The following is a 57,500-nucleotide window of genomic DNA, read 5'->3' on the forward strand; positions in this document are numbered from 1 at the left end:
ATTATTATTATTATTATTATTATTATTATTATCATTATTATTATTATCATTATCAAAGTTACTATTATTATTACTATTATTATTATTATTTATTATTATTATTATTATTATTATTATTATTATTATTATTATTATTATTATTATTATTATTATCATTACTATCATTATTATTATCATTATTACTAATAATATTATTGTTGTTGTTGTTATTATTATTATCATTAATATCATTATTTTACGTATTTCAAAGAGCGACAAAGAGGCAAAAAGTACAAGAGTAGAATGCTCAAAATAGCGCCGCTCCAGAAAGTAAAAACTTAGAATACGTAAATCTGGAGTCTAATGCCGATGAAGGAAAATGTTTGAAGAACTTTCTTTGAAATAATCCAAGTCAAAGGCATCAGGGTAACAAGTTCCAGAGTCTCCCAACAAAAACTCATTTTGTGCAAATATTTGAATCATGAGAATTTTGATGTAAATTTCTCATGTTGAACTCTCTTTTTTTTTAAGTTTAGCTGATATGTTTGGCAGACATCGCAAACACGGAAGCAGAAAGATTAATATTGAGAGATTAACCTTTTAAGAAATCACTGAATCAGCCATACAACCAATATATATATATATATATATATATATATATATATATATATATATATATATATATATATATATGTATATATATATATATATATATATATATATATATATATATATATATATATTATATATATATTCTACCTCTTCTTTCCGTGTACTATCAATTTTTGTGCTCGCCCGTGCAACATTCACAACAATCAGGGAACCGACCGATACACCTTCATCTATTGAAATAAGAAAGACGTTTTATTCACTATTTTTCTGTGCAGAAACTCTTCAGGTATTCGTGTGGTAATGAAAATATAAGGTAATGTCAATTTTACTATTTCAGGCGAGTAAAATAGAATATTTTTTCGACAAAAAATGTAAATTACTTTTTCTACTTTCATGTACCGAAACCAATTCGAAGGGACAGATTAAATGTATATTTTTACTAAATATCATGTTAATAGTTAACAGATAAATTACCGATGAATTCAGAAGGCCTAAGTTGTTTGTTTATTTATTTATTCATTTATTTATTTATTTATTGCAATACTTCGTAAATACAATCTTTGTTCCTGGCTATTACGACAGACCTGAGTTTTTTCTTAACATTCAATAGTTGTTTTCCGTAGAGAAACAAAAAACTTTATAGGGCCATTAGGTGCTGTATATTTTATTGCTTAAATTTGACAAAAAGTTTGGTGCTCATCCAGCATGCAGGCCGGATGCCATTTCCAGAAAAAAATATATATATATTCGTTGGAAGTGAAGGTTACAATCGTCGCTCAGCTGGCAGCTATCATTGTTTCATGGAAATGCTAACTTCCTGTTAGACAAGGGATATCCTGTAGGCGCCAGGACTTAACTGTCATATTTGCTACATAGTCTGCTAGAGTAGCTAAAGGCCACCGGTGACCGTTACACAGACCCACGCACCCATCCGATTGTGTATAGGCCAAGAATTTTTAACCGTTTTCTCTCCACGCGCCCCTTTGTGAAAAATGAAAAACGCATACAAAACAGTATCCTGCCGTGCATGTTAAGTAGTGGAGCCAATATATTAAATGCAAACATGCTGAAATTATGAAAATACATTAAATTACTATATTTACTTCGCTTATCTGTCTAGGGCCTAGACTCTAGTGTATAACCTCAAGATCAACCCTGTTGTGTTTGTTTGAGTTCCTGGATATGTAGGCGGGTAAACAAAATTCATCGACGCTTCCTGGTGCAGTCTTGGCATCGGGTTACGGAAACGTGGAAAACTGTCGTACTGTAAGCCGTCTCTTAGTAAATAAACGGCGCCTTCTGTTTTCTTTTCTTATCAAGATTATCACAGACTGCTTCTTAAGTTAAATTTGAAATAAGGGACTTTTAACATTGATATACTATAGCAAAGCAATCAGGAATTTATATCTTCAATTGTACATTTGACCCACATCACTTAGGGACATCTGACCTGACCAGTCGGCACTGTATGTGACTGAACATGTTTGACAGACCCGTGCGAATTTAAACACATGATCCATTTACATCGAGTTTTATACTAAAAACCATACTTTGTGCATGGTAACGTTATTATTCTTATACTGTCTGGGAATTTATGGGTGAATACATAATGCTTGTATCTTCTTATGAGTCAGATTTTTTCCGTTTCTGGGTGTACTGGACATCAAAATTTAAATGTAGCAAAAACGGTGCACAACAAAAACAAACGAAAATACAAAAATAAGATGAAACAAAATTTGTCGCTAAAATCTTGCCAACAAGATCCAGTGACTGACAACCATCTAGTGTAGCGTGACAGCATCGACGAAGCAGCTTCGAACTTTCAACGACCACGGGTGAATTTAATGGTACTAAAAACTGACGCGTGACCGTTGCCTGGCCTCGCATTTTTTCTATTTTTTTCGTTTTCTTTTTGAGAGGGTAGGGGAGACAAATCCTTTGTCTGACTTGTCCATCCCTTCATTTATTGTTCAAAGAAACAGAAATATAAAATTTGGACTTTGATCCAAAAGTGTTGACATAGACATACCTTCATTGAGTCCTTGGGTGGAACTCACACTCCTGACCTTGTCTTGGCCTCGAATGGTTCTGTCTCGACAAAGCAACACCTAGTGCGTGTAGACGTGTGTATGCATGGTCGTACGCGTCGTCCATAATTCTGTTACGTAAGTGGCTAGGTCAAAGGGTATGCAGTAGCAAGATGGTTAAAGCGCTTGGTGCGTGCAACGGGCCCACAAGGATCGAGGTTGAATAATGTCCCTGGATGATTAGTTTTTCCCTCTCGTTTTTCTTCTCTTTATATTTGATTTTCCCTTTCTGGTTATTTTTTAATTTCTCTTATTCCATTTTCTTTTCCATTTATATTGTTTTATTATTTCAATTTATTTTCTTTTATTTATTTTCATTTATTTTCCTTTTATTTTCTTTACAGTTATTTTCTTCAAAGCAGGTTAACTTGGAAAAATCCTATTTCCTCAAGCAACCGTGAATGAAGAAAAAAATGCGACTATTAATTAGAGTAGGTTGGACCCCGACATGACGTCATCGCGCGACTCGACGCCATCTTGGGATGAGCAATTGAATTACTTTATTCCCACCCTAATGGCGACGTCCTCCAACACCTGCATTGTCACGCCTACTGGATATCCCACCGCCCCCTTCATTCCCATTGCTAAGTCTCTCCTCTCTCTCTCTCTCTCTCTCTCTCTCTCTCTCTCTCTCTCTCTCTCTCTCTCTCTCTCTCTCTCTCTCTCTCTCACTCTCTCTCTCTCTCTCTCTCTCTCTCTCTCTCTCTCTCTCTCTCTCTCTCTCTCTCTCTCTCTCTCTCTCTCTCTCTCTCTCTCTCTCTCTCTCCCCCTTCATATGTCTTGTCGTCTGAGATAAATCAGTTTCGATTATTTTCGTCATTATGTTCTTATCCATATAATGAAATGCCACTTTTATAGTCTTCAGGAAATCACAAGTTTTTTCTATTATTTTCCATATGACTTCCTGGTGATAGATAATCTCTGACTAAAACCCCTAAAAATCCTCCTCTGTATTTATTAATTGTTTCCCCCACTTTATATCATTGATGCATTTGGTAGATTTCTGTGGGTTCACCTCATGGACCTAACAAAATAATTTGACGACCAGATTCCGCCTCTCAATAGATCGATAGCATCGTCTAGTGCAGTGGATCTTAACCAGAGGGCATAGAAAGAATAACGAGGCGCCACATCTGTACTACACTGTCTCAAGTCATATTTCCTATGAGGCTAATGCTGCTAGTATGATATTTACTCAGGAATTGGAAGAAAAAAATAAGGATGAAGGTCATGATGATGCTCAGTGTTACCAAAAGTGGGATGGATTGAAAAAGATGTAGAACCAAGGCCATGAAAAACTTCATCTCCTATGTAACACCCCTTCCCACCATAATTCATTAAAAGTTGCAATAGGTCATCCATGCTCGGTCAAGAACTACTCTGTGAATAGATTTATGATGAGAAACTTTAGTTAGCGTTGACATACTTAATCCATAATCCTAAAAGCTTTTAAGACTAAAAGAGATAAGTTAACAATTGCTGACACGTACAAATTAGTCAATTTCTTTAGAAGATTTAGCAGATGCTCGTTCATTGGCAACGGTGTACGCTTTGAACCTAAGCTCTGCTAAATTTGGGTTGTTTTAATCATGGATATAATATGATATCTACTTCACATCAATGATTACCGTTTTGATTAACAAATTATTTTACAAATGAAGCTGATCAAAAATGTAATTAATTATTTATTCCCGTACCTTCGAGTCTTCGTTCAAATTTTAATTTCACTGCTCGTTCTTGCATACTACGAATGGAAGCCTGACAACAAATTGTATGCAGTCGATATTTTTAGGGATCTTAGTGCCGTCTCTACTAACCAAATCACTCGGCAATATTTTTCCTATCATGTCAGGAGACTGGTTTACACTCAAAAGAGAATGCTAAATATTTTCAATTTCTACCGTCTCTCCGTTTTTTCTAACCTGCTAGTAATATATTATATTCCTGCTAAGCATTGTTCACATATCTGCTGAAAATACATATGATAATTTTTATAGCAGGTGTTTTGCTTCTATAAATTTATACTTGACTCACGATGATGTGAAAATCAATAAAGATGACAACAAATAAAACTCAAGAATGTTGTATGGTATTTTCCTTTTATGCTGACTGTCGCCTAGCTATTCTATTAAATTCCGTTAGACATCCTTGATAGTGAAGTTGTTTAAAGGTCAACTGAGAAGGTTTTCAAAGGGATGGTTAATATTTGTTAGATGTATGGATTAATTTTTTTTTAAAAGATAATGCAAAAATATATCCTAATTATTACGCAATGTGATAAAAAGGCCTATCAAAATATCGTTGACAGACGAACTTTTTCTTCGCCGATCTTCGGCTGTTCTCGTAAGGCTCTATCGGCTGTGACGTCACAAGTGTTGTTTACATTTGATGCAAGTCACTATACGAAAAAAACTAGAAATTAAAAAGGAAAAAGACATGAAAAGCTATGGAAACACATAAACAGCTTAAGGTCATATGGCGCAGACAAAACTACAAGTGACACAGCGGTATATAATGAAAACAATACCAAAACAAATAAACAAGAACTAGGAGAGAAAATTACAACTTTCTGGAAAGACATATACCATTGACCTGCAAAACTCATTGAAGACACCTGGACCCCAGAACTTAAAAAAAAAAAAAAAAAAAAAAAAAAAAAAAAAAAAAAAAAACACGAGGTAATAGAAAAAGGTCCCATGGTCACAGGCATACATCATACAGTCAACATCCCAGAAATTCTGAGCGAGCACTAAAACTACGCCTTCAACATCACAGAACCAAGTACCAAACGTATGAGCTCAGGGGACATCACAGCAAAAGTGCTAACTAAACAAATAATAAAAATTAATTGTGGTAAAGCAGCAGGTCCAAACGGTTTAAGCATTGAAATGTTTAAAGAAATAATAAAAGACACAGAAGCCACAACAAAACTCGTTGCGGCCCACAACTCAATAATCAAACAAAACTGAGCACCTCAAAACTGGAAGACCTCAAACACAAAGCTCATTCCAAAAACACAAACCCCACAAATCAAGAACTTCAGACCAATAGCCTTACTAGGCACATCTTACAAGATACTAATAATCATTATCAAAGAAAAACTGGAAAAACACCCACCAAAATCAAAACCTACTAGAAACACAGAATGGTTTCACATCAAAGAGAAGAATAGCTGATAACATCTTCATGCTACAATACAGCATCACAGAAAGTTACAAGAATAAAGAACTGCTGATAGTCATTTCAATAGATTTCACCTAGGCCTCTGACAGTATAAGAAGGGAAACCCTAACAAAAGCACTAAAATTTTCAAACATCCACCCAGACATCATATATACAATAACCAACATATACCAAGGAGATGATACTAAGATAATGATAGATAACGAGGAAACGTGCAAAACACAAATCACCGGTGGTGTCAGACAAGGAAGCAATGGCTCCACCACACTTTTCCTATTAATAATATACATGATCAACAATAAGACCTCCGTCTAGAAGGCTTCAAAAACCACATCACACAAATAACTTCAATCTTCTTTGCTGATGACGGACTCGTACTAACAAATTCTGTAGATGAAGCGGCACAAGCACTCACGTTGCTAACTGAGATTGGGGAAGAATGTGATTTAAGAATAAACAAAGCAAAGAGCAATATCCTAAACTACAATCTAGCAGAGTTCCCAAAAGAAATTAGTGGAATAAAAGTCATGGACTCCATAACATACTTAGAAATAAAGAAAACAAATAAGAGGAAATGCCTCAAAGAACACCTAAATAACGTTTTCTGCAAAGCAAAATCATTTACTAATCAAACAGCCTCAATAACGGCAAGAAGCTGCAACAGGATCAGCATCGGCAAAGTGTTTCGGAAAAAATGTCGCCATTCCAAGTCTACTCCATTCAATTGAAGCAATCTTCTTCACAAAAAGTGAACTCAGCAGGCTGCAGATAATAGAGAACAAGGCTTACCAAATAATATTCAGAGCACTACATTACACACCAGCAGCAGCAGCCCTGAGAGCAGAGACTGGATCTTCCTCAGCTTACACTAGAGATATGCAAAACAAGCGCTCATACGCCAGACACATCATTGGAGATGGGGGGAAATAAACTAGTCAAGCTCATTTTTCAAGACCTATTTGAAAGACAAGGAAGTTACTGGGCCAAGAAACCTCGATCATACTTACAAAAGCTAAACTTAAACCGAGAGGGTCTCAAAATGATAAAAAAAAAACTCAAAGCCAGGATAAACAATTTTTATACAGACGTATAGAAAGCCGAACTGACAAGCAAACCCTCCCTATCGCACTACAGGCGGTGGAAACCAGAAATAAAAACAAAAGAAGAAATTTGTGAAAATAACGGGAATAGTAGCTACTACCAACACAGCACCATTTTTCTCGCTTTGCACTTGCTTCATAGATGTAATCTGCTCGGCAATCATGAACCACGCAACCTGCTTATCATCTTGCTTTCAGGTTCAAAAGCACACAAAAAGCTTGAGCTCATAGTAACGCAGAAAGCACCTCTCAAGGATATCGGTCAGCTCTCGCCTTGTCAACAAACATCAGCACTGGAATCGTATCACAAGGTTGTGTGCTTCTTTGCTCCCAAGTCCCAGCACTTTTTTATGAAGCAATGAAAGGAAGGCAAGTACATATGTAACTTCAAACATCTCTTGATGTAATTTCACTACGGTAATTCAGGCACAAGGGGGCTGAATTCATATTGAAAATTATCATTATCAATTTTCAATTTTCAGACTACTACTTGCTGCACTTCATTTCAATGAAAATTCATGTAAAAAACAGAAAACGGAAAACATAGATAGGTGCGATGTGCTATATCTTATCCCAAAGAATATAAACAACAGCAGTTACGTCATCAGTGCCATATTGGTGGAAAATGTAACTACGACACTGAAAAGCTCGTCTGCTGTGAGGCAGTTTTGAGACCATGCTTTTTGGATAAAATCAAGACTATAAAATAGTAGAAATTTGCATTTTAGTGTTCTAACTTTTAAGTTATAATTTCTTACATGAAATAACAAAATATAAAGAAATCTAAAACTTTCTCAGTTGACCTTTAAGGTCAACCTCCGAAAACTCCTTGGGCTCGTATATCGCTTCTGGTTCATCCAATTGTTTTGAAATTTTAATATGTTGTTTGTTGGTGTAAATGAATGTTATTCTGTAAATTCCATAAAATTTTGGTGAATTGTAGCGGCTACAAAAAAAAACGTTTTTAACCTCACAAAATTATTTTTTCACTTAATTGCTTTGAAAATTTTATCATAGAAAATTGGGCTATTTATTTTTTTTTTTTTTGTTTTTTTTTTTTGTTTTGTTTTTTGTACAAATGAAAATTCCAATTCCTACAAAAAGTCTTGTTTTCGTTGAAGTATAAAATGATACCTAAGTTGATGAGATTTTTTTACTGAGTTTGTGGGATTATTTGAAGTAAAAAAAAAAAAAAGAGATATCGGCTTCTAAAGTTTTTTTTTTTTCCTTGTCCTGCCAAGTGTATTCATCTGATTGGCATGAAAATTTCACATATGACTGTGTACACAGTGTTAACTTAGTGGAGTATGATGAGGCATTTGATCCCCCTTCCTAAAGAAAGTATTAATCATTCATAGGTGATAAACCAGGCAGCGATAACACATTCTCCCCTTCATCTCTGCTAGTTTCCTCTTGGTTTGAAGAGTCTAGATGCTTTTTCTTTCTCCTTTACCCTCCTTGAGGTTGGATATCTTCACTATTGCAAGCTTACATTTGCAGGTCATCTTACAAGACGAACATAAGAGAAATACTGCAGGAACGCAGCGTAACAACCTCTCCGGTGTCTACGTAGGTACTGAAAAGGCCTAGCTAGGAAGACCACGTTTTGTGGGGATGGGATGCCGTTTGTCGAAATTCATATAAAGAAAAAAATATTTCAATAATAGTTCTACGTAGTTATAAGCATAGAATGATACCTCATTTTCTAGCACACGCGTCACACTATGACACCCGGGTCATTTAAAAATGGCGTCGGGGAAGGGGAAAGAATTTAATTTTTAGAAGAAAAAGCTTCACCAGGGTGAACGAATAAAACTGAATGGTGAAATTTAAAAAGTATTCGTGGAAAATTCACCGGGGTGGCTCCCCTTAATTTAATGAAACAACCTAGTGTTCAACCAAACATGATTAACATTTTCGGTTCTTAAAAGTTTCATATATCCCTTGGACATAACAAAAGCCTCGAATACACCATAATGAAAAATCTCAAACTGACAAATTGAAAAGAATATATGTGACTACCCGGAAGATTATTGAAGCAATTTTTAATCTAATACACACCCTGAGAACCGGTAGTATTGGATAAATTAATAAATCAAACACATAATTGAAGCTATACATTTACTGTATATGGAATTAGACATTATGACCTCACCCCACCCCTTTCTTACCTGTGAATACAATGCGTGTACCACGACTTATCCAACCTTGGGACCCACGCTATCTGTCACGTCTCTGATGACAACCAAGACCGATCTTCATAGGTTTATGGGATACTGTCGTAATGACAGCGTGAATCATCAAGCACCCTATAAATATATTAAATAAAATGGCACCAATGACGTATCTCACAATCACAGTTTCGCGTGCTAGCTATGATTTGCAGAGTTGCGGTATAGAGGGAAATGCACTGGCTTACTTAGAAAGCTATCTGATGAACAGAACGTATTGTGTACAGATTGGAAAATCCTATTCTAAGAAAAGATCTCTGCAGAGAGGAGTTCCTCAAGGAAGCGTACTTGGTCCTGTTCTTTTCTGTATATACACCATATGATTATCTGAATTGCTATTGCGGCAGGGTGTCAATTTCAAATTGTTTGCGGATGATACCCAATTCTACATGTCTATGTCTGATGTTAATGATGCTGAAGAGAAACTGGAAACTGTCTTGTATGACGTCAAATCATGGATGGATGGAAAACAACTTAAATTGAATCCGAATAAAACTGAGGTGTTGATTGTGGGAAAGAAAATGAGTCTCAGAAGATTAGGTACTAGGAGTCTGCGGATATTGGATAGTACGTTGGATGGAAGAAGTGCTATTAAGGATTTGGGTGTTCTATTGGATGAAAATCTCTCTTTTGAAGCTCAAATCAATAAAGTGGTGAAAGTTGCTGGATATCATTTGAGGAATATTGGTTTTGTGAGAAAATATTTGGATGAGGATACTGTAAAGATGCTTCTTCATAATTATGTTATAAGTAGACTAGATTATTGCAACTCTTTACTTTGGCTTACCAAAACATCGGCTTCGGAAACTACAGTATGTTATGAACAGAGCTGTGAGATTACTCAAAGGTCTTGCACCTCGTGCGAGAGTAACTCCAGTACTCATGGAATTACACTGGCTACCAATAAAGGCGCGGATAGTTTTCAAGATATGTCTTCTGACTTTTCGAGCCTTGAAATATGGAAAACCAGAATATCTAAGGAGTGATGGACAATATTGGTTGAATGAGCCAAGAAGTAATTTGGTAATGGGTTTTCGAGCGTTTGAAAGATGTGCGCCAAGACTTTTTAATGAGCTACCACTGAATGTCAAATTGAGTAGAAACTGTGCCATTTTCAAGAAAAATTTGAAGACACATTTGTTCACCGAGTGTTATGACATGGATGATTTGTGTATTAGAAGTGACTATAGTGTTTGATAACATCAATGGAGGCCCTTCAGAGCACCGATGCTGGTGGAGCGGGGCCTAGAACTCCCAAATAACAAGTAACAACAAGTAACAAGTAAGTGTAAGCACTGTCCAATCAGATCTGTGTCTTGAACATTAAGCAACCTGAAGTAGATGAAGATATACTTTTCAATGTGAGAACCCTTGCAGAAGACCACAAACTGGAACATTTGATGGAGGAACTGGAGAACATCAGATGGTATCGTTGAAGTAAGTGGTTAGAGCGAGGAGGTAGAGATGTAGTAGCTACGACTTCCATCACTTGTTCTACCACAGAAACCAAGGGAAGAAAAAATCCAGAGGTTGTTGGCAACTTTATTAAATCAAGATTTGCATCAAATAGACTTGGTTTGATTAACATTAATTGTAAAATATATACCCAGGAAATAATGCAATTGCACCAACTTCACAGAGATCAAGATAAAAACAAATGCACGTTGTTAGTTTAGCGGCTTCAAGGCTAGAATAGGGCAAGGTCTAAATATACAGGTCAGACCGTTTGAATCATTGTGCGCAGCTTCTGACGTCATTAGGCTGGGTCCGTTTTCTCTTTGTGAAACACTGAAGAAAACTGTGAAACGCCAAGGAAGACAGGAACTATAATATTTTGTATATTATATATATATATATATATTATATATCATATATATTATATATTCATATATATAGACAGGAACTATAATATTTTATATATATATATATTCTATATAATATTTGTCAGAATATAACTAATTGCGTGGAGCGGTGCGAGCGAAGGCAACAACATACCCGAACGACGCACCAGCTTCAACTGACAGCTATAGGACCCGCGAACCCCACTTTGAACAGCCAGGTGACGTTCACGGGCCCGCTGCGCCAACTCCCTCGAAATTCGGTCGGAAGTGGTTAGACCTGTTATTCCTTAGATCTTGGAATAGGGTAGAATATGAGAGGCGAATCGTACTTTGGAAATTTTGTTGTTGGTGAGAGAACCGACAGTGGTAAAATTCTAATTAAATTTGCAAATAACTGCAACACAATAATAAACACTGGGTGGGGGTGGAGAATATTGTGGAGGCGGCAAATGAACGATTATGGAACTGGATAGGGATGGTAGCCGAAGAGGAGGATGAGAAAATGAGTAAATTTATTGACTGGACGCCGCGAGATGGAAAGCGTGGAAGATGGAGACCAGGTGGAATGTAGAGATAACATTGCAGGAGAGGTAGGAAGAGGACTGTTGGGTAGTGACCTCCGAATGCTTGATTGGTCTTGGTGTCTCGTTTTCTACGGTTCATTAGGACCGTTACCGTTGCTTGAATCGGGCTTCAAGCAACGCACGCCTTGTTCGTCGTGTTATTCTATAATCGTATCGTGTACCAGAGAATTCACTTTTGAATGCAGAATGTTCAGATTAAAAACAATTATAACAATAATGAAATGGCAACAATCTGTGGTACTTCAAACTGCCTGGTTACGTGTGTATGGGTAGAGTCGACGGTTCAGATTTCTAACCGATCTGTGACGCGACTGCGACCAACAACCTGCAGAAGGTCGAATATCGAGCGAAAGTATTACCCACCCCACCCACCCACCCCTGATGCATTCCTCACTATTGTATCACCAATTATGTTCAAACAAAGCCCTACAGACATGACACCAACAAAGGCACCAAGAACATGTCCTATTTTTCACCGCCCCTCGATGTGAAAATGATACCGAAGTTGAACGATGTACGATGTTTATATTTTGTGATATACGAAGTGTCCATTACACTCAAACTCTGTAGGGTCATTATTAACACATAGAAATGAAAGCGATGTGACCAAATGCAGACTAGTAGAGTTTGTTATGTCTGCTAGAGTCCACTAAAACTATAAAAAAGAAGAAGAAGAAGAAAACGAATAGCTGATGTCACGATTGATTGAATGTTGATGGTAAGAGAATAACCTCGAAAAAATATGGATTCCAACATTTCTAGGTTCAATATGATGTTGAATTGGGAGTAGCCTAGTGATATCTATGACATTCTCTTGATTTAAGAGCCAAGTGTATTGCTGATGATGTTGTCTCATGGTTTCTTGTTGTAGATGAAGAGACAATGGTCTCTATTGGCAGCGTGTCGTGCGACCAACAGAGATTGAATTACGGGATAACAGTTCCCAGAGGTACAATGATATTCGAGTACCTCATTGGTCTAGAACATTATCCCAGGTCTATTATAGAAATCGTTCTTCACTATTAATGAAACTTAAGGATCTTATAAAAAATAAGAAATGACAATAGCAGTCAACAAATATTAACAACATCGTGCCACTGGTAGACATGCAATAGTATATGATGTGTCTCGTTTTAGGGGTAATATCTGGTGAGAATTATATTGTGGTAAAATACCTTGGTGATATTCCTTTGGTAAGGATTATACCCAGACAAGCTAAGTTTTCAATATCTCATTTGTATTTTTCGTAGCTCCTGTATAGCTTTAGGTTCTGCATATTCTGAGGCCCTGTCTATACGGCATTACAAATGTATTTCTGGCACCACCAACGAACAAGAGAAATATGACAATTCTATGGCAACTTTGACCGTGATATTTCAAAATAATTATTTCAATTTATTTTTTAATTTAGTGTGTGATTCAACAGAATTTGTTCATCTTATCAACAACCAGTCTCATTTTATCGATTTTCTTTTTAACCCATGACGTTAATATATATATATATACACACATATATATATATATATATATATATATATATATATATATATATATAGATAGATAGATAGATAGATAGATAGATAGATATATATATATATATATATATATATAGATATATATATATATATCTTTTTTTTCATGAACGAATACACCTATTCCATTCTTCGTAGGTTGTCATAGGTCATGTTACGTAGCAACATTGTCGATATTGAATTTTCAACTTTCCTAGTAGCCTCGTTACCACTATAGAAAATTATACATCCATTTTTTTCATTATTTTACAGAAGATTATTAAAACTATCGAAACCTGAAGTGTGCATAGGCAGAAACAGGACATCATTCTGTATCATTCATGGTAAACGGTATTCTACGGTATTTACTAATTTCAAATAAAACCTATATAATGTCATGCACGATACATTTTACATGATGAAAAATATTGTCATATGTATGCCCATCGGCTATTGAAGATACAATATAAATTCCATGTCTTTTATAAAGGTACAAACGTCCCGCTGTTACTTTCTTTTCTCCCATTGGTCAGAAGTTTATGACGTCACAGATATTTACTACGCTGTCGTATTCATTGGCTGACGCCTGAAGAAAACTTACCGAGTTCGCTCTGGATCAGTGCGGGAGAAGACACGGTGGGGAGTGGAACGTGGGAGTTCAGTGTTACGAATTTAAATTGCATTTACATGAATTGTATACGTTTGTGTTAACCTACCAACAAATATGGGGCAAAGAGGCTGCACAGGTAATGCCCACGTCGCTATTTATGAAATTATCATTGGCAAATACATAAGTAAAGGGATGATTTGGTTTTGTGAGATGTTTTCCAAGGTAATATAAGGTGTACAGTAGAAGTCGGGAGACACCTGTAGTAGAAAGAGTATATCACGGAAGTAGTTATGCTTGAGTGCTTCATAAACGGTATATGGGTCATGTCGTTTCATGTTGTTGAACAAGGATTTTACAGCAAGATCGAAGTGCAAGAAAATGATTACTCAACAGTATTTTCCTGGTGATATTGTGCAGTAATTAGTGTGTAAACATTGGTGTTTGCAGAATCTACGCAAGTAATCTCCATATTTGACCCGAGATTTGGAGAAAATGAGGAAATTGTTCCGGAGAAAGTGTGTTACCCATCTCAGTTGTGGGACTGCTTTGTGGTGCCTCTGCATTATCATGTGATAATTAGTTACACGTGAGATGACCAAACAAGCTGTTTCGGTTGTGCTTCAGAGTTCAGGGCTTTCCGAGTGACAAAAAAAAACAAGACATCTTGGAATACCGTACTTTATAGAGGAGACGTAATTTAGTTTTAGTACTCGTGATTCTGGTCATTTGTCAGTTTTGGATTGTAATCCTTTGTGTTGATATTATTTCCTCAAAATTTCAAGTTACCGTTAACCACCTGCAGTAGCACTTTTTTCATTGTGTAATTCTAGTTATTTTGACAAGTAAAAGACTATTGACAAGTGTATAATGCCACTTATTAGTCCAGGGAAGCCTTGGTATATGTATATGTATGTACTTTCCTTATAAGGGAGGTAGCCATTTATTGGTGAAAGATTTGAAGAACGCAGCAAAATATGTACATAATGTAGGGTTTTGGTCATGATTTGAAGATTAAAGACAACAAATGACTAGAATTAGAGATCACATGTACTTTCATATGTTGAAGAATCAGTGACAGTGTTGGACGCCAGTCTGGCTGTTTTTTTGTTTTGTTTTGTTTTCTGCGAGACCTGAAAACTAGCAACTACTCTTCTTTTACCACCCAGTGATGTAGAGACTCAAGCTAATACAGTAGCTAGTTACTGCAGCTAAAACTATTGTTACTTATTTGTTACAATTTATACCTCATACGTATCAACTGTATGTATGGCTTACTGTGTGTGTTGTACCCTCTACCTGAACCAAAAGTAAAGATGGCAAGCTGCCAGTTTCATTGTATTTATATTTAAAGTTAACAGATAATAATAGTTTTGCCTCAAGTTTCAATGACTAAAACACCCCAGCACCAGGATGAATGGCAACAGTCCTTAGGCCATCATATAAATCTCTGGGAAGAAACTGTACTGTTGTATTTACTTACAAAGTTTTACATAGTTGTGTTCACCAAAGTTACTCACTCCAGCTGGCCAACTTCAACTGTCCACGACTGTTTTCAACAGCGTGTTTTGCTTGTGATCAAGCGTTTTATCTCTGTGCTTGTAATACAGATAAACATTCCTACTGCCTTGTATCAGTACCTGTTGTAGTGTCCCATCTCTTCCTTTTAGCACTTAAGTCCACATTACAACTATACCCTCTATGGTTTGCAAAAATTGTATTTATTAGCTTCATGAGGTTCAGAACTTTTTTCTCATACTGCCTTGAATTTGTACCTATTGTAGTGTTCCAGCTCTCTATTAGCATCGAGTCTCTGTTGCAGCTGCACACTCTGGTTTAAGAAAGCTGTACTTAATGGCTTTGTGAGGTTCAGAACCATTTCTCCTATATTTTTCATAGATTATATATATATATGCCACCATGTGTCTACTTCAAGAATAGGGTTTTCAATAAGTTTGACCTTTTAAGTTGTCACTGGTTTTTGTAAACTTCCTATGCATTCGTTCTGGCACATCTTACTTGGACTTTAACTAAGCAATAATCCACCTTTAGTAGAACAGAAGATTTACAAAGACTTAACACGTGTTAATCCCAGGACCTGAATGTTTTCATGATCTACCCTGATCATTTGAAAACATCTTTTTATAACCTGCTATGTGCTCTTAGAAAGCACAACATGCTGGTAACAATTCCAAGGTCATGAATATATTTAGTTTAATTTATATAATTTTGTGACAAGCATAATCATTCTTGGACCAATAAAGAGAGCATTAATGGTCTATGTAGTGGTATTCAAAGGTAAGACTGGTAAAAATCTCAAGTGACACCACTTGTTGCATTCTACACACAGAATTGAACTTATTCTTTCCCTTTTCATAAATTGTGCCAACAGCTTTGTATGGAGCAGAGGCTATAAGGTATGCAGAAAGGAAATGTTTGAATATGTTTGAAATGAAATGTCTAAGAACTATGTTCGGGGTTAATAAGTTAGATAGAGTGAGATGGAAAGCAGGAGTGGAAAATATTATATAAGTTAGGGTTGATGAAAGAGTATTGGGATGGTTTGGACATGTGGAAAAAATGGGTGAAGAAAGATGAGTAAAGGAGGTGTGGAAGTCAGAGGTAGAGTGAATTTGAGGGGACAACCAAGGATGAGATGGATGGATGGGGCGAAAGAGGCATTGATCAAGGAAGGGAGAAGACAAGAGATAGGAATAAGTGAAGAGTGGCTGTGTATAGATGCTACTGTTATACAAGGGAAAGAAGGGTAGGGGGAGCTTATGTGTGAATTATTATTATTATTATTTTTTTATTTTTTTTTATTTTATTTTTTTTTTTCTCCTCACTGCTCAAAGGGATTTCTTCCGATCTTCCCTTTTTCTACATGAGGGGACAGAGCAGGGGTTGCTGATTAAGTGAATTGGTCTTGCTGTGGATGTAGTGTGTCTTGCTGTATTAGTTCTGACCCAGGCTAGTGAGTGGGATGCAGGGATGACCCATCATCCATGAGGAGAGAAGAGGAAAGGGTGGGAGTAAGTCCATGTTTTTGACTTGGCTACCTCCCTTATAAAGGGGACAAGCTCTTGGAATATAAATAGCTAGATAAGTCACAAATAATTATTTCTTGATGCACAAGTTATTTTCTGTATAGTATGGTTTTATAGACTCATCTCGTGGAGTTGTCACCAGCTCTGGCATGTCATAGTGTCGTAGAAAGACAAGTAGAGTAGTCTGATTAAATTTTAATGTTTTCCCACACATGCATTCTCATTGATAGGTTTATCATAGCCATATCACTACACTATAGTGCTGTACATGATGCTGTAGTGCAGTACTTGAAGTTTTGAGTTCTACATATTAGTAAACTATGTAATATTAAATTCGCATCCTAAACTTGTATGTCAACTGATTTTGCAATTTTCTTACAAATAAAGTTGTAACAAAAATGTTAAGGTTTGATGCCCAAATTGAGATCAATACGTAGTATTGTTAATGATTAATCAGTGCTTTTATCCTAAAGTTGTTCAAGACTCCATCTTATTATCTTTTACTGTAAAACCAATATAGTGCATGTGTCATTCAGGCATACAAGGTTCAACATACACAAAACATCTCTACAAACTGCCTCAATAGATTTTGGCAAGGCATTCCAATCCACTCAATTATAGATTAAGAGGACATACCATGAAGTTTCACTTTCAAAAGTATTGTGGTTAATGACCAAGATATGATGGAATCGTCAAGACCTTGTCAGTAATTTTTATTCTTCTGAAGGTTTCTTTATTAGTGCATCTCGTGATCCAAATGTTTTAACTTACCTATAGCTGCTAACTTTCATACATACCTATCCCAAGGGCTGTTTCCCCTTTACAAGGGAGGTAGTCAAAGTCAAAAGGCATAACTCCTCTCCCACCCTACTAGCTTCCAAGAGCTGTTAATTATATTGTTTCTTGTTACATGAACTTGATTTTTAATAGGCACGAACCTTGCCTCTTGTACTGACCTAACCCAAACACATTTTCAGTCTTGTTCCAGTCCCTTCCCATAATTGTGGCAGTAGTTTCTGCCAAAATTTATTTTTCTACATATTTTGTCCATCTTTCACATATCTCTTGAGTTTTAGTTGTGATGCTGGTCAAAGACACTGGACTATGATTTAGTTGTGCCTCATTGCTACATCATTTATAGATTGACTCCAGTTTTGTATATTACATTGAATGCAAAATGTTCATATAACTTATCCACTAGTGGCTCCTTATATTCTTTGAGTATCCAAATTGAGATCTCGTCACACCCCATGATTTTCCTCATATCCAGTGTTCACTAGTTTTTGTATCCCTTGTACTTCCACTTTGGGTCAAATAGCCCCTCACTTTTGTGCAGTACAGTATATGAATGTAATTTATGTACTTCCAGGTGGTATATTTTGGAAAGAATCCAGATTTCAGTCATGTCTTCTTGTGCATATCAGCAAAGCTCTAGTCTGTTTTTTCATCACCCCACATCCTTGACTAGATCCATTACTGAGCATTTTCAAACATGTCCACATTCAAGGTCAACTGCAGTAACATGACAAGACAAGGTGTTCCAAAGTAGCAATAAAATACATTGGTATTACATTCTGACATTGAGGGATTATCAATAACAAAAACAATATAAAGTGACTTTTATGATACTAGTATTCTGTAGATGCATGAATGTAACTCAATTATAAGCTGTTTTTGTAATATTAGAAGCTAAAACAAAAATCTTAGTTGGTTTCATGGAAGTAATGTATGTACCATATATTCCAGCCTTTAGTTGCATTACCAGACGCAAGAAGAGTAGTGCTGTGATTTTCATTGATTAAAAGAAATGAGCAACATCAACAACACTGTCAGGGTCTCAACATGATTCAGCACATTGTTTCAGAAGCTCGTGCCAGCCCCACTGTACATTGTTAGAAGGCCAACGTACTTAGAAATTTATCGTTTTTCCATGCTGGAATTTATTCATTCTAACTGCATTGCACTTTCTTGTACTATGACAACCCTAAGATTTGCTAACATTCTTTTACTGAAATGACATATGTTGCAGGATTTCATATATATATATATATATTATTATTTTTTTTTTTTTTTTTTTTTTTTTTTTTTTTCACACCAAACAGCCATGAATTTAAATACCCAAATTCTTCTATTGGAAAAGAACACAAAATTTCTGGGCCACATATTTGATAATTGTATAACTTTCAGTCCACATATCATGGATCTGGCAGCAAAAATAAACAAGAAAACACACCTACTTAGATCCATTGGAAGCACTGCCTTTGGACAAAGGAAACTCTAATAACCATTTGCAAATGGTTCATAAGAATCACCCTTAATTATGCCTCTTCGATATGTTGCCCAATGGTCAGTCAGCTGGACAAATGTTGATAATATACAAGCTTTACTGAATGGAGCACTGAGAGTAATAACAAGATGCACCAAAACCAACCCAATTGGACACCTACATACAGAAACATGGAATATGCTGTTTCCGTATGGTCACTGAATCTCATTAAAGACATTGACAGACTGGAAAAAGTACAACGGCGAGCCACAAAACTGATTCCAAATATCAAAAATAAATCATACGAAAATCGACTAAAACATATGAATCTGTTTTCCCTAAAAAAACATAGACTCAGAGGTGACTTGATACAGGTCTTTAATTAAAATTATAAAGGGAATTGACAACATTAAAAGTGACAATTTTCACATTGAACGAGAATCGGACAAGAAACAATGGTCTCAAACTGTCTGGAAATAGTTTCAATTTGGAAGTAGGTAGAAACAACTTTGCCAACCGTGTAGTTAATGAATGGAATAAACTTCCTGTAGAGGTAGTGCAATGTAGTTCAGTTCGAAGCTTTAAGAATCATTTAGATATACATCTAAGCAAGATGCTGTAATGATTATAATTTATTTTATATTATTTGTTTTTGTTTTGTTATCATTTGTCTGTTTGATTTTCATTTATTATTAGTTACATGTCAATTTATTATTATTTACTATTTACCTGTTTGTTTATTATTTAACTATACCTATGTATTTTATTTGTTATTTACATTATTTTTTATTTTACTATTATATATATATATATTTTTTTATTATTATTATTATTATTTTTTTTTTTTCGCATCCAACCTAGATATGGACCAAAAGGTCTCCTGTCGGCATGCTCCTCCTTTGTAATCCTTTGAAACCAAACATCTTCCCCATAGAACACTACACAAAAATTACATGAACAGTTCTTTACCAGAACCTTAAACTCCATACATCCTTTCCATTACATTTCATAAGCACCACTAACAGGTGAAAAGGGGGGGGCGGAGCATGCTACCAGTACTCAAGCATCTATAACAAACTACCACCAATACCACACAAAAACACAAGATAAACCACAAATTCAGTACTCCAACAATAATCTCCAGACATAAGCCCCACAATAAAAACCTCCCACATCTGACAAGAACCACACTGGCACACCAGTTCTCAAGACGCCATCCAGCACTATAACAGTACCGACATAGGCCTGGCCATAGGTTTAATGCAAATGTAGTAGGTTTAGTAAAGGTGCTAAGATAAGAGGGAGGGTGGAGGGGGTGTGGAGTGTATTTAGGGATGGAATGGGTGGGAATGATTTTATGCCTTTTCCTTTTTGGCTACCTCCCTTGTAAGGGGGAAAAAGCCTTGGTATATGTATGTATGTAGTAGGTTTAGATGGATCAATTTGTTGGGTGTAGTTGGAAAGGCATATAGGAAGGTGTTAATTAAGATGATTAGGAGAGGAAGGGGAGAATTGGTAAGTAACTGGGTTTAGGAAAGGTAGAGGGTGCATCGATTAACAAAACAATCGAGTGTTTCTTCTCAAAAGAAGTTTCTGGGAAGGCGTGAGCAGTCAGGTGCTGTATCCTATAAGAGAAAATGAACCAAATATTTATTATTGTCTGGTTGAAGGTTAAGATGTGTGCAGACGGCACATTCAGGTTGTGTGTTAGTTTTTGTTAATGAATGTGATGGATTCAAATTGTATTAATGAGTATTGTGTGCAGTGTAAAGATGCACATATGTATGTGTGTGTGTATATATATATATGTATATACATATATGTGGGTGTGGGTCTTGTGCATTTAAGATGCATGGAAGGGCTTGGATTTGTATCACTGTTGTTGGTTTCCAGAAGAAAAAGGAAGGCAAACACTAGTGAGTACTTCTACCAAAAAAAAATGAAAAGTGTAATGACTGGAAGGAAATTGGAATATTATCAACATGTGATTTGATATTGGGCCTGCTCTTGAGGCCAGCCACACCTCCAAGTAGGTAGTTGGGGTTTTCAAGCTGTTCTGGATGGTTCCTCTAAGCACTGAACTTGCTGCTATCACCTCAGTTCTGCCACAGAAGGTGCAGGTTCTCAACACCTGTTCTTTATCATTGGTTCTAAACTGGAAACAAAATATTTTATGGGCTGAAGAGGTTATGCATATATTTTTGTCCAGTCATATCTTCATCACTGGCCATCTATGCATGCCAAGGTATTCACTGTCAGAAATGGTATTAATTTCAACAGTGATTCTGTTCAATTTTTGTTCATCAGTAAGAAGTACGGTATGAGCATCATTTGAAAGCATGATTTAGGCTGTGACAACTTGTAATGCGTAAATATTATCATTAGATTGAAGCCCCCTTGCAGGGGGAAAGTATTGGGTCTTGTTACTTGTTCATTAATTATCATTAGAAATTATATATATATATTTTAATGTTTGCAGTGTGTGCAGGCACCTTTGGGCTGCTGCTTCTTATTATGGGCATTCTGACAGCAGTCTTCTTTGATCCGCTCATCAACTCATTCATATATAAGGTAGGTATACTTGTTTTTATTTTTGTTGGTGTAACAATATTGGAGTATATTGTAGATTAATTTCTCCCCATCTTCATCCTTAGCTGTACATACCAATCACAACAAATAAGGTAGCGAGGCATGGAAGACCAAAATCCTCATCCCTTTCGCATACATGTCACACATCACTTTCACTCTATATCTAGGTATTAAAGGCTTCTTCTCCCTTATAAGGGAGAGAAGTCCATGTTCTAAATCACAAGAAAATTGCATCACCTTTCCATCCTTGCAGTGTTGTCCAATAATATTCAGTACATTGCTCTCATTAAAGATGTCATTACTGCAGTTGCGTACAAGGGTTAAGATATATGACCCACCATCATTCAAAGAAAGAAATTACTTAATTGCAGTATTAAGGTCAATGAAAGGGAGTAGATAATGCTTGCAGAAATTATCTAGTTTGGGATGGGAGGGCATCATGAACTTGTGAGAACAAAGTAAAAAAAAAAGAGATTACATGCCTGAACAATATTAAGTTTCAGCTTTCCATACAGCTGCATCACCTCATGGATCAGCCTATGAGTAAGCAGATTTATTATTTAGTTTGACAGAAGATAAGACCATACACCAGAGATAACCTCTCATAAAACTAAACTAGAAAGTAAAATGAAACCCACAGAACAAGAGGAAGAAATGATACAACAACTAATAGGGTACACATACCAATGGAGACACACTTGCCCTATGCAGACGCATTTGACACAAAAAAAACTTCTACCTGCCGATGGTGAATAGATAGAAGCATAATTATAGGCTCAAAAAATCACATTATGAGGGGATAGTTAAGTGATTTTTTGAGCCTATAATTATGCTTTATCTATTCACCATCGGCAGGTAGAAGTTTTTTGTGACAAATGCGTCTGTATAGGGACAAGTGCGTCTCCATTGGTTTCGCATATCATAATCAATAAGAAGGAATTCTATCTATATACCAAGGACTTTTTCTCCCTTAAAAGGGAGGTAACCAAGTCAAAGGCACAAGCTTACTCCACTCCCATCCATCACCCTTGTTTCCCTCTAATCTTAGCTCCTCATGGATGAAGTGTCATCCATATCTTGTGCCCACTGCCTGGGTCAGAAGCAATGCAACAAGATGTAGCACATCCATGACAGGGCCACTTCACTTATATAGTGACCCCCTTCCCCCCCCCCTCCATCATCCCCTTGTGCAAAAATTAGAAAAGACAGGGAGACATCCCTTCAGGCTGCATCAGGATATCATCAATAAACAACCATTCTCCATCCGCCCCTATTCCCTGCCTTCTCCTATCCTTGCTCAACAGACATGGAGAATAGAGAAGACTGAGGGAAACACCCTGTAGGCTTTGTCAAAATATTATCCATACATAGCCATTCTCCATTCACCCATATCTCCTGCCTCCTCCCTTCCTTGGTTAACAGACATTCCCCTTTTGCTCAAAGCCCCTTTCACCTCATCCATCCATTTCATCTTCAGTTGTCCCATCAAATTCATTCAGTCCACCTCTACCTTCCACACCTCTTTTGCTAATCTTTCTTCACACATTCTTTTCATGTGTCCAAACTATCTCAATAGTCTTTCAGCAACCCTATCTGCTAGCTGCCTTTCCACCCCCTACTCTCTTTCTCGCCACCTGAAACAAGACATCAACAACCATTTCTCCAAAACAGGGTTCAAACCCAAAACTTCAAAAAATACGAAGATAAAAAAGATACATAGGATAAAATTAGACACAACTGCCGCTCCTCCTTGTCCCCTTTTCTGCCACAGGGGAAAAGAAGAGGTAGTCAAAAGTGGTAAAGGACAGTTTCAAGGTGACAACATAAAGGAGGGCTGGTTGTAGTACAAAAGTAGCATAATTTCTCTTTGAATACAGATTTTACTCTAACATAGACAAATGATGTGTGGCTTCTGTTGTTAGGGGTGCCTACACACAATCTCTGCAATATTATCTGCGTGATACCATACAATCACTACTACATGATAACATGCAGTCAGTACCCCAGAGCAGGTCAAGTACAAGGGTCTAAGAAGTCAAGTACAGGGAACTAAGATGTAAGGAAAACAAATGGGTGATGAATAGAAGCGAGGTTGGGTGCATGCCCTGGCTGGTTACCTCCCTTATAAGGAGAGAGTAGCCTTTGATATAGAGAGAAATAGGTAGTTTTTGTTGGACTTGAAATTATGCTGGGACTATTATAACATTTTGTTATGCCATCAGTTCTTTGGTTTTTGTTTTATTACAGAAACTTTGTTTTATTTTCAGGAACTAATTCTGAAAAATGGAACAGAAATGTTCGAGTTTTGGCGGAATCCTCCAATTACGCCTTACTTACGAATGTATTTCTTTAATGTAACAAATAAAGAAGAATTCCTTCAAGGAGAGAAGCCCATTCTTCGAGAAATTGGCCCTTATTCCTACAGGTTAGTGCTGCTGGAAAAAATTACTTTATATTGCCAAGTCTATATCACTTTTTACATCCATAAGCAGTGTCTACTACCCCCTTCATACCTAAAAAAAATGTAATAATTATGATAATTGTAGTAGTAGATCCTTCAACACCAGTCATAGAATGGAACAAAAAATATGTCCCATCATAACTCTGTACAATATATTGCCAATTGAGCACTTCAGTAAAGATGCAGCAACTTAGTTCTTACTAAGCTGAAAAAGCTGTAATAAGCGAAACGTCGTACAAGGCTCCGTCCTCATATGGTGTTTAACTCGTAGTTCTTACTAATAGTCTTCAGTTCAGTTTCCAAACATTACCATGTTAGAACATGTAACTTTACTTATCCCCGGGGTAAATGTAGCATTACCACCCACCCACCATCCACCTGAATGAACTTCGCCTCTTTGTAAGGGGGAAAAAGCCTTGGTATATGTATGTATGTAAAGTAAATTTATCAAGCACAGACAGCGTGCGTTCACATAGGAGGCGAGAATAAGACTGACGCCACGCCAACACCACCACTGCCACCAAATGTATGGGGTGGCTGAATAAAAAGAAATATGATTATTTGTTTAAAGTAAATTTATCAAGCACAAACAGCGTGCGTTCACTTAGGAGAACAAGACTGACGCCACGCCAACCTCGCGTTGGCGGGAAAAACATGCACAAATCGCATTGCGATTACAAAAAATGCTCACAAAAATATACAATAATAAATACATATGTTAATAAATCAACAAAACTGGAAATATGTACATAAAAACACAAGAAATGTCACCATTACATCTTCAGTACGAGTCAAATTCTTGTGGCTGATGTACAATAAGGCATCACAGTACTCGCATTATAAAATGTAAAGTTACAGCTGTATTGCTCATTCTCTTTCACTCTGAATGTTAACCTCTTCACTCCGGGGCACATCGCACGTCTGGCAGCATTAGCTGCCCGGCGTGCAATGTTGCGTCATAATAATCGCATTGTAAAAAATAAAGTCAGTGCTCAATCGTTCATTCTCTTTTACCCGTGAATTTTGATAACCATAGAAAATATGATGAAGCCAGTTTAGAGAGAATGGAGGTTACGTAGGTACGACTACAATAAATATAATCAAGACGCCAACGTCGGCATCATCGCGTACCCACTTGCTCCTCATGACGCCTACGTAGGTGTCACCATATGGAAGTGGTTAATAACCACAGAAAATATAATCAGGCCAGTTCACAAAATATGGAGATCACTCAGCCACAGGTACATACATATACCAATGCTTTTTCCCCCCTTACAAGGGAGGTAACCAAAAAGAAAAAGGCATAAAATTATTCCCACCAATTCCATCCCTAAATACACTCCACTCCCCTCCACCCTCCCTCTTATCTTAGCACCTCCTAGATGACGGGTCATCCCTGCATCCTGTCCACTGCCCTGGGTCAGAAGTAGTGTTGCAAGACACAGCACATCCACAGCAAGGCCGCTTCATTAAATCGGCAACCCTCCCCCTCTCCGTCCCCCCCTGCATAAAAGGAGAAGACGGGGAGAAATCCCTTCGGGCTGCGTCAAATTTTGCTCACCTCAACCCCTATCCCCCCACCCATTCCACCCCATGCATCACAACGCCATCCATATACAACCATTCTCCATTCACCCCTGTCTTGTCCTCTCCCATCCTTCCTCTACAGACATTCCCCTCTTCCATCCTTCCTCTACAGACATTCCCCTCTTCCCCAAAGCCCCCTTCACCCCATCCATCCATCTCATCCTAGGACATCCCCTCATGTTCACTTCCTCCACATCTGCCTTCCATACATCTTTTACTAGTCTTTCTTCACTCATTCTTTCCATGTGTCCAAACCATCCTAATACTCTTTCATCAACCCTATCTCCCAACTCCCTTTCCATCCCTGCTCTCCTCCTCACCTCCTCATTTCTCACTCTAGCCTAGTAACCCCCATCATACTTCACAGACACCTTATCTCAAACACATTCAAACTCCTTCTCTCTTCCTCTCTTATGTTCCATGTTTCTGCCCCATACAGTGCTGTTGCCACAATCGCTCTTTCATACAGTCTCCTCTTAGCATCCATTCCCAAATGTCTATTCCTCATTACACTTTTTAATCCACCAAGGCATTTACTCACTTCTCTCAATCTACATTCTACCTCCACCTCCACTCCACCTTTTTCCTGCCACATTTGCACCCAAGTATCTAAAACTATCCACTTCCTCCAGTCACTCTCCCTTAATGTTCACATCCAGTCTACAGGTGCAAAATAACTATAATAAAGATGCTGACTCCAGCATCCTCCTATACCCACTCACTCCTCTTGATGCCTATGTAGGTGTTATCATATCAAAGGGGATTAATTAAAAAGTATAAGAGTGGAAAGGTAAATATGAAATAGTTGCAAGATGACTCACCTTACTTAGGTGATGTATCACCATTTATGGGGTCTGCCATGAGTTCCCACACTGGAGCTTGATAGAAGGGTGGGTGCATGCTGTTCATCTATAATTTATTTATCAATTTATTTTCTACTCTTTATTTTATTTATTTATTTATTATTATTATTATTATTTTCAACTGTTTTGTTGCTAGCAATCTTTCAAATGTGCATCACATGCTATGCCATTACCTTTCTAGAGTGTTTGTTGAATACTGTCACATACCATGCCAGCACAGAGTTATTGCATGATATGATTATGTCTTCTTCTTTTTCAGAGAGCATTGGCAGAAGGTGAATATATCATTCCACGATAATGGCACCGTATCGTATGAAACACAACGGCACTACTATTTTGACCCATCAACCTCAGTTGGATCTGAAGATGACATTGTCCATACGCTCAACATTCCTTTAGTGGTGTGTGATGCCGTTAGTTCCTTGTTCACATCACTTCTGCCATTATCTCTTATTTCTATCCTCTCTTTCCCTCGTTCTCTTTCCACTCACCCAATTTCTCCCTCTCAATCTCTCTTCCTTTCAGATTTATTTATTCAGGTTTTGAAGAGGCTAGGCTTTCCATCATAATTAACTCAGTCATTATGCAACATGTGAATGTGCTGAATCAAATTGTATAGTAGCAATGAGAGTACATGAGTAATCTCAGTTTGTATCAACTATATACACAAAGATCTCAGATACCCTTATAAAAAGATGGCCAAGTCAATATGATATACAGAGTTGATTATTAAATAAAGTCAGCAGGCTTTCTTGCTTGTTTCTGACCCAGGGTAGTGGGCAAGATGCAGGAATGACCCACCATCCAGTAGGAGCCAAGATAAGAGGGAGAGGGGGGGTGAATGGGAGTGGAGCAGAGCTGGGATTCTGTAGAAAAAATCTACCACCAGTATCAGTAGTCTGTAGCGAGTCACGTCCAATCGGTATCGGTAGATTTTCATAAATCTACCGATTGAAGGCGGTATTCGGTAGATTCGGTATCGGTACATTAAAAAAGCTCTATGTATAATAAAAAATGCTTTTAAAGGCCCATAACACACTTTTTAAGTGATTTCTCTCTTATTTAGGTTAACTTAAGAATAGAAGTAAATTAGTCTTTTAATACCTTATCTAAGTTCAAAAATACATAACTTATTTAATAAATTAATTTCTCAAAAAATAAACATCACACTGAAAAAAAGTTAAATTTAAACAAACTAGACAATACAGCATTATTTATTAACTTTTAAACATTTGATTAAAACACTAGGCGATTAGGCTGAGCACGTGGTCGAGAGCGTAGGAGCTAGAGCGTAGGTGTACTCGCGTCGGCAGGCCAAACTAGAGTGGGGCTCCCGCCAAAACTTTTGGCGGGAGCAAGACTCTGCTAGGTCGTGGCGGCCTCTGATTGGCTGAGAACGGCCGGTGATTGGCTAAGCGTGATGACGTCAAAGTAATTCCTGGAATTTCCTGCTAACTGCTTCCCATAGATGCGCTCGAACGTGTTGAAACTTGTCCGTTTCATTTTGCCGGGGTCGTCTTCTCTTAAGTCTTAACAAAAAAGTCCCGCACTCGCTTTTTCAATCTACCGATACCGATTGACTGCCAATCATGCAATCGGTAGCGGTATTCGGTAGTTTCTTCAAAATACCGAATGATCGGTATCGATACCAGGAATCTACCGCCGGTAGTACCGATCTACCGACTACCGAATGTCAATCGGTAGTCCCAGCTCTGGAGTGGAGTGTGTGGAGATGGAATGGGTGGGAGTGGATTGTGCTTGTGTTTGGCTACCTCCTTTGTAAGGGGGAAGAAGCCATTGGTATATGTATGTACTTGTTTATTTTTTTTCCAAGAACCACTCTAGTAGTCTTGCATTCAGGTCACCATCTAACACCAAGACATTACTAGCACAGAATAGACCTGGCTACAGGCCATTATACAGGGAACACCAGACACTTTCTGTGACCCATCTAAGTCATACCCATATACATACATACATATACCAAGGCTTTTTCCCCCTTACAAGGGAGGTAGCCAAAAAGAAACAGGCATAAAATCATTCCCACCCATTCCATCCCTAAATACACTCCACTCCCCTCCACCCTCCCTCCCATCTTAGCACCTCCTGGATGACGGATCATCCATATAACAACACAATATTTCTTATTTGAATGACTTGTGGGCCAATCTGGTGGCTCTTACAGATATCTAGGAGAAGTGGGTCTTCTGCAAGATAGACTTGGGCCAATGGATTGATGGATTAATTTTGTCAGCTTTGTCTGCCACCCTCACTCACCACCCCTTCCTATTTCACTATCCATCCTTGTAACCCTCAACATACTTAAACACTCCATCTTCAACATATTTATTCTTTCTTTTTGGGTCCTTCAAATTCCAAATCTAGTCCATACAGTGCTGTGGACACAATCACTCCCTCGTACATTTTTCTCTTTGCATTCATCTCAAGATACCTTTGTCTCATAATGCCTATCATTCCCCCAAACATTTAGTTACATCCTTTACTCTATCGTTCACCTCTTCCTTCATTCCCACCTACATGTGACTCCAAATATTTCTAACTCTATTTCCTCCCTTCTCATGTCATTTGTACCTTCAACCCACCAACATCCTCACTCTTTGTGCATTTCATTATCTAGCTTGTGTCAGCATTTACCTCTTTTCTCATTCCTCTGTAAACTCTGGCATCAACTGTTTCAATCTATCTTACAATCCATTATCCTCTTCCCTGAATGCATTTACATTGAGAACTTTTTTGTTCCTACTTTTAGGCACCACTATGTAGTCCATTAATGACCTTCTGACTACCCTCCCATCCAGCACTTATGCCATGTATCTTAATTTTATTTTCCCGTAAATTTCAGTCGGCAGTACACTCTGTGAGATTTTCTCCACGGCTCATGAAGTTGGCCTTGTCTTCTATGTTGGAGGTCTTGAAGGCAGAGGCCTTTGTGTCTCACACAGTGGGTGAGCTCATGTGGGGTTATGAAGATGAGCTCCTCAGAATTGCCAAACAGATTCTCCCTCCAGAAAAGAGTTTCCCGTCCGACAAGTTTGGATTCTTTTATGATGTAAGTGGGTAGATTGGCATTAACTTTCAGTTTATGTTCATCAGGATTTGTGTTGTATAATTCAAGGTAGCATACTTAATGCTTCATTGTATTTTTTCATAGAATGAGAGCTTTAGTGGCAAATAAGGTTAACAACAAGGCTGAAATAGGTGATACAAATGTTATTTTCTAAGGAATTGGTAGCACTAGATATTTTAATACTGTCATGATGTGAGTTTAATCAAGAAATGTGTATAAATAAATTCAGTATGCATGGTCATTTAATAGAGAACAGTTCAGTGTTCATATTGAATTCTGTTAGCCAACCCTTGCTATGGCTTTCTCATATATGTATGTATATTGGAGAATGGTTGTGTATGGATGATACTGTGATGCATGGAAAGGGAGTGGATGGGGTGTGAGAAGTATACGTGAACAATAATTTGACACGGCTCAAAGGGATTTCTCTCTGTCTCCTCTCTTTCTGCATGATAGGATGGAGAGTGTTGTTGCTGATTAAATGAAGCAAAGCAACCTTGCTGTGTCTTGTGACACTGCCTCTGACCCAGGATGACATTAAATTTATTTCTTTGACTTGACCTCTCATAAATACTTATACCAAAAGCTGTTTTCCCTTTACAAGGGAGGTAGCCAGAAAATAAAGACACAAAATCCACTCCCATTCACCCTACCCCCATCCCTCCTTCCCTTTTGGCTCCTTCTGGATGACAGGTCATCCCTGCATCTTGCCCACTGCCCTAGACAGAAGCAGTGTCACAAGACAGCAGATCCACAGCAAGGCCACTTCATTTAATCAGCGACCCTGCCCCCTCTTCATCCCCTCATGCAGAAAAAGAGAAGACGGGGAGAAATCCTTTCGGTCTGCGTCAAATTATTTTTCCCCCATCCACTCCTTTTCATGCATCACAGCATCATCCATACACAACCATTCTCCATTCACCCCTATCTTCTGTCTTCCCTCATCCTTCCTTGACAGACATCCCCCCTCATTTCCAGTGTCCCTTTTACCCCATCTATCCTTGATTTCTCGAGGTAATAAATTTAAAGATAAAAAAAAAAGAGAGAGAGAGAGTGAGGAAGGGCAATAAGAGCAGTGGATGGGAGTGAGTGCATGCGTATGAATTGGCTACCTCCCTTAAAAGAGGGAAGAAGCCCTTTGTATATAGATAGAAATCTATTTTCTTTATTTTCTTTTTCTCTTCCAGAAAAATGGGTCAACTGATGGTGTATTCAATGTTTTCACTGGAAAGACAGATATGAGCAAATACACAAAAATCGATTTATTCAATCAAGAACACTATCTCCAATTTTGGAAGACGAAGGAATGTAACAAGATTGAGGGTACAGATGGCACCTCTTACCCACCTGGCATCACTCGTGACTCAACAGTGCATATGTTCAACAAAAACTTGTGCCGTTCTTTGCCCTTGGTCTATTGGCATGATGTTGAAAAATTTGGTGTGAGAGGATACAGGTAAGGTTGTTATCCATAACATGCAGATATATTTGTATGTGTGTGTGTGTATACAGTCAGACCTTGCTGAACACGAATGTTAGGTAGCTTAGCTGTCGTGCATGACAAAATTTATGTTGGACGAATAACAGGTCTTTGGGGAAAAAATAGGTTAGGTTCCCAGACCCTCTCCAGACACTGGTGCACAACACAACCTGGCAGGCTATTCAAGTCGTGCTATTGTGAACCATGGTGATGTTCAGTAAATGCTGGGATATCTTACTTATTTGTGTAAATGTGAAATCTCATTTACGGTAAAGTAGTGTTGGGCGAGACCTGATAGTATATATATATTTATATATATATATATATATATATATATATATATATATATATATTTTTTTTTTTTTTTTTTTTTTTTCTTCTTTCTTTTTCTTTCTTTTTCTTCTTCTTCTTCTTTCTTCCTGCTCCCCTCCCAAAATATCTCCTTTACCACTGCTACAACTATTCTCTTTCTTCTTGAGTCAGGAGAATGGGGTGAAAAGGGAGATGGCAGATAGGGTAGAAGAAAGAGTATTGGGATGAGTGAAGAAAAATTAGTATCAGGTGAGGAAGGTGGACGTGGATGGAGTGGACTTCAAGGGATGACCAAGTACAGGTAAACGTCGACTTACGATGGCCGCGACTTACGATTGTTCGACTTTACGATGACGACGACGACTACGACGATATGATAATTTAACCCCTTCCATACGGTGCCGCACACGTAGGCGTCATGAGGAGCAAGTGGATTCGCGACGCTGCCATATCGGCGTCTTGATTATATTTATTGTAGTCGCCCCTGTGTTTTTACATTCTCTGAAATGTGCCCTGAATCCCATTCTCTGTGGTTTTCAAAATTCGCGGGTGAAAGAGAGAACGATCGATATAAGCGGTGACTATATTTTATGATGCGAGTATTATTACGTCACGTCGTACGGCTGGCATTGGCTGCTGCCCGCGAGATTTAAGTTCCGTACTGAAAATACATATTATAGTGTTTGAATATGGTAAAAAGGATAAAAATAATTAAATAAACTACTGTACATGTTTAATAGGCTATATTCAGTATCTCTGGTGGTTAATATACAGGTAGGCTAGGTACAGTGACCACGGAACAGAGTGATACACAAATTGGGGATCGACTTACGATGAAATCGTCTTACGATGGCTCTATCGAAACCTAATGCCATCGTAAGTCGACGACGTTTACCTGTATATGGATAGATAGTGAAAGGGGCTGTGAAAGGGATGTCTGTTGAACAAGGAAAGGTAAAAGCAGGAGATAGGGGTGCGTGTAGAATGGCTGTATTTAGATGACACTTTAATGCAAGGAAAGGATGGGGTGGGAGAGTGGGTAGTGGCTGTGTGTGGATGATATTTTGCTGCAACCCAAAGGGATTTGCCCCCGTCTTCTCTATTTTCTGCAGGAGAGGGGGTGGGGTTGCCAGTTAAGTGAAGCAGCCTTGCTGTGGATGTACTTTCTTGCTGCATTGCTTCTGACCCAGACAGTGGGCATGAGACAGGGATGACCCTTCATCCACATGGAGCTAAGATCAGTTTACAATGGTGGTGGATTGGAGTGGAATGGGTGGGAGTGGGTGCGTGCCTTTTGACTTGGCTACCACCAATATAAGGATGGAAAAGCCCTTGGTATTTAGATGATAGAATATTGAAAAAATTTCATTACCTTAGCCAGATTGTGCCAATGTCATAAGAAAAATACTCTTGTAGTTTTAGAATGTAGTGTACATGTCATAGGTTTTGATTTATGCAATATAAGTTTCTGTATTCTTTTATTCATAGGTTTTCTCCACCACCTGATGTCTTTGCTTATGTGAAGGACAACCCAGAGAATATGTGTTACTGTGTTGATGGACCTCCATGTGCTGGAGGTGGAGTCTTCAACATCAGTGCTTGCATGATGGGTAAGAACATTGCTAATCTATGAGAGTTCCTAAGGACTGTTGCCAGCTGTCATGATACCATGGGTGATTGGAAAAGTTTGAGATGGGTTAAGCAGTGATTCTAGTTGTCTAGCAATAGCCAGGGTTCTGGCTTTTTTGCATTTTGATAATAAATCTGAGAAATTATACTCGTTATAACAATTTGTTTGATGAATTATCTGTGTTATATATTACATCATAAGTGAAAGAAAAATAATTTTAAAGTATTGATGAGAGTCTGGTAATGAAATCTTCCAGACCCTCCAGATATGCATTATCTCATTTTTGAAAGGTACTTTATCGAAGAGGAGTTGGTTTAGATTGATACCTAATAATCTAGGACTTCCCTCTCAAGCAATTAAACTGCCATTAACCCTAACAAAATTTACAGTATGCCAAATAATATTCGCTGTAGTCTGCTCAGTTTTTATTACCCACATTTGCAATGGAGAGTATTTTATTTGATTTAACATTGTGAACTGCCCCCATCAGGAGGCTAAGGTGGTGCAACTTATCTTGCTTATGGCAGGGTTTGAACCACTGTCACCCTGACCTCCATCACAATTAACATCACTCTATCCACTCGGCCAGCGAGAGGATAGACTTTATAATAATTTATACCATGAATTATGCGAGTCCTGCATGGGCTCCTAATCTCAGTGAGACACACCACAACACCCTTCAAATCATACAAAACAAAGCCCTAAAAACAATTACAGGCTGCACAAATACATCACCTACAGACCATTTACACCATGAAACAAAAGTCCTCAAAGTCAAGGACCACCTCGACATGAGAGGCACACAAACACTTGCTGCAGCCACCACAAACACATCACACCCACTACACTACATAGCAGACCACCCACACACACCAAGAAACATTAAAACTACACCCATAGACCTTTATTACACACAGATACTCTCTTCTCTTCCTCCACAACCACCAAATACCAGCCTCCGGAAACATATTCATAATCATATCACTCACCGCTCCATTAACACACTGAAAGACAACACACTGCTGCATGCCAGACCCCCTGATATCCACCCTTCTGAATCCTCTCTCCCACGTAAGGACAGAGTCCACTTGGCCAGACTGCGATGCGGTCACCACCCAGCACTTCTAAGCTACCAGAAGAGGCTGGACGACCGTGTTGTGAACAGCTGCCCAGGATGTAACACTTCACCCCATACCATACAACACATAATGGAAGACTGCATTATACACAATCATGCACGCAAACAACACAACATACACTCTATAAAGGATTTGTGGGAAAACCCAGTTTCGGCTGTGGCCTTCCTTGGGGAGACGGGACTGCTCGGACAGACAGTCTAGGGAACGACAACAACAACAACAAAAATCTAGGAGGTTGAGGTCCATCTCTTGACTGAATAGGTTTGTATGGCATAAACTAGAAGATACTGATAATGATATAGTGCACCAACACTGTGTTTCTTAATTTACAGATGCACCCACGTTGATATCTTGGCCCCACTTCTATCAAGCTGATCCAAGCTACCTCAATGCTGTGGTTGGGCTCCAGCCACACCCAGATGAACACTCCTTGTATGTGGACATCTCACCTGTAAGCATAACCTAGGAATAATAATAAGAGTACATGCATGTATATGTTTGGATGTGTACACATATGGTCTCAGACACAACTACCACACAGAAGACATAGAACCCTTTATTCTGCAATTTGTTTCCCTCTGTCTTGGCTCCATGTGGATGAAGGCCATCCTTGCCCGCCTGCCCCCCCCCCCCCGTGCACGCACGCGCGCGCGCACACACACACTGCCCAGGTCAGAAGGAATGGAGAAAGGTGGAGCACCTCCACCTTGTTTGGCCCAAGCCTGGTTTATCCCCACCCCTTCATTGCATGACTGACCTTCCCCTCGTGTACTCAAGAAATTACAGAACAGACAAGAAAAATCTCTTTGGGCTGCATCAACTTATCCATTCACAACGACTCTTCACTCATGCCTATCTCTTGCCCTCTTCCTTCCCTCCTCAACAGCCATTCATTTTGCCACTCTATACTGAAATAGGACCAACACAGATTCGACTTTGTAACAGACATCCATTACACAAGGTGTATCCATCATATGGAAATCATATACTCTAATCGAAAACTGTAGATAAATTTAATGCTAAGTTTCAGTGGGGGAGAAAATGAGACAGGAATAAGTATACCTCCTTTCCTGTGTTTGGGTTGAACTTTGATAAGTCTGTACAACCTCTATGACTCCTCTCTGGTATGATAATGTCCCAAAGGATTAAAGCTCAGATATGATCAATGCAATACTAAAAAATGCTCCCCTCTCTCCTTCAATACTTTCTATATATCACTTTTGTCCACAATTCTATCTTATTTACATTCTTGCTTGACTCGTTTTCAGCACTTCTGTGCATCCCTCACTTCTCTTATTGGTCTCTTACATCATCTCTCAACTTCCTCTCCACCAGATGATCTGACATTCCACTACTCTCTCTTAACACATTCACATCCAGAACTCTTTCAACCACCCTCTTGCATGAAGGGATTTCTCCCTGCATGAGAGGATGGAGAGGGGGTGTCACCAATTAAATGAAGTAGCCTGGCTGTGATTTTCTGTGTCTTGCTATATTGCTTCTGACCCTGGGGAGTGGTGAGATGCAGGGATGACCCATCATCCAGGAGGAGCCAAGGGAGGGGAGTGTGTGGGGATGGAATGGGTAGGAGTGGTTTATGCCTTTGTCTTTGGCTACCTCCCCTGTAAAGGGGGAAAAAGCCAATGATTTATGTACGTACTTGTTTACTAGATTATATGGGTACTGAGCACAGTATTCAATTCACCTTCATATATCAGTACATTGCATACTTCTCCCAAATTTACCTGATGTTGACAGTTATATGCATAATGGCATACCATGTAACTTTTGTTGATGTCTCTTTCAGCGTACAGGTTCACCAATTGGAGCAGAGGCAAGACTACAGATTAATGTTGAGTTAACGAAAGTACCAGAAATCAAAGCAGCTAAAGATTTAAGAAGCATATTGTTTCCAGTCCTTTGGTTTGAAGATGTGAGTAGATGAATTTAGTTGTGTATCTTTATTTCAATTTATTTTTATTAAATTTTTTCTAATATGGTTACGCAATTACATTTAATATGAGATTAAATTTTGTGAACACAGTAAGAAGATGGGTTGAGTATTTTGAACAATTATTTAATGTAGAGGAGAATAGAGGCTTTGAAGAAGCCAGGAAAATAACTGGTGGAAGAGGAGAATGATAAAGATATAGTAAAAGAGAAAGGTAATATTGTCATGTTGAGTGTCTGGCAAAGGTAGTAAAATTGTATGGAAAGGTGTTGAGAGGATTAGGTATGTCATAGTGGAAGTAGTTCAAGATGAGCAGTGAGAGTTGAAGACAGGAAGAGGTTGCATATATAAAGTTTTTGTGATAGAATAGATATGCAAGAACACAAGAACTTTTCAGCAAAATGGTAAGAATGTCTTGAGCTGTTGTAGATTTGGAGAAAGTATATGATAAGATTGATGTGGTCACTACAGAGTGTGCTGGAGATGTATGAGATGGGGGTAAGTGTTGAGGGCAGGTTGTGTGAGGTTCAGAAATGTGTTGACCTCTTCAATACAAGTCAAATATTTGTGCACGTGTTAGAATATCTGGTGTAGGATGATTCCATGATGCATCACAGTACGTGAAAGGAGAAGAAGTGTGTGCGTGATATTTATAAAGTAACAGTTGTAATGTTTTCCTTTTTCTCGTTTTCTTTCACCCTGAATGTAAATAACCACAGAAAACATGATCAAGCCTGTTCTTGGTCAGTTTTTTCTCTCACACTCTCTTGGTCAATTTTTTCTCTCACACACACACACACACACACACACACACACACACACACACACACACACACTCTCTCTCTCTCTCTCTCTCTCTCTCTCTCTCTCTGCAAAAAAAAAATTGTTCACAAAATGAGGGTGGGGCATGATCAAGCCTGTGCATATGATCAATTATTCCTCTTCATGTGAAAAAAATAATCATGTAAAAAGAATTAATGCACAAGTCCACTATCTGTTATCACCAGCTGCCTGATGTACAATAACCTAACACACAATGAGGATAGGACATGATCTAGCTGGTTTATGGGACTTGTGGAAACAGGAATGGTGGCATTTGAAGATGAATGGTAGAGACAATGCTCTCCAGCATGTGTTTCCCAAGACCATCACATGCAGGTTACCACATGTAGCTTATGATAAGTTTGAATTAGACCTCTAACAATGTGGTTCTCGTATCTTGCAGGGAGTGACACAGTTTCCTGATAGCATCATTGAGAAGTTGCAGATGGCATCTAACATGCCAGAGGTACTTTCTTGTATATTTTACTGCTATGATAGGCTTTCGGTGTTTGCTCTGATAATAATTTGAGTAATGAATGAGAGATGTTAAAATGATATCTGGTTTAGAGAAAACATGTACACCCTGATTGGTTTATGTACATACATGTACCAAAGGCTTTTTCACCCTTACAAGAGAGGTAGGATAATGTAGAACATTTTGAAACAGGATGAAGTTATATACATACTTGGGTGGCCATACCCCTTCTCAGGGAAAGGAACCTTTTGGTAGTATGTATGTGTTCATGTAGACATAAATTGTACAAGAAAAGAGTGAAACAAAGATATGTTTGACTTTGCTCCTTGAACATTAGTATTGTTAAATGACTAATTGGTATGGGAAGTGGGCAGGAGACAAGAATGACCCTTCATCCACAGGGAGCTAAGATCAGAGGGAAACAAGGGTGGTGGATTGGAGTGGAATGGGTGGGAGTGGGTGCTTGCCTTTTACTTGGTTACTTCCCTTGAGAGGGAAGGTGGAGGGGTGTGGAGTTTATTCAGGGATGGAATGGGTGGGAATGATTTTATGCCTCTCCTTTTTGGCTACCTCCCTTGTAAGGGGGAAAAAGCCTTGGTATATGTATGTACTTCCCTTATAAGGGGGAAGAATCCCTTGATGTGTGTGTGTGCTTATATAGCTATCATTTTTCTTTTATGATTTCAGGTGACGAAGGCATCCATGCTCTGGGCATTACTTGGTTTTGGCACTGCGTTATTGGTGGCCACCCTAGTCACAATTGTAGCCAACCACTTCCACCTCTCCATATTTGGTACCTCGAATTCCGCAGACATCACAACGACGCCCAAAGATGTTGGCCACAGCAATCCAGTTGTTCCAACAGAGCCAGAAAAGGTTGATGAGCCCTGACCGTGTTCATACAGAGTGACGTCGTCAACCTTGTCTGCTGCAGGTCTGGTTCGTCTTCATTGTTATGATCCTCATTAACTTGCCAGCTTAACATTCTCACCTTGTTTTGTTGTAGACTTAACTTTGTCTGTATAATTATGTACATTATTAGTTTTGTTTGGCTAGACCTGTAGTCAAAGGGAAATCCCTACACAGGTCGAGGATTTAAGGGGAAATCCCTACACAGGTCGAGGATTTAAGGGGAAAACCCTACACAGGTCAAGGATTTAAGGGGAAAACCCTACACAGGTCAAGGATTTAAGGGGAAAACCCTACACAGGTCCAGGATTTAAGGGGAAAGCCCTACACAGGTCCAGGATTTAAGGGGAAAACCCTACACAGGTCCAGGATTTAAGGGGAAAACCCTACACAGGTCGCGGATTTAAGCCTACACAGGTCCAGGATTTAAGGGGAAATCCCTACACATGTCGAGGATTTAAGGGGAAAACCCTACACAGGTCAAGGATTTAAGGGGAAAACCCTACACAGGTCAAGGTTAAAGGGAAAACCCTACACAGGTCCAGGATTTAAGGGGAAAGCCCTACACAGGTCCAGGATTTAAGGGGAAAGCCCTACACAGGTCCAGGATTTAAGGGGAAAACCCTACACAGGTCAAGGATTTAAGGGGAAAACCCTACACAGGTCAAGGATTTAAGGGGAAAGCCCTACACAGGTCCAGGATTTAAGGGGAAAACCCAACACAGGTCCAAGATTTAAGGGGAAAACTCAACACAGGTCCAGGATTTTCCCCATGACTACATGTCTCCCAGACCATACGATACATTGGTGTACAAAAGTTCACGTTTTTAATCACACTCAATTATTACCCTTATATTGCCATACATTTGACCAGTTTCACTTTTACGATCAGGCAAGATAAGCAGGTGATCATTTCCAGTTCTTTTTAGACCCAGTTTTTCCCATAAGTTCACCATACAATTGGTTGATCCGTGAACAAGTTTTCTGGAATGTAATCCAGAAGTATAGTAAGGGACATCTGTTTTGGTTGTCAGTTTGCAGTAGTTTGGAGAGTAGAGTAATGTGATGTCTTTTCCACTACCTTGAAGTACGTCATAAGGATGCTTGGTGTCCAAGTGGGCTCAGGTGTCGCTATTTGCGACTGGGGTTGAGGTGATGGTGGTTCGAACCCTGCCACCAGCAAGTTCATTAAATTCAATGCTACAAAGTCCTCTGTAAGGGGCACCATCCTAGCCTCCTGGTAGGGGAAGTTTTGCTACATTACACAGAATCATCATATTTTTAATCACGAAAAGGTTGTGTTTGATCAAATAACCTGACAACAGAAATTTATATTATTATTTAAGGACTTGAATCATAGTGGAAGGGAAATGTGTCTACGAAGGCCTTAATCTCTTTTATGAAAATGACGGTCAAAATATTGGATAAAATACAAAAGAAACGACTTCGGGCCAGGATAACGTGTGTGTATCATGAATTACCATGTTAGTTGCATGGTTGTTTAAGGTGTACATAGACGGGGAGGTCATGAATTACCATGTTAGTTGCATGGTTGTTTAAGGTGTACATAGACGGGGAGGTGGTGAGAGGTTCACTCAAACAACCTTAGAAATTTGGTCATTAAATGTGGGTAGGTGTGGAACAGATGACATTAAAGGGAAAATTTGGATGCGAGAGAATAAAGATGAGAGTGAATGTGTGCAAAAGTAGAGTGGAAGAGAGAATATTATTTGAGAATGAAGCCTTAAATGATTGTACAAATCACACATTTGAACTTTGAAAGATTCCAACAAGCAAAATGCTGTACAATCAGTTTGAGATTTGTCTTCCTCAGATGGTGTTTTCTCTGTTAAAAGTGTCAGTAATTTGTGTCTAAAAAGTGCAAGGAATAATGATGATGGTTAGGGTCTAAAAAGTGCAAGGAATAATGATGATGGTTAGGATGGGTATAAGAGAATTATATGGAGAAAGTATGATTGGAAGGAAATGTTTGTTTTGACGTAAATGTAACGTTTGTAAGTTGTTTTACTAATAATGAAAAAATTTCAACAGCAGCTGCCACAGTCTGAGTAAGGATACAATCAGGGTCCCCATCAGCCGCACAAATGGGGATTCATCACCCCAAGGCATGGCTTACAGCGTACAACAGCATCCAACATTAACTCATTGTGGCAACACGCTCTGCTCTTTCATCACATCGATTGCTCTTCCTCTGCTCCACACCCTCCTATTTTGACCTTAGGGGGCCAATGTTCCAGTTGCCTTCATGGAACACAGAGGTAACAGTAGCCGTCCCTGCATAAAAAAAAGTTATAATAATTTTTCATATTTGTTTTGTATAAAGTGCAATGACAGTAGAGTAAGTTCTTATTTTACTACAAGGTTCATACTCTGTTCAGTGTTGTAAGTCATATATACTATCTGTACATAAATATTTCTGATGACTTATTTTATTGATGCATTTTTACAGTTACAAATTATTTTATGGTTGGGAGTTGTCACACAGGAATACAGATTGTGGTATAAATTTTATGTCATTTCTTTCATTAGGCTTAAGGTACCAATGCCCTAAAGCATGATTATAATGCACAAAGAAGTTAACGGTCACATATCAGGGCACTGTGGATTTCAGAAATAATGTAAGATGGTTTTGTATACATATATGTGGTGGTTGTACACGATGGATTTTGAAGATATGCTTCCATGCCATCGATCTTCAAAACCCATCAACAGCTTCTCCTCCATCAGGAGATGGAGCCTCAAGTGGCTGGTACTATGTCACACTGCTCCAGCCCCAAGACATCTCAATTACATTTGATTTTCCACAGATCTCTTTCACATAAAGAGAGCTGAGAGTAGGTGATTGTTGCCGTCATCCTGCTAGCCAGTAACATAGTGATACATCAACACTAGTACGACTTAGACACTCCTGCATTTCTTCCTAGGGAGAGCCCAAGAAACGTTACTTGCTACTTGGGGCTACCGGTTTCCAGTCAGTGAAAATTGAAGCTGAAAGGAGGGAGGTAGGGGTAGTGAATGGGAGTGGAGTATGTGGGGATCAAATGGGTGGGAGTGGATTTATGACTCTTGACTTTGGCTACCTCCCTTGCAAGGGGTTAAAAACACTTGGTATATATATGTATGTATATATATATATATATATATATATATATATATATATATATATATATATATAATTTGTGTGTGTGTGGATATATATATATATATATATATATATATATGTATATATATATATATATGAAACTACTGCACAATACCAGAGGTGTAGGATAATAATAATTGCAGGGTTTTTTTTTCTGAAATTAATGCTTTCAGTACAGACTGCTATTGTAGATTTTATCATGAGTCTTGGTAGATGGTTTCATTCTTCTGAGGGGCAAATCCCAGACAAAATTATGATTCCCATCAGTCAAAAAGTTATATGAAATATGTACTGCAGTTGCCAACCAGTCTAATCATCAAAATTGAAAAAAGGTTATAATCGTTGCATACCCCATTATTTTTTATGGAACAGCAGTAAGAAAAAGATAAATAGGGGAATTACTGATTGACTGTTAGATCATTCTGTTTTGATAGACTTTAGATTATATTGTCTGTGTCTGTCTATATACCAAAGGCATCTTCCCCCTTGTAGAAGGGGTAGCCAGTCATGGCACAAACACTACCAACCACCACCATTGTCAATGTAATCTTGACAAAATAATAACAATAACAGTTATGTAATTGTTTTTGAGATTGAACAAATTTAACTCTTTCAATACAATGGTATCAACATATTTTGTTTGCGTAATAGTCAGGCCAATATTGGGATAATACATCGTCATTGTAAAGAAGTTAGTTGTATGTGGTAAAGTTTTCAAGGAAAGACTAGATTTGTTAGCAAAGTGGTGGATAATTTTTTGTGCTGTGAGTTTCTAGTAAGCCATTCTCAGTCTTAAAGAATTTTTTAATTTCTAAAATATTGTGGATCTGTATTTGTTTCACAGTAGGTGTTTTATAACCTAATTTTTGTAGTAAGAGACTCCGTTTTACCAGGGTTTGTTGATGGGATGGCTTCCATCTTTGGAAGGTAGTTCCATAGACATTTTACTTAGCCATTGTGTATGTCATGTTCCACTCATTTGAATAAGATAACCTGGTGTTAGTCACAGTAAAATATGCGGGTCAGCAGTTGCATAGAATCTGTGGATGGATTTTAACCTTTTAAGTGTTTGTGATATCTCATAACTGATTGAAATCAAGGTTGCCAACCATTGCTAGACAAGAGTCAGTTAGAATGAGCTTGACATGTTTGCAAACTCAATTATATAGAAAATATATTTTACCATAGATCATTTTATCACATAAGATAATTTTCAATGTTTAAATCTAGAAAATGGACACTAGTTAAGGAAAATTAAGTCAAGAGAAAGGAGAAAAGTTTTAAAGGATAGCAAGTACAGATCTATGCATTTCAGTAATTTGAACCCGAGAGCTTCAAAACAGATTCAGTATTTCTCAAGTGCAATTCTTTCACTCTCTATTATGGAATAAAATGTGGAAACTGTTTCCAGTACTACAGGAAATGGAATTAATTCCAGTATGTACATCCTAATTTGAAAACTTGAAATAGAATCTATCTGTATGCCAAGAACTTTTTCTCCCATATAAGGGGGGTAGCCATGAAATAGACAACATAAGTAATAATATCCAAGAAAGAGAGACGAAGTTTATCAAGTACTTTTTTGAGGTTATGTCTGAGTACTGGAGGCTGTGGGTCTTCTGCAAAAGAGACCAGGGGCAATGGATTGATTGATTGATTGATTCTTCGAGTACTTTTTCTAGCACAGGAAGGTATAATATATGTCTTTCATACATACAGTGCTGTTTACTATGATTTTCCATGTCTAGGGAAGAATGGTAACTGTAACAAGATTTTTCCTCAATGAATGGAAGAATTGCAGAAACATAACTCAATAGGACTTAGTTCTATTATTGTTGATTTAATGAGTGTATATACAAATATTAAACAAGCATACCATAACAGATGTATGGAATTTTGTGGTATCAATGCCAGAGATTGCTTGAATTATGTCTCTCAAATTTATTTGTATGAGAAACTTATCTTTATCACCAGTGAATCGTAGGTTGAACAAGTTGCTTGTTGAAGAAGCTGGAGCACAGGAAGGCCTCTGATGTAACACAATATTTGTGACCGAAACCTATTCAAGACATTTCTAGTATTTAACAATTTTGTGACAGACTTATGCAATTTGTGTTTACTTGTATGCCAAGTATGTGTTCTTTGCAAGCTCAATTGATCAGTCTCTAGGTACATGAAATTTTAACCTAGTTCTCACTGTTAAAAGAGAAATGAACATCTGTTGTTATAGTTTACTGTGTGTAATCCCTGCACACTTATTGTCTTCCCTGTGTCAGATTGTGCCTTCATGTGATAGATATGTGTGTGTATATATATATATATATATGTATATATATATATATATATATATATATCCTCATGTTATTTCTTTTGTTAGTTATTCTCAGAAATGTAATGATATGCAGAAGGTTCTCAGTTGTGTATTTGTATGTATGTGCAAATTTTTACCAGTAGTACATATGGTTTTGTAAATACATGCATTGTGTGTGTGTTTGGCTGCTTGTGTGCGTTCAGATTGTATCATTTAATGCACCTACATATTTTCATCCTCTAGTCATCGCCCCTTTGCACTGGGTAGCCTCAATCAATACTGTAGAAGGTCCTATTCTATCTATATACCAGAGGCTTCTTCCCCCTTATAAGAGGGTTAGCCAAGGCAAATGCCCTCACCTACTTCCACCCATTCCACTACCATCCACCACCCTTTTTTCCCTCTGATCTTAGCTCCTTGTAGATGGAGCTGTTTCTGTAGAAGGTGCCTCCACTATTTTTCATCTTTGTGAAGCAATACATACATACATACGTATACCAAAGGCTTTTTCCCCCTTACACGGGGGCTAGCCATGAAGCAATACATATACATACTTATGACAGAGGCCTTCTATCCCCTAGTGGGGAAGTATGAGGCAAGGCAAAGCACATACCCATTTCATACTAGCCGTTTGTTTAATCAGGTTGTCAAGGAAAGTTACCCTTTCATGAACCCTCTCGGGTTGAGGTCATCTTACACAAATATAAAGTAACAACTTCCACTGCCCAAGAAGATACTATCTCTAGAGATGAAAATATGTATTATTTTATTCATGAGTATAAATGTGTGTAAATAGATATTCCTTTTGCTTGTTTCCATAAAACGAAAGATTTTTTTCTCCTTCCTTCTTCTTCTTCCTCTTCTTCTTCTTCTCTCTTCTTTGAAAATGTTTAGATGGCTTAACAGTATCTGTATATTCTGAATAATTTTTCAAGTAAAAATATATCCCATTTTATTTGGAATTAGATGGTGAAGTTTGTGTTCAATAAATTTTAACATTTGGAAAAGATATTAGGTTAATGATTTTATATTTCATGTGTAGCGGGGGGGAATAGTATTCATTACCTAAAATGTATAAAGCTCCTATGAGATTAGGACCTGGGTATTTACAGTGCTGAAGCTTCAGTTTTGGGTGCACAGATAGTGTGGTTGTGAAGGATGTATATTTATTTCTGTTAAGTTTATTTTTGTACAGTTGTTTCATTCTTATGGTGTCTTACATCAGCATTCGTTTGTGCCCCAGAATATATCTCTTTTTGTAGCAAATGACTAGATAACACTAATGCCTCTGCTTTAGGGTTGACCACTGGTAGTTTACATTTGAATAGTGTTCTTCATACAAGGTTAGCATTTAGAGCTGTTGGTTTGAGAAAGGACTTGACAGATGAAAATCATATAATTGTCACTACTGATGGAATAATTTGTGTTGTATTTCAAGAAGTCAGGAGTATTTATTCTGAGAGTATTTGTGGAAAGTTGTGCCATATATGTCATACCCAGTGTATACAGTTCCCAACAGTTGCACCTATTAATCCTCTTCCTAGGGAACAAGTGACTTAGGAGCAGCAGTCTTTATACACCTGTTGGTAATTGTGGAAGGAACCCAAAGATATGACGTCTTTCACAGAACATGTAGTAAAGAGTACCCAAGATCCATTATAATCAGGGTATGGATCTGTGGATCATCCCTCCAATAGCTATGTGCTGAGCTACTCTGTCTTTCACCTGAAGTTGAGTATAGGCAGTCGCTACTCGTGGCAGAGGTCAAGGTGACGGCAGTTCAAACCCTGCCACTAGCAGAGTTGGACCAAGGGCATGGTTCATTAAATTCCATGCTACAAAGTCCTCTGTAAGGGGCACCATCTTAGCTTTCTGATGGAGAGGGTTTGTGACATTAAACCGAGTCATCATCACAAGGAGAGTGGCTGAGTCAAACCGTACACCCACTTCCAATACCCATCACATTTCACCACCACATGGGTAAAGGATCAGCCTTCTTCCCTGATGTACCTTTTGGGTTGAAGGCGATGCATTGATGCACAGTATAGCCCTCCCATGGAAGTGCTGTGTCTCACTGCATTGGTGTCAGACTGAGTAGTTTGGCAGGAGATAGGGATAACCCTTTTTCCACGAGGTACTGCAATGGGAAAAGTGTTGAATGTGTTTTTATTATGTATGAAGTGGGTGCATGTGTATCTAATTTTGACATGAGGGTAAAGAAGAGGTGATGAATAGTTTTCGTCTTAATTTTTGCCTTTGTTTGCATTTAACATTGGTCAAGTAACCATCAATTACCAACAAAAGTTAAAATTTAATTTGAGACCAATGTTGAAGGGGTCAAATGTATTGTACAGTATATCCAAAGGTGTAATTTTATTACGTGACTAACAATGTGATTCAGCATCAGTCTCTCAGTTAGTGGCTATTATATGATGTCTCTTTCAAGTATGGTATTATGTCTGTAGCTGTTGCAGCTCATGGTTCACCATGCAAAGGATTTTTCTACTCATTTCGTGTTTTTGGCAACTGCCAAATTCATAGATTGTAGAATGGAGGTCTCATTTACAACTGAATAGAATTACCTAGCATTAACTACAATAAAAATTAGTTATCCCTTGAATTGATAGAAAATTAATCAAAACTGTTTAAATGTGCAAGAAATTACCATCATCTGAGGAATTTATCTAGCCGTAACAATTCAACAGCACTTCTATCAAATAGGATGTTATTGAGTATCAAATATTGTAATGGGTCTATGGAGTAAGGAAATAGGAGGAAGTTGATAAAAGTGGAGTGAATACAGGAATGTGATATCTTATAGCTCGTGTTGGGGTGTTACATTACTCGTGCATAGTTGGGGGGGGGGGGTTAGACCATAGGAAGGAGGTTCGTCTTTCGAAGGAAAAGTGTGGAGAGAAGTTAGTGATGAAGCTGTTGGGTTTCTTTAAATAAAACTAAAAAATTAGGTTGCTGAGAACACAATAATGTTAGATTGTCAATATGTAAGCTGGTAGTACTTCCTGGGAGAGGGGCGACCAATGCCACTTTTTAAGTTGGAAGTAGAAAAGAACAGAGGTATTGATAGTGTGGTATGAGGCAAGGGATACAAGTACCGTTATTAGTGTCAGCCCCTCAGTTATAGTATGTGTTCTTTCTTAAATTAGGCCACCAAAGGAAGGTAACATGCTTGCTGTTAAAAGTTGAGAGGCAGCTGAGGATGAATATAGATTTTGACACTTTTTTTTCTCCTCCTCCTCCTCCTCCACAGTAAGAATTAGAGGAAGGGCATCATTCCCTTACAAATAATAACTAGAATACAAGTTTGGCAATTGCAAAGGGTTGATAGAGATACCTGAGTTGCACAAGTTCAATCTGTGTATTTGAAGAGAATGTTGTGATTTTCATACTGAGGCTGAAAGAACTTAGATTTTATTGTAGCTCATGCCAGACATTTTTATTCAGTTGATGGAACCTCTGTTCCAAATGGTTGATTTTATGGAACCTAGGTTCAAAATGGTTGATTTTATGCTATACCTCTGTAGCTTGAATAATAAAACATTCCATCGAATTTTGTGTAAGAAGCACCAAGGCATTTCATGACATTGAATGTACATACATTATCATTATTTTTTTTCTCATAACCCTCTATTGATTTTAATTGGTCCTTTGAACACAGCAGCTAACTCCATGAATTATATTCTGGCATAGGAACAGAGTCCAAGCTGAATGTAACTCCTTTTGAGACTTCTGTCAGTCTTGGGAATGTTGCTTGAATAAAGATCATCTGGGAATATAAGAAAATATGCAGCAATGTTAAAGGGATTAAATGACATGATTTAACAATCATTAATGTGATATTTTGTTATCAAAATGGTTTATGATATTGCTAATAAGGACATTTTTTAAGATTTTTATTCTCGTATATTGTTGACAAGCCTGTAGCTCTTTGCACATACATAGGTATATTCAGGTTTTTTATGTATTTTGGAAAAAAACTGCATCATTCATCATGTTATAGAAATAGTATCATGTAAGATGTTAAATCATCAGCATAATTTTGTATTATTTTTGTATGTATACAGTATATTACAGCTGAACATATAACTGCAACTTTTGCAATAAAAAATAGATATCAAGAACTATAGTTCTTATTTTCCATAGTTCAGTTTTACTTTTACAAAGCAAAACTCCTCCATGACTGCAGAAAGAAAATCATTAAAGCTGTATTCTTTATCAATTAGATAGTTATGCTTACAGATGCATGACTCAATGATACAGTGGTACTGCTCTTGACCACCAATTCAGTGATCTAAGTGTGAGTCCCACCAGGGCTGAAAATTAAGAGGGCAGTGGACAGGATGCAGGGATGACCCGTCATCCAGGAGGTGCCAAGATGAAAGGAAGGGAGGGAGGGGAGTGGAATATGTAGGGGATGGAATGGGTGGGAGTGATTTCTATGCCTTTTTCTTTTTGGCTACCCCCTGTGTAAGGGGGGAAAAGCCTTTGGTATATGTATGTATGTAGATGCGAGTGAAAGATATTGTACATACATATACCAAAGGGTTTTTTCCCCCTTACAAGTGAGGTAGCCAAAAAAACAAAGACATAAAATCCACTCCCACCCATTCTATCCCCACATACTCCACTCCCATCCACACCCTCCCCTTTTATCTTGGCTCCTCCTGGATGACTATCCCTGCATCTCGCCCTCTGCCCTGTGTCAGAAGCAGTGTCGTAAGACACAGAGGAAATGGAATTGGTTGGTTAGCTTGGGAGAAGGATGGGTGATAGAGCAAGTGTGTAACTGAGTGGATGCCAAAAGGTTGGAAGTGTGAAAGAGGGAGACCAGAGAAGATGGAGGTACGAGATAGATGAGTTTTTAGGAATTTTGTGGTAGAGGTTGGTGCAGTCATGCGAGTCGTAATGGTACGAGGGTGGACTCGCGCAGATCGATTGCTATATATGTGTATGCATATTATATATGTACATTTTCTATTTTTCTTTTCTAAATGGTCACTGCTATTTTTTCCTTTGTATTGTTAATATATATGAACTGATCCCCATGTTATTTTCAATTTCCTCTGTATTCCCGCTACCAAAAAAACATAGCCATAATTTCTACCTGGAAAAAGCATATGACAGCCTGGAAATAATGGGCCCTATACCAACAACCTTGTGGAATTCTGAGAACGCATAGGAACAATCCTGTTCTTGTCTCATAGCCAATAAAAAGCGAGCCCCTTAAGAAAGCGTGTAAGGACGGAGCTTTTATTTGTACATGTACTAAATAAAGTTATAACAAGCGAAACTGTAATAAAGGCTCCAGTCTCACTTGGTGTTTCTTTTGATATAACTAAACGCCCGTCTCCCAAAGGATTTTTTTATGATGACGGCGACGACATAGCACCGCTTTCCGTCGGAACTAACGGCTCACAACCTTTGCAAAGAAGGTCATAGTTCTAATAAATTGACACACACTGAATGGTCCCCAGTGCAGATCTTAATCTTTTTTGAACCACATTATCTTTTTACTTTTAATTCCATGTCATCACGAACGAGACTGACAATGCGCTCGTCGGAGATATATACGGAAACTGATACTAGTGAACCCAAGGGCTCGAACCTTAGCTCACACGTATCAGAGTAGCAGTGACTAACCACTGCGCCATCAAGAGAGATCTTTTGAAGGTGGAGTGGTTAGTCACTGTTACTTTGATACGTCTGAGCTGAGGTTCGAGCCCTTGGCTTCACTTCGTATCAGTTTCCGTATATGTCTCCGATGAGCGCATTGTCAGTCTCGTTCGTGATGACATAGAATTAAAAGTAAAAAGTTAATGTGGTTGAAAAGACATTTAGATCTAATAAAATAATAGGCTCATGACCGTTGATTCCGCCTTTTCATCTCCAAATCAGTCACCACGCACCTGTATAGACGACGCTGCTGCATTGATACTCCATCAATGGAACTAAGGAACCTCAAATTCGATTTTTTAGCCCTCTCATAGATCTAACTCGACAATTATCAAGTCTGTAATGTCACACCCAAAACCAATCACCATTAGAATTTGCAACCCAACAAGAATTGGACAAACATCCACATAATACCCATCTTGCCAAAGAACGACAGACGTGTTATCCGAATTAATACCTCAGACAAGAATCGCCCCCCCTCCCCACCCACTCATTCAACAGCCATTAACAGACACGAGATAGGCATCACGTTTTTAATTCTGTAAAATTAATTAGATTATGTGATTCCCCACGGTCTTGAATCAGTTGTTGGACTTGTCATTCGACTTCTGGTAAAAGGCGTATGTCTGTGCATGTGCGTAGTTTATTGGAATCCACAGCTGAGAATGTCGGTGACAGTCTAGCCACAGTGATAAGATTATGCTGCTTGCGACGTTACACGAGCAAAGCATACACGTTTAATATTATTTTTTAATGAAAAGTAAAGTTCATATTCAATTATAATATCTACTGTTCCTACTGCATCCAAAATAAATCGAGAACATTGATTTGAAGTAAATGAGTGATATATATTCATTAAATTTATCCTTAAATATTTAGAATAGGAGCCCAGTCTCTTTCTATCCCATCTTTATCATAACAATTGTTGACTTTATTTTGATGTAATGCAGGGTGATCTCAACGTTACATACGATTGTTCAATAAAAGTTCAAAGATTCACAAATCTCAATCTATAGAATATATCATAATATGTACACGCGAATACAAAGTCCTAATTAGAGCTGGTCTTGGTGGATCAAAAGTAATACCATGACAGTGAATGAGACAATGAGATGTACCAGCAAAATTATGGTTAGTCTTTGACGTAACATGTGGAGCAATAATTTTATGGTTTTCTTTTCAACAATTATTGCTACGTTTCTAGTCTATTTTTTAAGTTGTGGTACTTCTGGACTATCCTGTAATTCTTGTGGCAACGTATTATAGTCCCAGAAATGAGGGAGATGCTAATATATTTGAACATTATATAGGCTACCTTCGCTGATATACGGCACAAGATCGTGAACAATAATAAGAGGCGGACTGAGTAAATAAATATGGTTTACCTTGGGTTCAACATTGGGATAGGTAATTCTTTGAAAAGTATAATGTTGAACGGGAGAGGTGCCTGTTAGAGTAGGCCACAGTATTACCCAGAGGGAGAGGATGCAGTTTCGGCCAAATTGGAGAAATGAATAATTTGAAGAGGCTATACCTGTGGTTATACTATGAACTCTCAGTCTCGCTGGCTCTGAATCGCTTCATTCGAGGTTTGGCTTCGAGTACATTGTTTGTAATCGAGTCATTAAAAGTACAATTACATTAGAATATCACGAACGCAGGTATGATTACGAGGACTGTGTTATGACTGCATTATTTTGTACTATTCGATTACCTAGTATCATTCCTAACGGAAGAGACAACAGCATTGCATCAATATAAAGTGAGATGAGTGGGGAAGATTGCCTTATGCACATGAAACCACATTGTCGCCATTTTCATTTTGAACCACACAGATCGGAATGGTATGTCAGAGTACCCGAGTGTCACAACATTTATCTTTCATAACCAGGAAACTGATTGGGAAATCAGCGTGACCGGATGCACAGTAGAAAATACGTAGTAACCATTTAGTTGAGTTCTGAAACTATCGGTTGTTTTAAGAGGTCAGATAACTTTATGGATGGGTATGATAGGTGGTAATGAACATGGAACTGCCGAGTGTAGGCTTTATAATATCCTGCAGTCTCCTCCATTCTTTTGGTCTGTTGTTGTGTTTTTATAATGCGGCTGCTTGGAGTGAAGTTGATCTTCGTGGCAGGCCACCAATTAAGTAGCCTCGACGTTTCTCAAGCGTTGCCGTGTCAAACGACAATTACTAAAGTTGCCGTTTGACATGACAGCTTTGGGTGGCCAACCCACACAACCGTCTTTGCGTTCATGGGGTGGATGTCCCGGCTCTCAATCCACCGTGTATATACATACTTGTGATGACGTATGGGGCATTGGAATGGTTTTAGTAATACAAGTAGTAACTTATCAAAGACAAATGTCGACATTTTGTGTTCAGATATAAAACTTCTTTTCAGTGTTGATGTTTAAGATAATGTAGATTATAACAGCTTTTATCGCTTCACTAATTTACCTGTTCGTGTGTGTATGTGCAGCTGTACACACGTACACATATGCACACGCATATACACACACTCTCTAATATGCACGTATCAATCATCATCAATTGGGAGCATACGTCAGGGATCGAGTTACTTCACTCACACGTCGTCGTCAGTCCACACGGTCTCTCCGAGCAAGCTCCCATGCAGACCCTTCCTCCATTCCCACTCCAAACAGCTCTCGACAGGATCGATGAACTTTCAGCTCGTCCCCAACCATGAATGCTGTGCGCGTTCCCTCCGTCTCTTCCGTCTGGGATTTTCTACTATATGTGTGATTCACCACGGTCTTGGATCACGTGTCGGACTCGTGATCGATAGCTATTTCCTTCTTGGATGAAAGCTCAGAACTTATGTTACTAATGCCGTAATCATACAAAATAAATAAATAGACATGTAAACGAATAGAATAGAATAAAAATCCTTCCCTGCCACACACACAACTCCTCACCAGAGTTGGAGTACCAGCTGTTTTTGTTTCTTCTGTTGCAACGTTAGAGTATGTCACATCTCGAGCCGTTGCAGCGCGCCAAAATTCAAACTGTTGTATCAGAACTTTCACGGAAAACTAGCTGATAGCTCATCAGTACATCCGTCTGCCTCGGATAATGTTTTATAGAATTATGCGTTATACAGTTTCTCTTGTATTAATTAATGATGAAAAGGAATATTGATCGTCAATTACAAAGGATTACAAAGGCAAAAGCATGCCGACAGGAGACCTTTTGATCCATATCTAGGTCGGATGCAAAAAATAATAAATTAAAACTATAACAATGTAAATAACAATTAAAATACATAAATAAATGCACTGGTATAGTTGAATAACAAACAAACAGGTAAATAGTAAATGATAATAAATTGACATATAACTAATAATAAATGAAAATCAGACAGACAAATTATAACAAAACAAAAACAAATAATATAACATAAATTATAATAATTACAGCATCTTACTTAGGTATTTATCTAAATGATTCTTAAAGCTTCGAACTGAACTACATTGCACTACCTGTGCAGGAAGTTTATTCCATTCATTAACTACACGGTTGGCAAAGTTGTTTCTACCTACTTCCAAATTGAATCTATTTCCGGACAGTTTGAGACCCTTGTTTCTTGTCTGATTCTCATTCAATGTGAAAATTTGGTCACTTTTGATGTTGTCAATTCCCTTTAAAATCTTAAAGACCTGTATCAAGTCACCTCTGAGTCTACGCTTTTTTAGGGAAAACAGATTCATGTGCTTAAGTCGATTTTCGTATGATTTATTTTTGATATTTGGAATCAGTTTTGTGGCTCGCCGTTGTACTTTTTCCAGTCTGTCAATGTCTTTAATGAGATTCGGTGACCATACGGAAACAGCATATTCCAAATGTGGACGAACTAACGATTTATATAGCTTGTTAATGAGTGACGTGATGGACTTTTGAAATCAAAAGATCGCGCAATCAATCCCAGAATCTTATTTGCTTTCTCAGAGGCTGAAATACACTGCTTGGATGATTTGAGGTCGTTACTGATAATTACGCCGAGATCTTTTTTCACTATCCACTTTTGTTAACGAATTTCCAAATAACTTGTAATCGTATTTACTGTTATTTTTACCTATGTGCATTACCTTGCATTTACTTGTGTTAAATTTCATTAGCCACTTTTCAGACCATTGCTGTAATTGATCTAAATCTTCTTGAAAATCTAATTGGTTTGAGTGATCATTTGCCACTCCGCACAGTTTTGTATCATCAGCAAATTTGGAAACAGTAGATTTTAGTCCATTGTCTATATCATTTATATATACTATGAATAGAAGTGGCCCAAGAACGGAACCCTGAGGAACTCCACTTGCAACATTTTTCCATCCAGAAGTTTTTCCATTTAAAACAACTCTCTGTTTTCGACCTTTTCAACCAATTACTAGTCCAACCTAATAGGCTACCACTTATTCCATGCAAAGCTAATTTAGTAAGTAGTCTTTCGTGTGGGACGGTATCAAAAGCTTTTGCAAAGTCTAGATATATCAAATCTATATTGTTTCTTTTGTCATAATTCGAGATAACTGTGTTGTAGAATTCGAGTAAGTTAGTCACGCAAGAACATTTCCGTCTAAAACCATGCTGGCTATCATTTATCTAACGGTTACATTCTAAATGATGTTCGATAGCATCTCTGATGATAGTTTCCATTATCTTTCCTACGATTGAAGTCAAACTTATAGGCCTATAGTTATTAGGATTCTTTTTGTCACCTTTTTTTGAATATGGGAGTAACGTTAGCTAGCTTCTATTCTCTTGGGACATCTCCGAATATGATGGATTTCTTGAAAATAATTTCTAATGGAACAACAATCTCATTTTTCAAATTCTTTAAGATTCTTGGATGCCAACCGTCAGGCCCTGGTGTTTTATTAACTTTGAGTTTCTCTATATACATTTTAATTTTTTTCTTTTGTTATATTTACCGTAGTGAGTAAGTTTACCCCAGACTTTTCACAGGTTTCAGTTTGGAATTCACTTTGAGGTGTTTCGTTTACGAATACCGAGCTAAATTAAATTTTAAGAGATTACACATTCCTTCATTTGAATATTCAAGTTGACCGTCAGCAGATAATAGTGGACCAATGTGATTCCTAACAACCTTTTTATCTCTAATGTAACTATAGAATTCTTTGGGATTCTCTTTGGATTTCTCAGCGATGTTCATTTCGTATTGTCGTTTTCTTTTTCTTATTGTCTTTTTTAAATCTCTCTGTATTGATACATAACTTTCATAGTCATTAGATGCACCCGAGCACTTATATTTATTATAAGCCTGTCTCTTTTTAGCAATCCTTTTTTAAGTTTCTTTGTCGAGCCACGTGAAGACGACAATGGAGAATTCTGAGGAACTATATTGTCATGGATAAGTTTGTCGTCAATTGTTGTAGCTCATGACTTTCCAGCTGATCACGAATATTCTTTAGAAATATGCATTGAATCCAAAGAAAAGAACTATAGTATTGATATATTCTAATAAAGAAACTAGTAACGGGACTCTAGACGTTTTAGTGTCATATTTTGCCAGTTCTCGAAAAAGCAGCATAAGTCGGTCCCTAGGAACGAATCTCCGACGTAACTCAAGGACCTTCTGTATTTATATACTCGTACATACTGGTATAGATAAGTAGTAAGTTCTCCTTCAAACATGTTTTGTTAAGACTAATGCTGATTTTCTTTTTAACTTTACCCTTGCGATTAACATGCATTATTACTGAATTTGATAGTTTCTGCTGACGAGTGGGGGGGGGGGGGGGACGGGAGGCGTGCCAATATATAGTTGTAGTAGGAGGAGGAGCAGTATCAATTGTTGTTACTTCCCTTCCCCAACAGTCCCCAAAGTGAATAATAGGACAAAGATGACGGCTTCGTCCGTAGCTAATCAGCGCCTCATGGTGTAGGCTCCTCACCACTTAATGGAGACGGGCAGCTCCTACTGAAGGCGTGAGGGGGGGTGGTACCTCTTTGCTCCGGTAAGAACCTTAGGTTCCCCTCCTTGGCACGTGAGTGATGTCCATAGATCACCTCAGGCGTGACCCGAGGAATGTTGTAGGTCGTGACTTGACGGGGGGCACGATGACCTGCAGGGCTGGCCGTGGGTTCTGAGTGAGGTTAGGTTCCTTGTTCCGTGATGCTGACGCCAGCAGCGACCTACGGCGAGGCGCGGTGCGTCAGCGTAAAGACGGTGCACGAAGAGGTGGTGGACGAATTATGACGGCTCTCACACGTTTGTAGGACAATTGGTCCCCGGTCAACTGGTCCCCAAAACTGCTCCCCTAGGACAACTGGTCCCCAAAACTGCTCCCCTAGGACAACTGGTCCCCGAATGACAAGCTGGGTGGTCAACTCGTCGTCAAAACAAATTTTCTAAAAAATGTCCAAATGTGTTCTCTATTGTTCGTATATATGATTTTTTCTATGCTTTGGTGGTTTTTAACTTTATTTTTTTATTTATGTTACTAAACATAAGATTATTTAATAAAGTGCTGTACATAATATATTGTGGTATTTTGATTCTTGCTATTTTGAGTAATATATAATACCTGTGTATTATTTAATAAAGTGTTGTACATAATATGTTATGGTATTTTGATTCTTGCTAAATATCTCAAAACTATTGTTTAAATAAAAATAAAAATTGGGGACGAGATGTCCTATTTTTTGGGGACCAGTTGTCCTAGGGGTGCAGATTTGGGGACCAGTTGTCCTAGGGGTGCAGATTTGGGGACCAGTTGTCCTAGGGATGCAGATTTGGGGACCAGTTGACCGTTCACGCTCTCACACTCCAAGAGAATCCGTGGGCGGGGGTTGCATCACGCCCACTGGGAATTCACGGGTGGTGCTACGCGTCTCTGGGATGGTGTGGTGTTCGTAGGCGAGGGACGCCCACACGCAATATAGCAAGGACTTGGCATCCCATGACAGCAGACGTACGAGAGGGTGTCTCTTGGTGGATCAGATCACGTGACCATGGTAGAGAAGTGCCAACGATGAATAACACTTGTCTTGCGAATTAAAGCCGATTTTGTTCAGTTACTGGAAACCCTCGAGAGGGTGACCAGGCGTCAGAAGAAGAGTCTGGCAGGAGACCATTGGGTCCATGACTCGACCAGCCGGCCACCACACACGTGGGGCCACATACTTTAGTTTGATGTCATCCTTCGTGATATATTTACCTGCGGATAGATGGCGCCGTTACAAACCCGATCATCGGGATCCAGAACACGAACACAAAGAGGTGCTGCAGATGTAGCCACTGTTCCACAACTGCCTTGAACGACAGTGGCGGCAGGAATGTGTGTGTGTGTGTATTCACATGTTGGACTCGTGATCGACAGCTATTTCCCTCCCGGAAGAGAGCTCAGAGCTCGTATGACCGATCTATGGGTAATGCTATGACCTTACACGCACACACACACCCAACTCCCCGCCCACGAGAGTTGGGGTAACGACTCGAAGCGCAGCGATACTGAAATAATTTCAGCCCTAGGCAGGATTCAAACCCAATATCCCCGGTACCACCGTGCTGAGAGTCTGACCCTCTACCAACCGCGCCACCGAGTCGTGTGTGTGTGTGTGTGTGTGTGTGTGTGTGTGTGTGTGTGTGTGTGTCTGTGTGTGTGTGTGTGTGTGTTTATCCAATTCTAATACATTGGATAGGAACTATGCTCGTGGTGTACTTTCTCTGCCACCCCATATCCAGCTCTACGTTTATATACGGTGTTCTGCACTTTATATCACTTTCTCAAACCAACTCATATGTACAGAAAATTTCATTTCTTAACGTCTTGCAAACGCTCCGTTTTCCCTCTCTCACACTATCTCTTTTCCGTCCTATAGAAGCAAATCCTCTTTTTCAATGTTGTCCCAATCATTCAAAGTTTCCAAGGTCGAGGACACAAGTCGCCTCTTTCTCTTCTTTCTCCCGGTGTGGGTAATCTTAGATTCTGAATA

At 38.3% G+C, this 57,500-nt stretch overlaps 1 protein-coding gene across 1 annotated transcript; it reads left to right on the top strand.

The window, feature by feature from the left end:
- The first annotated feature begins 13,726 nt into the window (after positions 1–13,726).
- Positions 13,727–38,375, top strand: LOC143039460 (lysosome membrane protein 2-like). Its single transcript, XM_076209551.1, has 11 exons — positions 13,727–13,874; positions 21,528–21,619; positions 23,905–24,062; positions 26,808–26,949; positions 29,412–29,618; positions 30,824–31,092; positions 32,917–33,038; positions 34,530–34,648; positions 36,005–36,130; positions 37,374–37,436; positions 38,133–38,375. Exons 1-11 carry the CDS (start codon positions 13,853–13,855, stop codon positions 38,334–38,336), a joined length of 1,524 nt encoding a protein of 507 aa, XP_076065666.1. The 5' UTR covers positions 13,727–13,852; the 3' UTR covers positions 38,337–38,375.
- The last annotated feature ends 19,125 nt before the right edge of the window (positions 38,376–57,500 follow it).

The sequence above is a fragment of the Oratosquilla oratoria genome, chromosome 26 (genome assembly GCF_046742065.1).
Source record: "Oratosquilla oratoria isolate Oo_2021 chromosome 26, ASM4674206v1, whole genome shotgun sequence".
NCBI classification, from domain to species: domain Eukaryota; kingdom Metazoa; phylum Arthropoda; class Malacostraca; order Stomatopoda; family Squillidae; genus Oratosquilla; species Oratosquilla oratoria.

Coding starts and splice junctions, on each gene's coding strand:
- LOC143039460 (XM_076209551.1), top strand. CDS start 13,853: ATGGGGCAAAGAGGCTGCACAG. Junction 26,950..29,411: donor CGCTCAACATTCCTTTAGTG/GTGTGTGATGCC, acceptor CGTAAATTTCAG/TCGGCAGTACACTCTGTGAG. Junction 37,437..38,132: donor TGGCATCTAACATGCCAGAG/GTACTTTCTTGT, acceptor TTATGATTTCAG/GTGACGAAGGCATCCATGCT.